Source organism: Cryptomeria japonica, chromosome 7 (assembly GCF_030272615.1).
Source record: "Cryptomeria japonica chromosome 7, Sugi_1.0, whole genome shotgun sequence".
Classification (NCBI taxonomy): Eukaryota; Viridiplantae; Streptophyta; class Pinopsida; order Cupressales; family Cupressaceae; genus Cryptomeria; species Cryptomeria japonica.
In genome coordinates, this window is record NC_081411.1 from 184,089,718 (window position 1) to 184,161,806 (window position 72,089).

A 72,089-nucleotide genomic window follows, 5' to 3' on the forward strand; every position below is an offset into this window, starting at 1 on the left:
ATTCCCCCTGTTTGCAGCTCAACCCAGTCTGTAGGACCAGGGCACCCAGCACTGTGGTGTTGCTAATTTTAGCTCAAATCTTGGTCATAGGTGCACAATAGAACTCCGCCATTCTCAGACCTCTATGTGTTGTCTTAGTACTATTAAGTTACTAGTCTACTATCTTATTATTTTAGTCACTTTTATTCATCTTCTTTGCATAGTTTCACATCCTCCTATATATTGCACATTCCCTTTCATAGCAGCAAAGGAAAAGAAACTCTAAAAGTATTCCTTGACTCTCTTTCACAAGATTTATTCAAAATAAATCACTCCTTTAGGTGCTTTTATATTCCAATGTAAGAATGAAAGTGAATTTAGGTCCTAGTACCACCTAATTCCATTTTTATTCACCACATTATCAAAAATACGTAATATACAAACTAAGCACAAATGCACTAGAAAAGATTCATCTTCAAACAAGAAAAATAGATTGCTAGGTGGAACTTGGAGGAAGGAGGAGGCTCCAATTTGTATTCCATAAATTTAATCTTTTGTAATAATTTATAAGGCCCATGAATCATTTGTGCTAATTTATATTTAATCTTCAACTTTAAGTAGAATTATTTATAGAGTTAGGGGCAAAAAACAGACCTTGTCACCAATATCAAAAGTTTATTTGGAGTAATCTTGAATTTTTTTACTTCATATGTAAATATATGTAACTAGAAAATTATCCTCAAGGGTGTAAATAATTGTATCATGTGTGTGAATGGTTGAATCCATGACTTGTTCTTTGGAACTACTTGGAATATATTTTTGGATAGATAGAGGAAATTGTCCATTCACAGCTTGGTTATGGTGTGTTACCCCTAAATTTAAACTTTCCCTTAACATTATCAAAGGATGACTCTCAAGATTAGCCCCTTCACCTACTCACAATTTGTCATCCAAGTTGAAAATTTCCTTCCTTTTTGGGTGTACCTATCATGGTCCTAAAGTGTCAAGTCATCGACTTCCCAAGTATTCTTTTGGGAAGAATTCCTTAGTCAAAAACATCATCAATATCCATAAAGTTTGACCATGGTACTAGTTCTTAAAGTTCCAATTATCCCTAACTACCTAACCATTTGAATGATCACCTCTTTACACTAGTTATCTTGAGATGTTTCCAAAATTGGCTTGTCGCCCTACTACATTAGATGTATCTCACTTCCCCAGTTGAAGTCGCCTAACTTGATGATTCTTTGATCATCATGCAAAGGATCAAGAGGTTTTTCAACTACCTAACTACATGTATTTTTCTATTTTTGATATGTAATCCACTTGAAGATATGGGAGGTACATCTCCTTAATGATAGATTAGGTGGCTAAAACATACAAAGCTATTGACTTGATTTTTTTAGAGGGATGATATTATTTTTTTGTTTAAAATTTAATATGTTGATGGTCTTGTACATAAGTGAAAGGAGACAAATTTCCAAATTCCATCTTTCTTTAGGGATTATCCAAAAAAATGGCAAGTTGGTAGGCTGATGCATTTATTAGGGAAGTGGAAATTCAAAATTTCAATTATTTCCATTTTGGAATCTCTTAGTCTAATATTTGATATGAGTTACTCTCCTATTTTGAAATCGTATAGTGCTTCCTCATCAACATCAACTTCTCATAGTCCAACCTGATTTAAATTGGATCCAAAGAGAGTAGGAAACTATTGTTGCTCAATTGAACAGGGTTGCGTAGAGAAAAAAAAGCTAATTATCCTTAATAAAAAAGATTAACTTCCTTCCTAGAATGAGAGGAATGACAAGCTAAAGTCCACAATCAGCTCCTACAAAGGGAAATTATTGTAGCAAGAGTTCCCACACTTGAGGAAAATTAAATGACTGCTTAGCTAAGTTGACGTGCTAAAGAATGGTTCTTCCTAGAGAAGGTGTTGCCTCTATACTTCAACTAGACCCAATATTAGTCAAGGACCCACATGTAGATATCATTTTTGGATTGACCTCCCTAGCTTGGAAATACAAAAGGAGCTATGCAAATTACATGATAATTATCTTTGTGTTGGATGAAGAAGAGATGAAGGTTAAAATGAATGATGTCAATCTCCAATTAGAAATCCCTACTGAAGGAACCCTATGCCTCTCGCTAACCGATAAGTCTTACCCTCTAGACTTATGATTAGGCGATATAGTTTAAGGCTCTTATAAGTCATTTTTGTTTTATTTTGGGAGAAATTTTCAATTCTTTTCTTCAAATTTTAACTTTCAAAGATCATAATTTTTAAAGAAACGGTTATGAACTGTGGTCTATTTATGTCAAACAGTATGTAGAGACGAAGTATTTTTTCTTGTTTTTTCTTAAAAAAGGCCCCTTAACCGTTTTCTTTGGAATGGATACAAAGTGGGAATCTTAATGTAATTTCATGAGTGATAAACTTTAGGTTATTATTGGTGAATTGTGTTATTATTCTTATGTTAAAAAGTTATGTGTTTGGATTTCCTTTCTTGTAATTTGTTGAATAAAAGCTGGAATTTGTATGAGCACATTACTATGAAATTTAGCTTTGAATGGATGGAATGGTAATGTTCTAGTTCTATAAATCTTATTAGGATAGAATTTTTGTATTCTATTCAATTGTGTACTTGCTAAAAATCTTTCCCCTTTTCCTTTTTAAAGGTTTTCTAGTTAAAAAGCTTTGCCTTTCTTACTTTCCTATAAAAAGCATACCCAATTTAGAGAAAATCAAATTACATCTTACGAGGAAGTTGTACCTCCAAAATTCATAGGAAAATTGCTAGTTTAAATACCAATTTATCCAACTATTAGTCTTCACTTTGTATTTCTTTTGGCATAGTGTGTCATTTTCAAAATTATTTTATAAGGACAAATATGTTAATCAATATGGTGTTAAAAATTGTATTATAACACCATTCTACTTGTGGTAACTATTTGGTCTTGTAGCATCCTAGATTGTACTCCCTTACAATTTTGTCTATATTTAGGTCCTCACATTGGAATTCATTCTTTGAGGCCTAACTTGGACCTAATTCTACTCATACTATGCAAATTTGCCATGATTTTCACTTCACGCCTCATCTTTCCCTTAATTTTGGGTCTCTTATTGGGAATGACTAAGGTGTGGCACCCTAGTCCCCTTAGCACCAGAGTTCCCAATATCCTAGTCCTCTCAATTAGGATCCAATTTTTGAACCCTTAATGTTCATGATATTTGAGTGGGAATTATAGCTCTGTGCCATCTCATGTCTAAAAATTAAGTTGTTTTTCAACAACAAAGTATAAGAGGAGGTCTACCTCTCATTTAATCATCTAAAAATCATATTGATCAACCAATTCAAGAAATCAAGCATTCAAATTCAAGTGAGCAAGAAATCAGTCTTCTTTCAAGCATTAGAGTAGAGATAGAGTCAAGATTCAAGCATTGGAGTTGACATTCATGTTCTATGTTATTGAAGACTTCATGAAACCTTAATTCCATGTGGAGACAAACAAAACTTAACAAGGAGATATATCATTTGTGTTTCAGTCATTATTTAGCATCTCCCTCAAAAGTATAATATTTTGATTACTACAATTAAGTCATATTTAATTTCTATTTCATGGGTAATTCCAAAACTGGGGTTTGACCTAAGACAAACCCCTATTCCTAGCCTATTGCTCTTCTCTACTATATGTAGGAGCAAGTATGGAGCTGTGATCTTTAGAATTGGCTTTATTTATAATGATGAATCAATCCCTCATTGGAGTATAAAAAGTACTAAGGACCAGGGTGACCACCATCCTAGTCCCAAAAAATTAGGAGCTCCTTCTAGGAATAGATCTGAACTCTCTTACAAATCTTAGATCCAATTTCATGGCTTCATCCAACGATTGTAATTTACTATTCATGCATTTCTATATCGATCCCAACACATTTACCCTAATTTCAACATTTTTACAATTCAACTTAAAAAGAGGTTAGAAGAGAGCAATCTAATCAAAACTAATAAATCCAATAGGATTCTCAATCCTTATCCTTTCTGATTTGTGGCTAGATCCATTAGAGTTACCTCCCACTATTAATGTAATGGTTCCTAATTCTAAATATTAGTGGTTTTCATACATATAATGGTGGAAACCCTAATATTTTCACTATTACATTTTGGTGAACCCAACTCCCTACACCCATAATTTTATTTATCTTCTTATATCTAAGTGTTTATGCATTTCAAATTCAAATTTACATTTGCAAGTTTAGTTTTTCATTGAATTTTTAAAAATTAGAGGTTAAATTTACAAAAACCCTAATTTTTTTTTCTAAAATTCAGCTTGTGGGTTGTCTAGTTTGGATTTATTATTTCAAATATAATTATTCATTTAATTTAAAATTCAAAATTTCCTCCTAGATTTTTTTTCCAATTGAATTGTAACATAAATTTAGTGGTTGAATTTACTAAAACCCTAACTTGTAATTCTGAAATGTATCATGTGGGTTGCCTGATTTTTTAAATTAATTTTTAGATATGATATTTGTAAATATTATGCTATGATCTAGATGCATTTCTCTTTCAAATTATAAAATCAAATTTCTTAATTAATTGGTTAATCAATCATTTTCACAAAATTTTGTATTGCTTAATCATAATTTTGAAATTCAAATTCAAATTCCCCTCCGTTGTGCATGAGTTTTATTACTACTCTAGTCCTACCTATAATATTCCTAGGAAAAGAAGTTGTATAATTAAAGCTTCCCAAGGTTTAATTACTAAGGATATGGAGCCTAATTTAGATAACTTGTTTAATGAGAATGTGGGTGGTTCTTCTATTCCAACAATTGATCCTATTTATCCCCATTCTTTACATAATTATCATGATGAGAGTGAATCACTAACTAGGGTTTCCATTGACCAATTGGAGAAGATTGACAATAAATTTGAAAATATTCAACAATGGATGAGTCAACAATACCTAGAAAGTGAGGCTAGCCCATTGATTGAAGGATTAAAAATAATGGTTCAAAGTGATAAAGTTGGCATTGATTTTTTATGTGGCCTCAAGCTCATATTGTTGACACTAATATCATGACTAAGTTGAAAAGTTTTGTTGAAGTCCTTGGTTACACTCAACCTCCTAGTGAAGTTAATCATTTTATTCTTATAACTATTTCTATCACTAGTGTGCCTACTTTCACATCCAACATCATGGCTACTTCCACACAAAATATTATTCCTACACATGTCAGTCAAGGGGGAAAAATTGCCAATAAAAAATATTTTATTCCTCATTCAGTGAGTCTTCCATTTGTCATCCAATCATCACCCATACCTACCTATCATTATGTTCCACCTTCTATTCTCAACCTCCCCCTTCATTTAACAACATTACTCATCCATCGAAATCCACAATGTCTAATTTCAACCCATCCACTAAAGCAACAATTAATAGTCTAGCTCAAATTGTGTCATCCTTGCAACAACAAATAGCTGCCATGAACCAATCAAAGTTTAATGCTCGCACATTTGATATAGAGAGCCAATTATGTAATGTTATTTTTTTGTGTTCTCCCTCGTAAACATGTAGAAGTCCCTTAATTTGAGCTTTATAATGGAAAAGGTGATCCGGTGACTCATGTGAAAATATTTCAATCCTTGTGTATTGATTCTGGTTATGACGAAAGATTTTCGGATAAATTGTTTACTATAAAATTTAGAGATAAAGCTTCACAGTGGTATTATTATTTACCTCATTAAATTACATCATTTCAACAATTGGCTAATTATTTCATTCAACAATTTCACAATAATATTGGTCCTAATATTAATATGACTTATTTGATTCATGTTGTAAGAAAGGTGTTAAAGAAAAAGTGACTGATTTTATTGGTAGATATAAGCATTTTTATTCTCAAATTTATTATCCTATGCCTAATCAAGATGTTCAAAGAATTTTTATTTATAATTTGTAAAAAGACATTAGGGATAAGCTTCCCTTTTCTGAGTTTATCTCCTTTACGTAGTTGTGTGAAGTACTTCATAACTATCAACTTCGAGTGAATCAATTTTAACAATCTCCTTCAATGGATCTAATTGATAAGAACAACAGTCCTCAACAAATTTTGTGATGTTTAAACTCATCAAGTTCAATAACAACAACAATACCTAGGCAGTAGATGTGACAATAGGTGTGCCTCCTTTATCCAATTATTTTAGAAAATAAATTAATCCTCTTTCTAAATCTTTACATAGCATTATGACATAATTATTGAACAAAAATATGTTAAAAATTCCTCCCATCAAACCAATTGACACAACCAAACCTTTTCCATCTTTTCATGATGCCAAATATTTTTGCCAATATGATCGTCAACCCGATCATGACAATGAAAAGTGTTATTCCCTAAGGAGTAAGATTCAAGACCTTATTCATAACAATTCCATACCTAAAGTTGGAGTGAATGGTAAAGGAAATAAATTTGTAGCTCCTCCTAATTAAAACCTCCAAATATTTACTATGTTAGAGTACTGGAAACACTGAGAGGGGGAGGGGTGAACTAGTGTTTGAGGCTAAATTGTTTTTTAAACCAAATCTGAATGATAAACTGAGTAATATAGTAAAGTGTTGTTCTTAAAATTTCAAACGTAAGCAATGGAATCAACATGAAACATGATTTCAACATACATGATTAAAGAGCTCACAGATTCAACATAGACACCATGAATTTCCTGATAGGAAAGCCCTCCTGGGATAGAAAACCCACTCACAAATTGGCTCACTAGCTTATGATAAAAAACTTGTTACAATAATCTCAATGCATCACTGGAAGAGATAATTTAAAGTCTCACTAATATTCACAAAAAGGTCACTGTGTCTCACTGACAAGACCATTTACCAACCAAATAACTTGAAGGAATAAATACATAGGCTTACTCTGTTTCACTAAAGCACATCTTAGTTTTATACAAACATGCTCTATACCTTACAAACTTCATTGTCAAAAGTTTGTCAGATATAAACCATATTCATACAAATACTAGTTTCAACTTAATACAAATTTTTCATAAAGATTTACAATAAACTTAGTGCAAGATGAACACAACAGTTTTTCATAGATGATACATGCCACTATCAAACAAAATGATAGAGAATACCCTGTCCCTTTTTACAACTAAAATTTTATGCCACTATTTTGAAAGACAAAGATTTAAGTTCTCAAATTATTTCTATAATAACACACCAAATAACTTCTCAAATTCTCTTTTAGTTTGAACTTGTTGTTAAGAAAACAAAATCCTATTTATATATATTGCCCATTACAAACTGCTATAAAAGTTAAACTTTCCAGCCATCATTCACAACTATCATTTTCACTAGAACTGAAAAACTGACCCTTCACAACAGTTATGGAATCCAAAAGAAAAATCAAAATAGTGTATATGCAACCAATAATCTATCAATCAAGCAAAGGCCCTTTTCTTTTTCATCATTAGCAAACTTTTTTGTTTCCAAATTGAAGCATGGTTATTGGATTTAGGAGACCAAGTGCTCTGCATAGTGAACCAACTCAATCATGAGTCCAGAGTGAGATCCATGTTACTCCCACAAGTCAACTAAGAGCCTAAAAATGTTGTGGTGTCCTTGATTATGCAACTAAGGTTTCAAGAGATAAACCATGTGACTTTACCCATGTAAGAGAATTAGGGGAAATAAAATAAAATGCCTTTTACAATTCCTTGAGAAAAATATGAATGGGAATCAACCACGATACTGTCAAGATTCCCAATGATGTTGTCTTTAAAAACTCATGTGTTCCCTTGCAAATGACAATGCATTTCCAAATAATAATGCCTGTCCAAACACCGACCAACAAGGAAAGAGTGTGTCAAGCACAATGATGCTGACCACTTTTCTTCTATTATAAGACTCAATATTCTACATATCATGTTGACCAATGTGCCATGTGAAATACATAATTCCTTCGAAGACAAGGAATTTTAATGTCTTTGCTAATGATATTGTTCCCCACAGAATGATCATTTAATCAAGTTCTTGTTTTAACATAGTACCAAGTTGTTTGCACAAGTTTGTTATGATTTTTTTAAAACTCATAGACATTATGAAAAATATGATCACTTTTTAATCATAATGATACCACATTTGCCATGTTCATAGACTGAAAAACTTGATCTTTGCCACCGAGACTATTATAGACAATTTTTTGAAGGTAGGCATAAAATACCTTCAAGCTCTCATTATTAGACATCTATATACCTGATAGGCATTAGACTGTTAAGGATTTATAGTCTTGTTGTAACAAGCCATCAATATCTTATCATGAGACAATGATAAGGTATCAATCTCTTGTTAGATATAGAACTTATGAGACATCAACAACTAAGAAAAAATGAGATACACAAAATGTCAAACAACAAGACTTGTCCATGGAGGGAACCTTTAACCTATCATAATACTCATTTCAAACCAAGTATAATGCTTCATCATGACATCAATGCCAAACCCATTATCAAAGGGGTCAATTTACTAATCCTTTACCTTCTCATTCTACTAATGTGATTAGGTCTGAGAATCTTTCCTTTCCTCTTAATGATCTTGGCCTCAAGTCTAATAATGTGGTGAATATTATTGAAAAACCCACACCTCCTAAGGACCTACATATTACCTTTGATCCTAGTGAGACTATTGAAGCACCTAATGTCCCACTTTATATCACTGCAAGGATCAAAGACATGCTCTCATGAGGGGTTCTCATTGATCTTGTGAGTATGGTGAATGTGATAACTAAAGAGTATCTTTATACCTTACAATTGCATTAAGTAACATATGATAAATCTGATTTGGTGATTAATATCTTTGATGGTTTCTCTTATCCTACTATTCATTATATTAGTCTTCCTATTGAGGTTGGTACTAAGTGCTTAGATGTCAATTTTGCTATCCTACTCAAATCAATCTTGTATGAAGTTGGGACATCCTTGTATCTCTTCCATGAAAGAGATTCCTTCTACCATTCATGAGTGTTTGAAATTCCCTTTTCATGACAAAATTATAAAAATTAATCATAGTATGTATCAACCCATGGTGAGGCATGGAGATTTTAATCTTGATTACTTTTGGTTTAAACAATGTGAACCTCTCAAACCTCAAAGTGATTCTCTTTTTCAATCTTATAAAAGGTGGAAGAATGGAATGGTCTTATCTTTGAGTAAGCCAAGAGATCCCAACCCCATTCCTCTTGTTCATGATAGACCTATTCTTCCTCCTCATGATGGGCGTGGTCTTCCTCCTACACCTTCTATTCCTCCTTTATATGTTATGGTTCCACCTCCTACATCTTACAAAGGGAAGCTCTAGGCATCTCCTATATTTCAACCTAAAAAAACTTCTCCCATTCATCCTTATTTAAAGGAAGAGAAGAACACTATGCCTATTGATCCTAAACCTTCATAGCCTTTAGCTAAAACTTAAAGAAATTGTTGTGCGAGAGAACACCAATGAATTCATTGTGCCAAATCTCACAAACATACTTATCAACCCATTTCCTCCTCGAAGGCTCCAAATGTTGACATGATCCCATTGGTCCAACCTTCACCTAACCCTAGGGAGGAAGTTAAACCAAAATCTCCAAGATGTAAAATGCTTAAGAAAGATGATGGTTCATTTTCTATTCATATTGAAGATCCTATTTTTATTAATCTTGATGAAAAGATGGATGAAAATGATGTTCATGCTAACAATGTTGATGCTAATGATTCCAATGATGAACAAGAATATGTTGATGTTGACAATAATTTATTTAAACTTTCACAAGCATTAATCCTAGCTCCTAGTAACAGATAAAGTGATTGTGTTCGAAGTTTCTCCTCTTGCATGTTTTCCAAATTCCCCAAATAATGATGAGAAAGATTGGGAGGTAGATGATATTCTTGATTATCTTCCTTTGCATGATAGATTCTCTCTCTCTCTCTCTCTCTCTCTCTCTCTCTCTCTCTCTCTCTCTCTCTCTCTCTCTCTCTCTCTCTCTCTTTCTTGTTCACAACCTTCTTCTATTTTTTTTCCCCAGTGTTGTCTACTTGAGGACGATGCAAAGCATTAAGGTCTGTTTTGGTCTCTCCCATTTTGACTCAAAAGACACATGTTCCTTTCTTTCATAGTTGTTCTACTTTCTTTGGGGGATAAGGATAATTTAATGCAAATATATATACATGATATACATTATTTATCATAAGCATATTGATCCTAGATTTAAGTAGAACCCTTATGAATTTTGTGACCATTATCCCTTGATTTGTTCTCTCTTGGGGCATATTGTTGTGAGAACGTGCTTGTATTTTGGATGAATGTATACTACCTTAAAGCAGTTTCTCCCAATGAGGTCTACACAATTTCTTTAACATGTGAGCATACACTCCACTCAAATTTTCTCTCTTTTTCATATCTCGATACTCAAATTACTATATGAACTTAGCATTTTTCTTGGTAATATTGATATTTTTGTTTTCATGACTCATGGTAAGTGAACCTTACTAGGCTAAGCAGTCATGGTTCTTTTTTATTTCTCTTTCTTATGATTTCCCTTTCATCTTGATCTTGAAGTAGTAAGATACCTAATGTCCACTAGGGGATTGGTGTGTCTTGCTTCCTTACCATCTTGATTGAAGCCTTTCAATGTGAACATTTGTACTTTATCAAAAGTATGCTTAGTATCATAATCTTGCTAAAGTGGGGGCTAAATGTAGCATCCTAAATTGTACTCCCTTACAATTTTGTCCATATTTGAGCCCTCACCTTGGTGTTCATACTCCAAGGCTTCATTGGGACCTGATTTTGCTCATATTATATAAATTTCCCACCATTTTCACTTCACAGCTCATCCTGCCCTTAATTTTTGGTCTCTAATTGGGCAGGACCAAGGTTTGGCACCCTTGTCCCCTCAACAAAAAAGTACCCAGGGTCCTAGTCCTCCCAATTAGGACTCAATTTTTGGCCCCTTAATGGTCATGAGATTTGAGCAGGAATTTTGGCTCCGTGTTGGCTCATGTCAAAAAATTAAGTGTTTTTTGATGAGCAAGTATAAAAGGAGGTTTACCCCTCTCATTTTATCATTAGAACATCATCTTGATCAATCAATTCAAGTAATCAAGTATTCAAATTTAAGTGAGGAATCAATCAGTCTTCTTTCAAGCATTGGAGTTGACATTCATTTTCTATGTTATTGAAGACTTCATGAAACCCTAATTCTATGTGGAGACAAACAAAACTTCACAAGGAGGTATAGAATTTGTGTTTCAGTCATTATTTAGCATCTCACTCAAAAGGAGAATATTTCTATTACTCCAATTAAGTCATATTTTATTTCTATTTCATGGTTAATTCCAAAACTAGGGTTTGACTTAAGGAAAAACCCTATTCACAATCAATGATAGAAAAAATAATAACACTTTAAACCCAGACTGGTAAAAACAATTAACCAATTTACTTATGACTTTGCATGCAATCCATAATGTTATAAAAACATTCACAATAAGTAAGCCATTCACCATAACACAAGTATTTATATGTAGAAAACCCAACTGGGAAAAATGGTGAGATGGAACTCACAAGTTAACTATCTTCAGAAATAGGTAACTGGCCGGTTAAGATCTACAAAGTGCTCTATTAGGCACAAATCCTATTAAAGATCCCAAAGCCCTATTAGGAGCAATACCTGGTTAAAGGTAACCTCAATGGAGGATTTAGATCCAAGTTAATGAATCACCTTGTTATAGGATTTCTACAATGAAGCTTGTTAGAGCTTACCCGGTTAGGGGATTTAACTATTGTAGTGATTAGAAAACAATAGGTAGTATGATCTAGGAATATCACATCTTGTTTGTTTAGATCCTTTTCTGCTCACTCGATATTGCAAAACTGACATACTCTACAACTCCTTCAATAAATCACATCAACTCTAACTCATAACATCACTTGTATCTTGCATATTAAAATAACTCATCATAATATCTTTTTATAGATATTAGGTCTCATGTCGGCTCAAGAACCTCAACACAATTTCCTAGGTTCAGTGAGTCTAGACGATCTTTCATAACACATCACAAATCATCACCAAAAATGTCTGTTAGAGGTAACACGTCATGATCGGTGATAACTGATCACACAATCTATGAAACCAGTTGGAACACCGATACCAGTTGAGTGTTGACCGCTTCCAACTCACATACCAATTGTCTCCAAGTTCCTCCTTGTCGCTCTTTGTTGCATCTCAAAAATGGTGATAGTGGAATTGTCCAAAACCAATTATCTTGACTGTATATACCGATTGTCTACATATACCGGTTAAACACCTTCATACTGGTTAGACTTCTCTATACATATAATACTGGTTTGACCTAACTAAGACAATCAAAACATATGTGTGCCATCAATGAAAACACGTAAATTCATCCAATACAAAAACCATCATCATGCCAACACTCCTTCTACGAACGGATTCAAACTCTCTTGCAATTATCAGATCTAGGTTCATGGCTTGATCTAACAACTATATCTTATTGTTCATGCATTTTTATATTGATCCCAACATATTTACCCTAATTTCGGCATTTTTATAATTCAACTTAAAAGGAGGGCAATCTAATCAAATCTACTGAATCGAAAAAGATTCTCAATCCTTATCCTTGTTGATTTGTGGCTAGATCCATTATATTTACCTCCTTCTTTGAATGTAATGGTCCTTAAATCTAAATAATAGCAGTTTTCATACATGTGATGGTGGAAACCCTAATATTTTCATTATTATAGGTCTAATGATATTGATTATAAGAAAAGAAATCAAAATGGGTCTCGAAGAACTTAACAAAAAAATTTAATTGGTCATATATCTATGAATGATGTGCACATCACATCTTGAGCTATGTATTATTGTGATAGATGTGTTTGACACATTGACTACTAATACTATAAAATGTAAAATAATAATTAATTGTGGTGTATCTTAGAATTTTCAACATCATAATGGGTTAAATGTTTCTGGAAACACTTTAAATTGTATCTAAAATTGGGATAAATATTTTATATGGGTGGTCACATTGGGAGCATATTTATTATTAAGGAAAAATTAGAACCAAATAGCTAGTTTGGGAGTCATGGTTTACTGAGCTTATAGTTTTAACACATTAACTAATACCACCCAATGCTTTGTGCAAGTTTATTTCTATAAAGGAAAGCACATGAATGGTTGTTGAGGTTGGCTTTTGTAGCTAGTGGGTCCTAAAATATCATGTCTAAAATTTTAGAGCTTTTCTTTACTTATATGGCCAAAGGTTTCTCATTATGAAGGCAAGGATAGGATCACCTTTATATTTAAAAAGTTTAAAGGCCAAGTATGAGAGTGAATAAACTATCTTTGTCTTTAAGTTTTACAAATGACAAGAAGGGTTCTCCTAAAGGTATTCTGCATTATTTGGAATGTAATGTTGAATAGAAAAATAGCAGCCATACTAAACTACATACTTGACCCAAGTTTATATCATTCTAAATCAAGTCTAACTAGCTACAAAATTCCTTTATATAATTGATAACACCTTGCACACATAACTATAAGCATCAACACATTGTAATTTTTGAAAATATTTTCATTTGTTTTTATGCACAGAGTGGAAAGGTTTAAGTTGACCCATGCTAAAAAATGGGTAGTCAAGATTGCTTCATTTAATAATATACATGTTAAAATAGTTTTCTACATGTGGAAAAAGGGGTCATGCTTCAATAAAACCTTGATTAGAGGTATTGTGATAGAGGTGGGCACTTTTTATCCTAAAAGTGGACAACCAATCCTTGGTAAAAATTAATTTAAATGAAAGAAATCTATGCTAAAAAAATTATCTTGCGAACTTACATAGTATAGAATGGTGTAACTTTGGTGCAAACTCTACAACATGGTAAGGCTACTAAGAGTATCAGGCATATAAGGAAACAAATATATTATGTGAATTCAAACTAATATAATGCATGCACTCATAATATAATTCAATCTATTTTTAAGCATGAGAAAATCTAAAACTAAATAGTAAAATCACACCAATAGAATACATTCCATCCAAATTTGATCCCATTACTCTAATGTACGAATTCCATTATTTTGTACAACTATCATGTTGGAAACTCGAAGTGGTTTACTATTTGAATACTCTTTACATTGTCACTCTACACATGTAGACCTATAAATGAATATGGTATAATTGTACATGTGTTTTAAATATATCATAAAAGGTTTTAAATCATCTAGAAGGAAGTAGGTTGGCCTAAGAAAACTTTCTATATTTCCATTTTAATAACAATGTTCCTAATGAAGGAATCATGCCAAACCCAACCCATCCAAAGAAACACATAATGGATATACATGACCAAACCTATCTTAGTATCAACAAAATAGAGATAGACAAGACAATGGGGAAATACATGACCATAACACTAGTAACAAGTTTTCTAAAAAATGAATCAATCTCAAATAAGTCATGGGTGAAAAGAAAACATTCAAATTGGAAGCTAGAGTGACTGGCTTGTCAACCATTGAGTTGTATTTTGATTTAAATATTTTTGCTTTGGATTATGAGTATATAATTTCATTAAAGAGGTTCTTAGAAGGCCATAGTAATCTAGGGTTTGAGTGAAATTTGTAAACCATAGGAAATGGGGTGATCGAAAAATGAAGAAAAATGATTAAGTTTTCAAAGTCATATATGGTTTGAGTTCATATTTCCAAAGAATGGGAAATTTTTTTGAATATGGGAAAATAGGTTTTGATGGGTCCCTGAAACCTAGTACTGTCAAAAATCAAAAGATAAACATTACAACGTAGCTAACCAAAAAGACAACAAACAAAGGAAAGATAGCTGGCGAACCAAATGCCAGCACACAAGGGAACATGGATTATAGACCAAAAATGACCGACAAAAGCCCAAGCTTAGGTTAATTTCTTAAGCATTTCCGCTGCTTCCAGCTCCATTTGTTCATATTGTCCACTGCCTACTTAATATCCTCGATCTCCTTGCTGCAGCTTTGCATCCATTTAGTGCTTGCTCTCGTTCTTCTCCCAAGCCATGTGTCCCTATCATCTGGGGTATCATCCTTAACATCAATAATACCCACCACAACATTATCCCCTTGGTAGTTCTCCAGCTTGCAGATAAGGTCTTTCATGTTGGCTGAGGCAGCCTTCATAATCTTGTGGCTTTGCTCTCTTATTTTTTTGAGTGTATGCTCAATTCCATTAAGTCGCTTTTCAGCTGCACCTACTCTATTTTCCAAGACAAGAAAGCTATTGGGGTTGCCGTTTATAATCTCCTCAGTGTTACCAATCACTTTGGTGAGCTCAATGAGACATTTCAATAGTGAATTGAATTTTTGGAGCCTAAAGCTTGTAATGTCTTGATTTTCCCCGCTTCCTGGGCTTTCTTGGTTTTGATGCCTTCAATTTCTTTTTGCACCCAGCTGAGCACTTGTTTGAGGCTTTCCATACCGTTATTGATATAGAGATCAATATCCAATTGATGCTCTTCCTGGTTCTTATCACCAGTAGTGTTAAGATTAACCTCCAGGCCAATCTCCCTATCCTCAGAGCTCTAAACTTCTTTTGTTGCCATATCCTCCCCCATCAATCCCTTCTTCTTTAAGTCAATCCTGAGAGGCAACCGGTCCTTAGTGCCCGCCTCCTTAATTTTAGATGTCTTCTTTTTCTGCTTCAGGCTCACAAGGATTTTGACCCCCTCACCTCCAGTGTCCATTTCATTATCAGTCCTATACTCCTCCCCATACCGGCTATCATCCTCCCCTTTCTGCTTCTTTTTGGAAAACACTTTGTTTTGTTTCCCCTGCTCTATTTTTTTATTTCTCCTGCTTGACCCAACAATTTGGGGGTCATCCTTTGTCTCCACTTCCATATCATAGCCATTGCCTTCCTCCTCATCAGAGTCATCAAAATCCTCTTCCGATTCGGAAATCTCAGCTATATTCAACTGGACAGTCGTGTTCTTGATGTGATTATACAGAGTCACCATCAAACCTTCATGCATTGTAGGGTTGATACTGGGGTTAAAAATTGCATCCTTGATCCCCACATTAAGAACATATAAAAGATAATAGGGAAGATAAATTTTATCTTTATACCTAAAATGATTGAGTAAAACAAATTGGTAGTTGTAAACCCTGGTGTATCTACCATCAAGTGTGATAAAATCTATATTAGCAAGCAGAACCCTTCTCCAAGTTAACTTAATTACCTTTGGTGAAAAGTAGGTATGGCTGCCCTTCACCAGTCTAGCCCTTTCCTCCTCATTCTTCGGAAATTTCTTAACGACAACATTTGAAATCTTTTTGTCCCTGTAAAACTTAATGCCCTCCATTGGAAGACTTGTTGCCTCTGCAATCATTGTTTCGGTCACCTTGACCTTCCTATTTCCAATGGTTAACATCCCTTCATTCCAGCCCTTCTTGAAGATTCTCATGATTTTAGGTCATTTCTCCTGCATATTTTTCATAAAATTCGTCATCTTAGCGGCTTGAAGGATAGCCCAGACCTACAGATGACTCTTCCATTTCTCAATGGTGGTAGCCTCCATTCTCTTTCGCTTACCACCCATGATCGTATTGATATCAATAATCTGCAACTCCCACCTAATTCCTTTCTTCACAATAGACTCTTTGTGATAACCAGTTCGAATTCTATAGGAGTTTCTGATGCTATTGTTGAAGAGGGATAAAAATGTCCATAAAGCATGGGTTACAGAATGGGAAATGTTGGCATAGCAACGAATAAAGATAGTGTGACGATGAACAAGAAATTCATTGTTAGTTGTATGCTATAGACTTATGAGCTTGAAACCATGCATTCATGGATCTATTGTAAGAAATGTAATAGTTTGTCTACATATTACCTTTTTTTCCTTGCAAACCATTCATTGTTGCTAGTGAGGCAGTTGTGTTTTGGTGGAAAGATGTACTAGCATGGTTGTGCAACGCAAATGTCTCTATTTCTAGACTACTTACTTCACTCTATGATATTACCTTTAGGAATTTAATTTCACACAAATAGACATGAAAAACACAAAAGGAAAGTTATAGAAATATTTAGTAAGTTTTGCATAATTTATGCATTCTAAATTATGTTCACAACCCTCATTTTCACCTGCCATTATAATCACCAATATAATGGTTATTGACTAGTGCTATGATAAAAGTAGAAATATAAATTTTATGAAATTTGGTCGAGACAAAAGCATATTTTTAAGAATTAAATATCATTTCCTAATTCTTTTTTCTCAATGACAACCTTATAATATATGTTATAACAAGTTATAAAATAACAAAATAAAATCAAAAAATGGTCAAAAGAATATCATCAGTTTTTCATGCCATAATAACAAGTACAAGTTTACAACCAATCAAAATTAGAGCTAGAATATCATAGTCAATCAAATTGTTAATAATTTAGTTAGAAAATTTATATCTTTACTTTAGAAAATTCATATCTTTACTTTCAAAAAGTAATTTTTTATCGAACAGAAAGAAAATTTGAATTTCTAATATATTAAGAATCAATTATTGGCTCAAGTAAGTAACTTCAGTGACAAACGAAGATTCATATAGAAAGACTTACATTGAAGTTCCTTTCTACTTTCTTCAATATAAAAGTATATGTTTCTCCAGCTAGATCTGTGTTTCCTCTACTTTGGAAGGCATTTTTGCTTGGACGCTTGTCAAGTCCCCAGTTCACGATATTTGATAAGCACATTGTTTTATTCAAGTAATCAACAATTCACCATTGGCTAACTTTGATAGCTAAGTGCAACACGTGCATTTTGTTAATGAAAGAAATGCGAATAAAATGCAGAAAGAGAAATAGAATTCAGAAAACAAACACAAATTCATAACACATATTTTACATGGTTCACCATAAGAGGCTACATCCACCTTGAAGCGGGAGAAACTTATATTATACTCTATTTTTCAGCAATACAATCAATTGTAGGTTACATCTCCAGAATACAAACCAAAGAAAGTGTAATCATCTCATATATATAAGAAAGGACATAAATACGAGAAGACAAGAGCATATGGAGGGAAAAAAGAAGTCAGTTGGACTTCATATACTTAAAAATATCCCAGTTGAAGTCCAACAATGTTGCAGCAACCAGAGATTTCCCCCACTTCAATCTTATTGTTATCCTTTGACAAGACCAAAAGAAATCTGATAGAATTCAAAATTCTCTTTAGGAAATAACTTAGTCAATGCATCAGCCGGATTAACCTTCATGTCTATCTTGATAACTTGCAATTTCCTTTCCTCAACCATACTGCGAATGAAATGGTGTGACGATGAAACATGGGATTCTTAGCCATATGAATGGCATTGCTGCAATCACAAAACAAGGTAAACTCTTTTTATGTACATCACAAATCATGCAATAAGAGCTATAACCAAATCAACTCCTTTTCTCCTTTAGATAGAGCCATATACTCAACCTTAGTTGTGGATTGAGCTACTGATTTTTGCAACCTTGAAACCCAACTAATAGCAGCTTCGACAAATGTGAAAACATAAACTGAAGTAGACCTTTGCTTGTCTAAATCCCTAGCTAAATCAGAATCAACAAAAAATTGAAGTTGTACATGATCCTTGCCAAATCACAATGCATAATATAATGTTCCTTTTAAACATCTCAAGATCCATTTGACAGCCTCCCAATGAGGTTTTCCAGGATTATTCATGAACCTACTCACAACTCCCACTGCATGAGAAATATCTGAGCGGGTGCAAAGCATAGCATACATGATGCTACCAACTATTGAAAAATATCGAATGCTCTTCATAAATTCTTGATCTTCTGGTGTCTTGGGACACAAATCTAAAGATAATAAAAAATGACGAGCAAGTGGTGTGTTAACAACCTTGGCTCCAACCATGCCAAATCTATCCACAACTTTGTCAATGTATGACTTTTGAGACAATTGAATCTCCTGCTTTTGTCTATCACAAAAAATGGTCATTCGAAGAATTTTCTTTGCTACCCCTAAATCATTCATTGCAAACCTGATAGCTAATTCTTTCTTTAATTCATGAACAATCCTCATGCTAGTTCTAGCTACCAACATGCCATCCACATAGATTAATAGTATGACAAATTCACTATTTACAAGCCTTTTATAGTAAACACATGGATCAGATTTGCATCGAATGAAACCATGTTCAGTCATGAAGCGATCAAATTTGATATACCACTATGCTTGAGCCCATACAAACTCTACTTCAATCTGCAATAGAGATGTTCCTATCCATGTTTCACAAATCCTTCAGGTTGTTCCATATATAATTATTCATTTACATCTCCATGAAGAAATGCATTCTTGACATCGAGTTGTTCCAACTCAAGATCCCATGTTGTTGCAAGAGCCAAGACTGTGTGAATCATTGTCATTTTCATAACAAGTGAAAAAATCTCATCAAAGTCTATTCCTTTTGGTTGAGCATAGCCTTTCACTACAAGCCTAGTCTTGTATCTCTTTTTACCCCCTTATTTCTCTTTTAATTTATAGACCCACTTGTTTCTTAAGGTGTTCTGGTTTGGTGGAAGATGTACCAGATCCCAAGTCTGGTTTGTGAGTAACGAATTCATTTCTTCAAGCATGGCAGCCTGCCATTTATCATAATCAGCATGTTGTCAGGCTTGTTTGTAGATGTCATGCTCTATTTGGTCTGACATTAACAATCCAGGCTCAGCTTCTTCACATAATAACAACTCATAATCTGAAAACTTAGGGGGAGGTCGATGCTCTCTTGTAGACCCATGTGGCTGATCATTAGCACCATATTCTGGAGTGGTTTGTCCAGCACAATGGCTTGAAGACACTGGACCAATTTGAGATACCTTTGTAACAAGACGTGTTGCCTCTATTTTTTCATCAGACGACGTAGCGGATATGATCTAGTTTTTATTGCTGAGACCATGTGAGTGATCTGCCACGGAACTAGCTTCCATGACATATGTGTTGCACCCAGGCTATGAACTAAGGCCACATGAGTGGTCTGCCATGCGACCACCAACAACGACGTGAGAATCTTTTCGAGGCTGTGAACCCATAGGAGAGGCGTGAAGGGGTAGTCGATGTGGGGGTTCATTGCCATGGACAGGTCTGTTAAATTGTGCAGACAACAACAAAATTGGTGTGAAGACGTCTTCAACATTCTCTGTGCTAACCTGTGATGGTTCTGAGGAAGGGCTTGCTATGTGATCCAGACCCCCTGTTCCACGGTGTGTTATTTGATTTCGATCCCCTGTTTCATAATGTGTTGTTTCGAATTTAAGTTGTGAGAAGTCATTGTAAGAGTTCTCCTCTTCATCATTCTTAGTCTGGTCAGAGGAATGAGAATTGAATTCAACCATGGTGGATGATATAGGGACTCCCACTTGATGAGATATTTGAGGTGGAACATCGGTAGTGTGATTTGATGAAGAATAATTTTGAAAAATAGACAGAGGATCATACTCTGTATGTGATTTATCCTTAATTTTCAGTGTTGGGAAACACATTTCATTTAATATAACATCCCTATTACAAATGATTTTCTTCTTGAACAGATCCCACAACCTAACACCAAATTGCTCTTTGCCATATCCAACAAAAATACACTTCTAGGACTTGGGATCCAATTTAGTTCTCTTCTCTCTGGGAATATGTGAGAAGGCTTCACATCCAAACACGCGAAGATGCGAATAGGAAATCATCTTCCCGTGCCATTCCTCTTCCGGAATAACAAATTCCAATTGAGATGAGGGACTTTGGTTGATCACGTATACTATTGTGTTGCAAGATTTTGCCAAAAATCCTTTACCTAGACCTGTGTTGGATAACATACACTGAGCCCTTTCAAGGATTGTCCTATTCATCCTCTCGGCTGCACCATTTTCTTGAGGAGTGAAAGGAACAATCTTTATCCTTCTAATACTGTTATCAGCACAAAAAACATCAAATTCTTGTGAACAAAATTCTCCACCATTATCTATTTGTAAACACTTAATCTTATGCCCAACCTAATTTTCAACTAAGGCCTAAAAAATTTTAAATTTGGAAAACAATTTCTGATTTCTTAGAGAGCATGTAAATCCATACTTTTCTTGTAGGATCATCAAAAAAGGTGACAAAATAGTTAGCTCCTCCAATGGAGGTTACCTCGGCCCAAAAATATCTGAATATACAAGCTCTAACGGTGTTGTCCTTGTATCACGCCCACCTTTCAAAAAAATGAATCATTTTTGTTTACCATAAAGGCAATGTTCACAAAAGGCTAAATCCACAAGTTTGAGACCCAGAAGTTGATTCCTTGTGTACGTAACATGGAACCCTTTCTTGCTAATATGTCCAAGCCTTTGATGCTAAAGGTCCTCTTTATTTTCCTCATCCACCATTGCATCTCCCACTTCACCATGAGTTAAATATATAGACACTACCCAATTTATTGCCCTTGGCAATCAACATGGCATCGTGGGTTACCTTCCAAGTATCCGAAATAAAATTCACATTAAGACCTTAATCAAAGAGTTGACCAACAGATATCAAATTCGGTTTCAATTTTAAGACATGGCGTACATCTTTGAGCAGCCAAGTTTTACCATCTTCTATTGGTAACAACACATCACCCTTACCTATAATTTCACAAGATTTGTTATTTCCTAAGAAAAAATTTCCAAAGTGACCTTCTTTGTAGTTTATAAACACTTCAAGGCATGAGGTAGCGTAATGCGATGCACCCAAATCAAGTACTGATGATTCTGGAGTAGTGTTCATTGATGAGAAGATTAGAACACTATCATCCTTATCATAGACAGTATTCACTTCGCTGTACCGCACCTTCTCTTGTACCTTTTTATAATTTCTACAATCCCTCTTTACATGACTAGATTTACCACAAAACCAATACAATATATCGATGTGCTAATGGCTATTACAACACCATCCCAGCTACTCGGTAAAGAGCATAACAAAAGGACAGCCTTGCTCTCATCATCTTGTCTCATCCCCACCGAAGTTCCTTGACTAATCAATGTATTAAATTCGTTGATGTGATTTTCCATTGCGCAACCTTCCTTCATCTTAAGCTTATACAACCTCTTCATGATAAACACTTTATTTACAGCCGACACCATTTCATACATGGTTGTTAATTTATCCCATATATCTTTCTCAGTCGGTTCACCCGTGACATTGAAGATGACATTATTGGACACGAAAGGAAAATCATTGCTCTTGCCTTCATGTCTAATTTTTCCCACTCTTCATCAACCATCATGGATGGCTTCTTCGCTTTCCCTTCAAGTGTAAGAGAGAGATCTTCTTTATCAGCAAGGATTTCATCTACACCTTCCATAACCCGAAGTTCTGACTAGAGAACTTATCTATCTTTTCTTCTTCCATGATTCTGGAATTTCAACAACCGAAATCTTAACAACAATCTAACCTCGCTCTGATACCAATTGTTAATGAAAGAAATATGAATAAAATGCAAAAAGAGAAATACAATTTAGAAAACAAACACAAATTCATAACACATGTTTTACGTGGTTCACCATAAATGGCTACATCCACTTTGAAGTAGGGGAAAGCTTATATTATACTCTGTTGGTCAACAATACAATCAGCTACAGGTTACATCTCCAAAATACCAACCAAAGAAAGTGTAATCCTCTCATATATATAAGCAAGGACAGAAATACAAGAAGACAAGAACATATGGAGGAAAAAAAGAAGCCCGTTGGACTTCATATACTTAACACATTTCACAACTATTTGGTATTTTAACAGCACAGTTATCACTCCTTTTCATAGTTATGAAGTTCTAAGTTTACTGGAGAAATCTATTTAGGACAATATAATTCTTGCAATTCAATAATTTTTAGAATATATTTTTAAATATTATTTTTCTTTAGATAACAAGATATAGAAATTTATAATTATTTATTTTAAATCTACATCTCATATGTCAAACCTTCTTGAAATGTTCGATCTATGACACTTGGGGTCAATTTCAAAATATGTGGGATTGATACACCATATTTTAAGAGTGATCTAATTAAGATTTCATTATTCTTCTTTTTAATTTTAGACTATAATTGAAAATTTATAATCAATGGATTCGACAAATATCTATCAACCATTAAAACTAATTAAATGAATTTGTTTTTACCATTTTCAAATTTCAATATTTCATTACATTGCTTATCCCATCTTTAGAGTAGATAACTAATTGTCCAATTCGTTAAAGCTTAATTTTATTACATGAATTTATTTATTTCTTTATTTTTTGGTGAAATCATATGCTTTTACATTGAAAAATATTCCTCTAATATTGTTTCATTCATTTAGATATTTCTCATGTATCCATAATTTCTTAATTAGTAAATCTTATATTTATACATGATATTTTATTCCTTCATATTTATACTCTATAATTATATCTTTATAAAATTTATAGTTTAGTGACAATTCACAGGTTTCTCTAATCTACAGGGTTTTACATTCACCTCTAAATTTTTTTTTTAATTTTTCTTTATGATGAAAGTTACATAACTAGTGAAGGTTTACATTCCTAAAATATCATTAGATTTAATGCTCAAACAATCAATAGAAAATTTACACCTCATCAACATAAAAGATGATAAATATTTATCTTATGTTGATGTACCAAAAATAACAGTGATATATAATTTTACCTTGATATAAACAACTCATAATTGTACATAGAGTGGGGCTCTCCATATCATAAATTGATACATTTTTCACAACTTGTGATATATTTAATTACTTCCATAACCCTGAAAGCTAGAGATATCTATGACTTCAAATATCTTGATTGACAGATATGGGGCTTTCAATGCTCAATTACCATGAAAATTTCTATTATTGTTGCATTCAACACTAGTCAACACATTTCTCTATGATATCATTAAATCATATGATAGACAATATTATGTTTCGAAATGAATATGGATCCTCAAAAGATACTATGTAGTCATTCCTTAAAGACATGATTAAAATGGAATCAATCAAAAATACATAGAAGAAATGCTTGAGAGAAGTTATTATTAAGAACATTGATCCTATCGCTATGACACTTGCAAAAGAATGGAAATGTTAATATTGACTGATCACTCTATTTAGCTATTTATGCTATGTTGCTATTACAATTTTTTGTTCTTATACCCTAAAAAACAAACATGATTCTTTATAATATTAAATTCTAATATAACACACAATTCTATGCTATGAAATGAATATGGCTCTATAGATTAGAATATGCAACCTCACTTTAAAGATGAGAAAAATGGAAACCCATAAAAAATAAGAGTCAAGAGAATTAAGATGAATTGTATAAGTTCTTAACTGAGTTATAACTATCACAATAACATATATCCCCATGTTCTTATAGCTTGAATCTCATATTTATTCTTTATTTTTATAGTTTACCTTTCTCATAATCTATTTATATTTATATATGTAGATTTACTCTTTATCCCCCATGGTTTCTGGTCATCATTTCTTTTCATGTCTAGAGCATCACCTTTGGTTTCATTTTTCATTTGTCATTCAATTATTTTTCAAGATTATAACTATATATTAGTTATCTGGCACCACAATATTTTATGCTTGCATTGATATACCATTGTATTAGGGGAATAATGTTTTTTCTTAACTATTATGATCATATTTTCATAGCTTAAACATTATACCTTTATTGGTGAAATTTTGATCCCATTCTATACATTGGACCTTCATGGACATATTTTTTCACATTAGGACAATCATTCTAATGATTTTATATATTTTACCTTCATGGAAACAAATTTTACATTTAGGGGCATTATGCCTTCATATTTATACATTCCACCTTCATTGAAGCAATTTTAGCATTAGAGGCTTCATTAATTACACCTTTATGGTTACAAATTTTACATTAAGAGAATAATTCACTCCTCCATAAACTAATTTTGTTGACCTAACAACTCTAGGGATATATCACCTTACCTATACCTTGTGTGTTCATGGTCTTAAATTCCACATTGGGTTCATATACCTATCCTAGTTTTATACATGTCACTATTATTATTCCTACTTATTGAATGTCACACCAAATCCTTTCATTTCCCATAATCTTGAGGTAAGCAACCTACTTTCTTGATGCTATCTACATGAAGCACATGTAATTACCTTGTCCTATCATTTTACATATTTGTATTTTCATTACATAATTAATTCATTATTCTTATAACTACATGCTCACATGATTATTTCTGAATTTCATTTTAATGTATGATTTCTTCTCTCCTTTAATACCTTTATGCATAAAAAAATATGAAGCATGCATATTTTGGTAGTATAAATTCTATGTTGTGTCATTAAGCAATGGAAAGTACTACAAGGACTCATGTTCATGACTAGATATATTCATATTGTATGATATATATTTTTCATCATGTGTCATGTCACTAAAGGACTACAATACTAAACAAACCATTATCATTCTTTGTGATAGAAAAATTATTTAACTTTCTTTATTCAATTCATATTTCTTACATAGCTGAGAAATATCCCATTTTGTTCTCAAAGTTTAGTTGTGAGATAGAAGCTACCCACAGGACATTTTCTTCTATTTTGTAGGTTCTCATGGTGAGTGTAGGTTGAAAGGATATTCTTAATTATCATTTATTAATAGGGTTGATTAATTTATATGGAGCCACAACCTTTTGTATACTTTAATATCTAAATATCAACTTCACTTGCATGTTTTGTTGGCAATTGACAACCATCCAGTGATTTTAGATGAGTTCCGGTGATTTTAGGTTGTTTTGTTCAAGATTGAAGCCGACTTGGAGCTACACATTACACTTCTTGAAGATGACTTGAAGGAAATTGTATTTGTGTTAAGACTAGATATATAAGATCGATTTGGCAATTGATTTATGGTATGTTAGTGGTGTGGTGATTAGTTTTGATGTGATTGAGAGAAGTTTCACATCTACACTTTTCTTTCTGACCAACTGGTAGCTAACTGAGACATAAACAGAGTATTCAATAGAGCAAAGTTAGCCAAAGATTCAGTGCTTAACCAGAACTCATTCTTGCATAGTCAGATGCTAATTGAGAGTTCATTTCATTGTATTTTTTGATTGTAATTAAATTGTAAATCAATGAGACTTCCCTGAAGGTTGTAGCCTTCAAGGCAATTGTAATTGGGCAGTGAGCTCTAGGCAGTGAGCTTGAATGCAAGTGCATTCCCCATCTATGTAATATTTATGTACTCCTAGCCATAGTATATGAATATTGTGGGTTCCAAGCCCACCATGGTTTTTCCCTTTCCAAGTTTCCAAACAAAATTTTTGGTGTTGCATGTTTATGTTCTTTTCTGTTATGCATTCCTAGCCAGTAGATAAAGAATAAGTTTGAGGATTTTATTTTTGGTACATCATTGATTCAGCACCCCATCTCAGTGATCTCTTCATGCCAAATATTGCAAAACCCCTTGGTGACATCTATAATCGATCATGGTAGATTGCAGATGCTTGGAGTTGATTATTCGGATCTCTAGATCATCCAGTGAGTCAATTCATGTTGGATAGGACATGTGGGTGGACTTTGCTAGTACATTTATCTCAACTAAAAATTAAGGTGTGCAAGGATAAAGAAAGAAAAGTGTGAATCATTTTTTAGTTTGTGAGCGAAGAGTTTGAGTATGAGAGCAAGGCGAACTAGTTATCAAAGCATTCTAAGATCTTGAAGTGATATGACAAGAGATTTTTTGCATTCCTTAGAGAAAAAGGTATTTATAGAAGAACTCTCTTTTGAACCCTATAATTTCCAAAATGGCATCTTCTTCTATTGATACTCCACTAGTAGTTGAGGTTTCGGAAAGAGCAAGGCCTGAATTCAAAAGGCACCCATTCAAATCTATGGACGATGACCTGATTGGTGCATTCTAGTCTATGCCCTACAGTGTCTTACATGTCAATGATGTGCGAATGTATATTTACTACAACATTGAGGAAACTAGTAATGAAGAAATCCTTGCACTATATAACCAACGTATTAGAGACAAGGACATAAATCCTAAACTAGAATATGCAGTATTGGAGAGGAAGGGTTTCATGTAGTTTGTACACTTCCCTATTGTCAAAGAAGCTATATGGATAAGGTATGTTCTTAGTTGCATGCATGATGAATTCATGTGGCTTGATAAACCATATAAAATCACCAAGGAATCCATTCGTGTTGTCACCTATTTACCTAAAACCGGTGAGAAGCTGAATCTAAGAAAAGTTTCAAACATAACAATGACTAAGGTGACTAGTTCATAATATGATAACCATTCTATGACTATTGATGGTATCTTGGAACATGATGTGAGATTCTCATCTATGATTGTTGGGTACAAGTTCTATCAATTAAGCAGACTTAATTATATCTCTAGTACAACCATACATGTTGCATATCAAAGGTTGAAACAAGACAAGCAATATGATCTTTGTTTAGTTCTTCTTGAAGAACTCTTGAGTAACCTAATGAAAATCAAATCTGACAAGAAAAATATGTTCAAATTTTGTTCTCTTATTGTTTGTTTGGCACTGTACTTCATGAACCAGATTCCCAGTTCAGACAGAGTGCAGTGGGCTTTTGATGTTCTACTAGAAATGCAAATTAAGCAAGGTCTGCAGAGGTTGGGTAGTATAGAAGATCAGACAACAAGTATGTGGATTTTCTTTAAGACTTCTCAAAGTTGAATAAAGGAAAGAGAGAGAATCCCCAAGGTGATAGTTGATAAATAGGAAAACACTCTTTGCTTGATGGTGGATAAAGATAAATGCCATATGGAAGTTGTTGATCCAAGGATAGTTTGGATCTTTCCAATGGGATATGAGGTGGATAGTTATAATCTTGTGGTATATGCTCAACATCTCTTGAGTAAACTAGTGGATCCTAAGGTACCTATATTTGGTACTTTCAAAGAAAAGGACATGTAGCTTCATAAGCAATTTACTACACCTACTAGGAAGAGGAAAGTTTCTAAGATGGCTGAAGAGGTGGTAGTTCAGATGGGATTCACCTAGGAGGAGGTGAAGTAGGCTAGGGATAAACATGCTCATATGGAGGCTAAAGAGGAAATCAAGAAGCCTAAGGGTGAATCGGTATCATCCAAAGCTAAACCAAAGGAGACCAAACCTGCCCCTGTTCTTGCAATGCAATCAAAAGGTTCGAGCCTCTTTGGAAAAGGTGTCCTTAAAAAAAGGAAAAACCTAAAAGGACATATGTCATAGTATCCCCAGTTGCTTTTGACACCGAGTCAGAAGAAGAAGTAGTCAAAGAAAAATCTAAGGGAGAATTTGTGAGAGTGGTTAGGAAACCACAATCTGGTAGTGTTGAGCCAAGAAAGAAGGCCAAATTTGAACCAGAACCATTTGGTAGGTCTAAGAGATGGAAGAAGGTAAGGTGGGAGCTTGATGAAGCTCTTGAATCCATTGAAGTTGAAGGTACATATACTATTGTTTCTCCTTTGTCAGTCCAATAGCTAGTTGATCAGATTGTCATTGATGGCAATTTGAAAAATATTCATGCATATTATGAAAATTTGAATGGAAATGAGAAAAGACAGGTTGAGGATCTTTCTCTTTTGCATTTCAATAACTTCATTAAATTTCTGATAGATCTTGAGCCTTCTATCCCAAAAAAATTGTATAATATCATTGATGAAAGAAGATTAATAGCCTAGAAGGTAGATAAAGAGATGAAGGACAGAGAGATAATATATGTTTGCACCTGTATTACCCAAGATGAGGCTCATAGGCTAATTGAAAATGCAAACGAGAAAGAATTCAGTTTCTGTAATAGGGTAAATAGATTGATGATTAGTCGAGTGGAAGAGGTTAGGAAGGAAACAGAGGACATTTAGAAAAATATCATCAAGAGCAACCCTATGTATTTTAGTGATCAGAAGGATGAAACTCAGATTGAGGGAAATTTGGAAGATCAATATCTTGATGCTGATGCTGGACAGAATCCTCTGGTGACGGAGACTATTTATATAGTTCGTGAAGTTCCAGTGGTGGAAGTTGTACCAAGTGGTGACACTGATGCACATGAGGCACCTAAAGAAGTCAAATCCAGACCAGTTGAGGCTAAGAAAAAAGAAGATGAGAAATAGGAAAAATCAGATAGATAAAAGGGTAAGGCAATGAAGACTCTGATCCTTGTGGCAATAGACATTGGAAAAATCCAAAGCCAAAGGAGTTTTCCACAATTCAATATCAGTTTTGATAAAACCTTCAATTAGATGTCTCTGGTAGAGAGAATGATAGTTGTTGTTTCTCTTCAAGCACAAGCCAGTCAGGAGTTAGCATAGTCAAAATTTGAAGAGAAGAGACTTATTGAAAAATCGGTTAAAGTTTTGGAACAGGTGGTACCAGAACTGCAACTTAATGCAAACACCAATTCATCTGGTAAGCTTCATAACTTAATTGATCATATATACACCCAGTTTGATTCTTTGACAAAGGCATCAACCTAGCAAGCCATGGAGAAATTTAAAGATGCTAAAGTTCAAACATTTTTTTAAATGATTAGTAATGATATGACCTAGGTAGATAAGGAGTTAAAACAAATTGATGAGGTCTTAGCGGAAGGCGGTAAAACTTATAAATCTTGTCTAATTTGACCAATTTTACTACTAAGATATACAAGTAGATAGATAATTAGAGAGGATGGTTAGCTCATATTTCTCGGGCTTATGATCCTATAGCTAACTTAACTAATAGTATTAAAGGACAAATTTTGAATATCACTGAGCAAATTAGAAATTTTGAGAAGGAGGAGAAGATGAATAGGCAGACAGGTGAACTTTGGAACCTAATTGGTCCTCGGTTGGGTACCTTAGTGTATCATAAGATGGATTGCATTCAGAAAATCTCTCAAGAGACTCCTACTGAGATTGCGACTATAGAAATTCATGCCTATGTTTTGAATGGTTTTGTTTCAATTTTGGAGAAGTTTTGAGCAGGATGGAACACATATCTTGGGTTCCTTAAGATGGCATATGTAGATTTACTAAAACATGTATAAATTTAATCATCTGGTGAATATGTATATATGTACATGCAATTTTGATGCACACCCTATCTTTGGCATTGTTGTCAAAGGGGGAGAGATGAGGTGAAAAATGTACAAACTGATTGTATGTATGAGTGTACAGTTCAGTGTAATGAAGATTCTTAGATTGTTGATCTAAGGGGAAGCCTTAGAATTCTTTTATTCCTAAAAATTCTTTTACTCTTTCATTCGGTGTAAAGGTTTCTACACTTAGCCATTTTTCACAGGTGTTGCCATCAATGCCAGAGGGGGAGATTGTTGGCAATTGACACTCATCTGGTGATTTCAGATGACTTTCAGTAGTTGCATATTTGTCTAGGATTTTCATTGATGGAAAATCTTCTTGGTGATTCAATTTGGTAGTCGTGATTCAACTTATCCGAAAGATGGAGGTAATCGGTAGGCATTTTACTGGAAAAATGGGGTATTTCAGTAATGTTTTGATCCAGAATAATTTCCGATGATTGTGGTGCATTTGGTGATTGTTTTTGTGATCTCGGTGATTGGGGAGACTCTTAGAAAGTGTGTGACTATAATCTTGTCCAGTGCTATGTTTTGTTCAAGATTGAAGCTAACTTGGAGCTACACCTTACACTTCTTGAAGTCGACTTGAAGAAAATTGATTTTGTCTTAAGACTGGATATATAAGATTGATTTGGCAATTGATTTATGGCATGTTAGCAGTGTGGTGATTATTTTTTATGCAATCGAGTGCAATTTCATGTGCACACTTTGCTTTCAGACCAACTGGTAGCTGATTGAGATAGAAATAGAGTATTCAACAAAGCAAAGTCAATCAAAGATTCAATGCTTAATCATAACTCATTCTTGAATAGTCAGATGTTAATTGAGAGTTTATTTCATTGTATTTTATGATTATAACTAAATTGTAAGTTAGTGAGACTTCCTTAAAGGTTGTAGTCTTTCGGGCAATTGTAATTGAGTAGTGAGCTCTAGGTAGTGAGGCTGAAAATTACCCATCTATGTAATATTTATGTACTCCTGGCCATAGTATATGAATATTGTGGCTTTCAGCCCCACTATGGTTTTTCCCTTTCTGGGTTTCCATGCAAAAATTCTGGTGTTGTGGATTTGTGTATTCTTTGTTGCATGTTTATGATCTTTTCTGTTATGCATTTCTAACTACTGGATAAAAAATAAGTTTGAGGATTTGATTTTTGGTAGATCACTTATTCACCCCCCCCCCTCTCAGTGATCTTTGATTCTAACATTTTTGTGAGTTCTATAATCTTCTCAATGCACATTGAATCAGCATTCACACACAATTCAATGTAGGTAGAAAATATAATGATAAAATTAGCATAAGTATGTTATTTTCCATGCAATATGGTGATTAATTTTAGGAAATGCCTTGATAGATATATCTTATGAACAATGGTGCAATATTGTATGTATTTGGAATTATTCCCCTATCCTTGTTTCTATCAATATAAACATATATTCTCATGAATAGTTACCTAACCCTATATATGCATACTACCATAAATTCCACTTATCTAAGAAGTTATGACACTTTATCCCAACACAAAATCTCATCTAGTTCTTGTTTTCCTAGATCTATTCCTTTGATTGTCTCGGATCATTTTAATAGTCACATGATTGACCACATAATTGTGGACCTAAGCATCATATTTACAAAGAATAATTTAAATTTTACCAATTATTCATCTTTAACTTGCCCACCTAGAGTTGGAAAAACACAAGCATATAGGATTAGGTGTTATATACTAATATTTAAAAGAATTTACTGTTACTTATTCCATATGCATCATCTCTCAATAATTCTCTCTCATTCCATACCATTAAAGGAGAATACATAGTGAAACACTTAGACTTAATAAACTCAAAGGAATAACAAATTTGTAGCAAATAGTCCTTGCTTGATATCTTCAACCTTTGTACACTTTTTAGGGATTTATTTAATTGAACTTGTCTCTTTGTGACACAATTAACACCATTCAAGTTATTTTTAAATAGTTTTAGTCTTGAGATGATTAAGAAGATGAGAGTAAATTGACTTTCATCTATAGGGAAGTGAAAAGCTGGTCAAACTCATAAGTATATTAAGAGTTTAAGACCAAAAACTTGACCAATGGTTCTAACTTTGAACTTTCTAGAATAAATGATTAATATAGACCTTGAAACATTCTTAGCGAAGAGAGATTGACTTTAAAAAATACTAAGACATAATAATCTAGAATCTTCATTAGAAACACACATTATTTAATCAAAATATTAAATACACCTATCCACCTCATGTTTTTCCAAATATAATAGATATAATTATCAAAATTTCTATCACCCACACATCTTTAAATAGTTCAAACTAATTTATCTATATTTTTTGTATATTTGATTAGATTAACCTAAACTAACCTGAACATATTTTATTTACATTTATAAATATTAAATCATATAAAATTCAAACAAAAAGTACTTACAAAGTATTATTGACAAAACCTCTGATATTGGACCTTAAACATACAAATATCACAACAGTTTGAAGCATGCACGTATCTAATTTGCATATCTAAGACATAAAGGTACTTTGTACACTTTTAACGATATGCAAACTTTCATATTGTAGCACAAACTTGAATAAGATCTATATCGAGGGCCGCTAAGCTGTCTTTGTTAACGGCAAATTTGTTTATCCCTGTATACGGAGCAGTGACTTAACCATCCACAAAATGCACACTCAAATTCGATACATAAAAATTAAAGCTAGAATTTCTTTATGTTTTAGTTTTACCAGCTAGCTGAAGTGACCTCTCACTTTGTTTGGCTATTCACACTCAGTTGCCATGAAATTTGTTTGTTGTTGCCATGAAGTTTTATTTTTCAAATTTGCAGGTTAGTGACGACTCTTAGCTTTCTCTAACCTACCGACCCTTCGATTCACCTCTTTCAAATAATTTTTTTTCAACACTGAGGCTGCATCATTGATGAAGGGTGACTGATCATTCTGCTAGGCTCTTGACCCTCAGTTGCCATGGCTGTCACTTCCAGAAAGTGGAGTAAATTGTTTTTGAAAATGAATAATATATTTATTATATTTAATAAATTAAAAAGAGAACAATATGACACAAAGGTGATTCTCTTGAAGTAAATGATTTGATGGCTGTCACTTCCAGAAAGTGGAGTAAATTGTTTTTGAAAATGAATAATATATTTATTATATTTAATAAATTAAAAAGAGAACAATATGTTGTTAAAATATTTGGTGGGCGGTGAAAAAATATATTTTCAAAGTTAAAGTGAGGTTGCATTTAAGTTAGAAATAATCAGAAACAGACTTTTTTTCTTATGATGAAGAATAATTGAAGAAGCATCAATATTATTCCCACAACATTTTGGTGCAGGGAAGGAGGTATCCTTAGAGGAGACAAACAAACCTCCTTAATCATTACATTGTTTTGAAGTTGGAACCTTGCAATCCAGAAATAGAGAATCAAGAACCACCAAAGGAATAGGACATAAATTAGCATATATATGTTATGTTCAATGTAATATTATGATTATTTTGACGAAATATCTTGATAGATGTATCTTATAAACAATGGCACAATTTTGTATGGAATTGGGGTTATTCCCATATCCTTCTATCTATCAAATATACACATTATTCCCATGAATAGCTACCTAACCTTATATGTGCATGCTACTATACATTTTTTTTAATCTAATAAGCTATGACACTTATCCCCACACTAACTATCATCTAGTTCTTATTTGTCTAGATCTAATCATTTGATTTTCTAGGATCATTTTTATAATCACATGATTGACCATAAAATTGTGGACCTAAGCTTCACATTTAAAAATAAAGAAATAAAATTAATTTTCACCAAATAATTCTCTTTACCTTCCTGATCCGAGTGGATAAGTTTTTCCACCAAAATTGATAATGCTGCAACAGATCCAGCATCGATGGAATGCTATTATGGCATGTTTGTTAAAATAGAGGCTTTCTGCATTTCACTCTCCACCACTGTACCATGCGATTCATGAAAGCGGCGTGTATTTTATCTAATTAAGTCCGGCCCAAGAAATTCACCATTTTGTTATTTTATCAACATATGAGCGGTGATTCAAGATAGTAGGGATTGAGCCCCCCAATATATACATTAAACTATATTAAACAAACTTGACTATTAATAAATTTAAACCATCCCGGGAAATATATTGTTAATGGTTAAATTATATGAGCCATGTATTTAAATGGGTTGGGATTATTGAAAGATCATATGGTATTTTAAGGGGTTTTTTAGAGATATAGTTTAAAATTGGGGGATATGAAATATATATTTGTTAATCTTTATTTAGCATATAAAATTGTATAAAAGGGGTTAATTTGTGAGTTTGAATTAGAGCATGGTGGTAGAATTGGAGATTGGAGAAATGTGAGAGAAGTGTGAGAGGATTTTTGGAGAGCTAAGCAATTCAGAGGAGTTAGCTTGTGATAGTGAATTGTTCGTCTCTCTACATTGGGAGCTTGAAGTCAAGCTTGTTGTACTTGTAGGAGAAGGACTTTTGTAATTCATTGTCGTCTAAGGAGATGTGAGGAGACTTTGTAACAAGTTGAATCCTTCTAACCTTTTTCTGGAGCATAATCAAGGATCGATCCCTCTATTGGAGAGGGACCTGGAGACATAGCCATTTGGCAAACTCTGTTATCAACTCGTGTTTCCTTGTCTTCTCTTCTTTCTCTCTATTGACAATTCGTTGTTTAATAATTGTTATGTTTATTTAAGCATTTCAATTTCATTTTCAAGACCTTCAATTTAATTGTTGTATAAGTTAACATTACACGTGCAACTATCATAGATCCTAATATCATATCACTTCCCCACCTAGAGTTGGAAAAACACAAGCTTGTATGGTTAGGTGTTATGTGTTACTATTTAAAGGAATTTAGTTTTATTTATTCCATATAGATCATCTCTCAAGCATCCTCTCTTATTGTATAGTATTAAAATCAAAGGAGAATGAGTAGTGAAAATTTCAATTTTAATAAATTGAAAGGAATACTAGAGTTGTAATATGTAGTGCTTGCTTGCTATCTTCAATCTTTGTACGCTTTATAGGGATTTAATTAAGAAAAAAATGTATCTTTATGACACAATGAAAAACATTTAATTTATTTTTAAAGAGTTCTAGTCTCAAGATATTTAAAAAGATAGATTGATTTTCACCTAGAGGAAAGTGAAAAGTTTGTCAAGCCCATAGATATATAAAGAATTTATGACCATAAATTTGGCCCATGATCTAAGTTTGAGCTTTATAGAATAGATAGATTATATAGAATTTGAGACATTCTTAATGAAGAGAGATTAATGAAGAGAGATTGCCTTTCCAAAATACACAAACAAAATAATCTACATTCTTCATTAAAATTCCATAGTATTTAATCAAAATATTAAATACCTCTCTCCATCTCATGCATTTCTAAACATAATGGATACAATTATCAATATTTCAATTATGAACTATCTTTAATTGATTCAAAATTTCCAACTAATTTATATATAATTTTATACATTTAGTTAGATTAACCTAAATTAACCTAAAAAATATTTTATTTTACATTTATAATATAAACCCATATAAAAATTAAAAAAATAATTTACAAAGTATTATTGACAATGCCTCTGATACTCGATCACAAATATTACATCATTTCGAAGCATGCAAGTATCTGATATACATACCTAACACAGATATATATACTTTGGATGCAAACTTTCATACTGTAAGACATACTTGAAAACGATCAAAGTCATGTAGAAATACTTGAAGCTGAGCCACTGACCATACTACACTTCGCTTGTGCCGCGAAGTTTTCACGTGGGGAACTTGACAAAAATACCATAGACATGTAAAAGCAACTTTTTCAAACCTTATCCATCGCCGAGTGTTCTTTATCTTCGATACTAGGAGGCATATCTTTTTCGTGGCTATTGCAGTAAAAGATGGCAAGCCACTTGTTTTTGGACCGGCGCACCAAGTCCAAAAGCCCCCATCTTTCTAGTTTCATCCACACCCACTCCCCCACAAGGTCAGGAAGAAAAGGAACAAGGCCATTGAGGTAGTTAAATCTGGCTTTCCTGACGGAAAACTTTGCAGCCATGTAGAAAAAAGTTAAATTACCACAGCCGCAGATGATCAAGCACGCCCCAAGAATGAACCAAGCCAGCTTGTGAGCCATGCGGTCAAGCATAGCATACACTGCGGCCATGAAGCCATAGGCCGTAAAGGAAAAAGTGGCACAAACCAATAGGTTGGTGGCACAGACGAACAATATCTTATTTCCCGTGGTGATAGGCGTACTCATCTGCCACAAAAGCACAACGAAAAGGGACAGAAAAAATGCTAGGCAATCAAAGATGAGAAATAGCTTGAAGGAGTCCAACCCTAGCAGAATCGGCGAGCCTAAACTCTTGACTGAGTCTAATCCAGGCGCAGGTGGAGTTCCCGATCTTATCCTTGAGTCCGCGTTTCCATTCCCATCGTCCGTCACGAAACTGCCTGGAACAGTGAAAGCCGCCGTAAATGACATTGTGGCTAACAACACTGCCACCACTAATTCTGTGTTGCGCCTGTCATCATATGTTTTGTTCACCATGTTAATGGCATTCTCATACTTTTGTGGGCTCACCTTTGGAGCGCTGTACAGGAAAGGCTTGCCTTTGAAAGGATAACTAGTTAGCTTTCATATTATACTGTCAGATTCATGGTACTCTGTGTTTTCTCTCACAATGTCGAGGGCCGTTGAGCCTTTCTTGTTAACGGCAAATGTGTTTATCCCGCGTATACGCAGCAACGAATTAATCATCTACAAAACGCACACTCAAATTAGTATATAGAAAGCAAATCATCCATTGGAAATAATTATGCTTAAATATTTCTCCAACTCTAATTGTTTCCTTGATGATTTTGAGTGACTATTTCCCGTGGAAATACTTTGATTAATTTGACTTTATTGGTACGAGAGATCAGGTAAAGGATCTACACAAACCCAAAACGTATAGTTGAAAACAATAGCTGTTTCAAGGAAACAACTTCAGCAACAACAAGAGGATTGTTTAGAAAGCAACTTACATTCAAGTTTTTTTTCCTGGCTGCGATATGCAGAGGCGTGTCTCCTTCACTTATCTTTAAAAAATGATCCTTTTTTTCGGCAGGATCTGTACTTCCTCCACTTCCCAGGGGCGTTTCCTCCGGATGTGGCTTGTCTACTCCCTTGTTCACCAAGTATGACAAGCCTACCGTATTATTCAGGTGATCAACAATTCGCACTTGGCTAACTTGGGCAGCTAAGTGAAGAACGTTCATTCTGTAGAATTTTGAACCTGACCTATCCTCTCTGAACCAACTGATTAGCAAACAATAACAGCAAAAAGAAGAAAACACCAATATCTTTATTGAAGCTTAATTAAAAAATTACATAGAAGCTGTATATATAAAGAATTTGCAGTCTAGAAGAATAAATAATAACTGCAGTTCTAAATATATTCCTAGCTTTGCATGGAAAGCTACTAAGGCTCTCAAACTAAAAAAAGCAAACTACTCCCTAAATTAAGAATACAATAAGTGCATGCACAACATGCTTTATTTACTAAAAACAAACTCATGAAAAAAGCAAAACTAAAAATAGTCCTAAGGATTCATGTATGCTGGAGTACATGCTTTATTTGCATGAATAAATAAAAAAACTATTAACTAAAAATAGCTTATGCATGGTGATGAATGGATAGCTTCATGTCCAAACTGGAGTTGCATGGAGCTGCATGCTAGAGCAACATCACTTATCAACATACTCCCCCTTGATGCTGAGAGGGCTGACAATCTTATCTCGTAGTGCTATAAACTGAGCTTTCGCAACCGCTTTGGTGAATATATCTACTAGTTGATCCTGGGTGTTGATGTGCTTCAATTCGACATCCTTCTTTTGCACCAAATCTCGTATGAAGTGATATTTCAAATCAAAATGCTTTGTTCTGCTGTGATGAACCGGATTCTTAGCTAACTTGATGACACTCACATTGTCACAATAAATTACTGTAGGCTGAATTTGTTTTTCTCCAATTTCTTCCAAAACTTTTCTGAGCCAAAAGGCTTGTGTACCTGCTGAGGTAATTGCAACATACTCTGCTTCTGTAGATGAGAGGGCAACAATACTTTGTATTTTTGAGCTCCAAGTAATCAAACCATAACCAAAAGAAAAACAATTTTCAGATGTAGATTTACGGTCATCCATACTACCTCCCCAATCTGAATCACTAAAGCCTACAAGATTGAACTTTTCAGAAGAGTAGTAATGAATACCAAAACTTGAATTCCCTTTCACATACCTCAAAATCCTCTTGGCTGCCTTCATATGTATTTCAGATGGATTTGTCATATACCTTGAAACAAGTGAAACTGAATAAGCAATATCTGGCCTCGTGTGGGTTTGAAACATCAAGCTCCCCACAATACTTTTGTAAGTTGTCTCATCAACTAAATCAGCACCATCATCTCTACATAACAAATCTCCATGAGCACTTGGAGTGGAGGCAGGGTTACAATCAGTCATATTAAATTTCTTTAGCATATCCTGTGCATACTTTGTTTGACAAATGAAAATCTCATCCTTACTTTGATAAACCTCCATTCCTAGAAAATATTTCATTAGACCAAGATCTTTCATCTCAAATTCTTTCATCATAGCAGCTTTGAATTTATCTTTCATCTTAGAACTACTACCCATATACAAAAGATCATCAACATACAAACTTATGATGAGAATATCAGTACCTTCTTGTTTGTAGTATAGGGTAGGATCACTCTTACTTCTCTGGAAGCCATTCTCCTGAAAGTATCTATCAATCCTGGCATACCACGCTCTTGGTGCTTGTTTGAGGCCATACAAAACCTTCTTCAACTTGTAGACATAAATATCTTTTCCTTCCACTTCAAAACCTTGTGGCTGCTCCACATATACTTCCTCTTCTAAGTACCCATTCAAGAAGGCACTTTTCACGTCCATATGATGTATGCTCCACTTCTTCTAAGTTGCTAATGAAATCAGCATTCGTATGGTCTCTTGTCTTGCTACTGGTACAAATGTCTCTTCATAGTCAATTCCATATTTCTGTGTGAAGCCTTTAGCAACTAATCTTGCCTTGTGTCTTTCAACACTCCCATCACTGTTAAATTTGGTCTTGTAGACCCATTTGGTGCCAATCCTTTTTTTGTCATGTGGAAGTTCTGTTAACTCCCAAGTGTCATTCCTATGAATGGAATCCATCTCTTCTTCCATGGCTTTCACCCAAACCTCATTAGTACATGCATCTTCAAAACATGATGGTTCAAAATCAGCCTTGGCTAATAAAGCAAAATTCATTGTTTCACCTACTGGATTTTCTTCATGTACTTGATTTCCACTCCTCTGGTAGATATCACTCAATCTCCTTACTTTCCTTGTAGAACTTGGAGAAGAAGCTAGACTTGAACTTGGTACTAAAGAACTTGATGAAGGGTTGCTTGGTGGAGTTAAACCACTAGATATAGAAACATTAGTTGGCTGCTCATGATCAATATCAGCAATTATATCATCATTCAAAATAGATTTTGGCTTCTCAACATGGCCTTTTTTATGACCATAAACTCCCCCTTCATCAAAAATCACATCTCTTGAGACAATAAGCTTGTTAGTGAGGGGATTATACAATCTATAAGCCTTGCTTTTCTCACTATACCCAATAAAAATACATGACTCACTCTTTGCATCTAACTTCTGTCTATTCTGATCCGGTACATGCACATAAGCCAAACAACCAAAAACTTTGAAATGATTAACATTAGGCCTTTTACCATACCAAGCTTCATAAGGAGTCATCTTTTCTAGTGTACTGGTGGGGCTACGGTTGAGGATGTACACCACTGTAGCAACTCAATCTCCCCAATAAGAATTGCTCAATCCCTTGGTTTGTAACATGCACCTTGCCATTTCAACCACAGTACGATTCTTCCTTTCAGCTACTCTATTCTGTTGAGGTGTGTATGCAGTAGTAAGTTGCCTCTTGATGCCATTAAAATCACAATAACTTTGGAAAGCCTTTGACCAAAATTCTCCTCCATGATCAATCCTTAAACATTTGATCTTGCACCCTTTCTCATTTTCCACAAGGGCTTTAAACTTCTTGAATGTATCCAAGGCTTCATCTTTGGCCTTCAAAAAATATACCCAACAATTTTGTGAGTAATCATCAATAAAAGTGATGAAATATGATGACTTACCCAAACTCTTAGTCTGTATAGGACCACATATATCTAAATGAACAAGCTAAAGTGGGTGATGAGCCCTCCATGCATTTCCCTTTGGAAACTTTTCTCTTGCATGCTTTCCTTTAGCACAACCTTCACAAACCTCCTTGTGTTCCTCAACCTTGGGCAAACCAGAAACTAATGCATGTGAGGTTAGAAACTTCAAACTATGAAAATTTAAATGCCCATACCTGAGATGCCATAACCAACTTGAATCCTCATAAGCCATATTTGCCAAACTGTTGTTATGTTCACCAAACCTCAAGGGGAACATCCTATTTCTTGTCATAGGAACAACAGTGATCACCCTATTATCCTTATTCTTATCATAGATAGTATAAGTCTTATTCTCAAAGACTACTTTATAATTTTTCTCACATAGCTGCCCAACACTTAACAAATTGTGCTTCAATTGTGGAGTATAATAAATATTATGAATACTCTTTATACCTTCTTTTGTTTGGACCTCCATAGCTCCTTTGGCAGCAACCTCCAATGATTTATCATCACCAAGCTAGATCTTGGATTTGAAACTTCCATCCTTTGTTGAGAACAACTTCTCATTCCCTGTCATATGGTTAGAGCATCCAGAATCTAGGTACCAAACATCTTTACTAGTATTTTCACCCTTGGCATAAGATAAGAATAAGTGATCAGGAGGATTGTCACTACTTTCTTGAGCATAGTTAGCACTTTTACCTTCTGTCAATCTGCATTCTCTTTCAAAGTAGCCATACCTATTACAATGGTAACATTGAACATTTCTCTTATCAAATCTGCCTCTACCTCTTCCTCTAAAACCACCACTTCCTCTTGAGCCATCTCTTCCTCTACCTCTTGAAGAATTTTGGCTTTGCCCTTTACCTTGGCCTTGATTGATTTTGGCACTACTGCTGCTTGCATCTTCATTTTTTGTGATTAACAATTTAGAGGAAAATGCTTTCTCTACACCTTCAAAAGAATCTTTCAATCTTTCTTCATGAGACATCAGGGATCCAACCAGTTGATCAAACTATAGTTTTATCAAATCCTTGTTTTCTTCTATGATTATTGCTACATGATTCCATCTGGGTGTCAAAGATCTCAACACATTTTTAATCAAAACTTCATTGCTTACAATTTCTCCAAGTGTAGCCATTTTATTGACTACATCTTTGACTCTGACACAATAATCACTTATACTTTCAGCTTCTTGCATCTTCAAATTCTCAAACTCTCGCCTCAATGCCTGAAGCTTGACCACTTTAACTTGATCACTACCCTAGTAAGCTTCTTGTAGAGTCTTCCAGGCATCTTTGATAGTTGTTGCTCCTGATATTCTTGGAAATAAGCTCTTATCAAGAGCTATCTGAATGTGAAACAAAGCTTGAGCATTCTTTTTCCCTGCTTCCTTTCTTGTTGTTCTTTCATTGGCTATAAGGGCATTCCAATCAGTCGGCTCTTCATAACCTGATTCATTAATCTTCCACAAATCTTTTCCAATCAAAAAGGTCAGCATCTTAATGCACCAATAATCATAATCATTCTCATCAAATTTTGGAACGGGCATATGGTTAGAATTCGACATGATTAACTTTGGCAAAATTCCAACAATAAAACTTTAACCCAAAACAATTTTACCTGCTCTGATACCACTTGTAGAATTTTGAACCTGACCTATCCTCTCTAAACCAACTGATTAGCAAACAATAACAACAAAAAGAAGAAAACACCAATATCTTTATTGAAGCTTAATTAAAAAATTACATAGAGGCTGTATATATAAAGAATTTGCAGTCTAGAAGAATAAATAATAACTGCAGTTCTAAATATATTCCTAGCTTTGCATGGAAAGCTACTAAAGCTCTCGAACTAAAAAAAGAAAACTACTCCCTAAATTAAGAATACAATAAGTGCATGCACAACATGCTTTATTTACTAAAAACAAACTCATGCAAAAAGCAAAACTAAAAATAGTCCTAAGGATTCATGCATGCTGGAGTACATGATTTATTTGCATGAATAAACAAAAAAACTATTAACTAAAAATAGCTTATGCATGGTGATGAATGGATAGCTTCATGTCCAAACTGGAGTTGCATGGAGGTGCATGCTAGAGCAGCATCACTTATCAACACATTCCACAACTATTCTGTATCTCAGCAGAGTCTGGCCTCCAATTTATCAACATTTGCAGTGCTTCCAGATGACCCAATTTCGCTGCCACACAAAGCGGAGTTTCGTGGTTGTCATTAACCCAGTAACACATTTCGCCCTCAAAATCTATTAACTTCTGAATTATTTGCACGCGGTTCCTTGCAACATCTATATGCAAGGTTGTGTTGCCATTTTCGCCCCTTTCTTGGATTAATTGCTTTGCATAACCCGATTTTACTATATGATCCACCAAACCTGTAAAATAAGGACCCAAAATCATTGCCTTGAATTAGATAAGATGTTCTGAAAGAATTGCCAAGGGTAAATGAACGTGTGATTTATGTTTGTTGAGGCGATGCAAACCTCAACTAAAATGAGAGCATAAAGCATCTCTAGTTCCTTAAAAACAAAAGAAATACTTTAAGTTCACCACTATATATAGGCTATCAATCGTAAAGAAACCAAACATGAAATAATATACTCAACATAATAGAACAACTTCAAAAAAGAAAAAATAGCTGAAACATGATGGACAATCATCCTCGTGTCATTTGAAGTGAAGAAAAATCTAGAGAAAGAATGATATTTGTTTGGTGAAAAGTTTGACAATGGGGTTTAAACTATCAGCTGAATAGATTCGTGTTACAAGTTGAACCGTTAAATTAGGATATGCGAAGTCCCATTGTAGCAGTAAACAAAATATTTTATATCTAAATAGAAGTTCACAGGTACTCTTATAAATGAATAAGTTAAGAAAGCCTAATTCTACAGCCAATTACCTGAATCTCCTCTGTTTACTGCAACAGTTAAACAGGTTCTCTTATCTGCGGTCCTTTTGAGTAGACTCGGTGGATATGCCTTAAATAGTGCCTCCACTGTCTCTAAATTACCGCTTTCGTAAGCTTTGAAGAGAGCCGTCTCCTTGCGCTTGTTGCGGACATCCACACCACTATCTTTTGATTCTAGTAGAGCGTTCACGACATCGGAGAAACCTCCCTGAGCAGCCAAGTGCAGCGGTGTATCCTGTTCGGCATTGATAGCATTCACAAGCGGAGGATTGAGTTTCAAAAGCTCTTCAACGAATTTAAGATTTCCTACACTAGCAGCCAAATGAAGAAGAGTATTTTCCCCATCGGGTGTAATACTACTGAGAACTTCTCTGGGTAGAACTTCTCTAAGGCTGGGTCTCTCAGTTGTTCGACAGAGTAGTTGATGGATCCTTGAATGCATTACTGCAACTGTAACTGCAGCATTGAACGCCTTAGGATCGATCCTTCCGCCGACTTGTTGACTCTCAGTTGCCATGGCAAATATCTGCTGTTTTCACTCCCTTCAACAACGAGCACCACGCTTCTTTATAATATGATCAAGTAATACCACATTCAGTAATATGCCATGAAACGGATACGAATCTACACGATAGAATACGTGAACTTAATTTATTGAGCAGGGAAAAATGTATGTACCCCTATCTTTCACTTCAGAGTTTCCAAAAGTTTAGTGGGAATCTCACTTTTTCTTTCATCGAATCAGATATAAGATTTGACGTTGATTAGGTGCAAATAATTAGGTACATGTAATTAGTCTTGATTTGGTGCAAATAATGATTATAGGGTGTTATTGTTATACAATTTTCTAGTATTTAGAAGTCATCTCACACATCAAAATTTCGACATTTTTTGTTAAGTTGGAATGATTTACCGTCTTAATAGATCATCCATCATAACAATTATTACCAATATTGATGTGTGCGTTGCAAAAAAAGTTCTAGAGAAGGCTCTTTCTATTGTAATAGCATGTGAATGTTCATAGACCTTCTGGAGGGTCCTCCTAGCCTAGAGTTAGGAGTTTGAAGCCTACATACATTGATTTGGCCTTGTGGCCATCAATGAGTGCTCACCCAATAGGACAAGTCTTGAGACTGGCAATTTTGGAAGTGTGGCATTGTTGAGAGTATGTGTGAACCCCATCTTCATGTATTATGATTAGTTTTCATGATACTTGACCCTATCCTCATGGTGTTGGCTCAATTCATATTAGTGTGTTTTGTTGAAGAAACATGATGAGAGAAGTTTGATGCAGAGGCAAGGGTACAACTCAGTATTTCATATTAGGACAAAAACCACATTGATTAGGCAAATCAGATAAGGTCTCTCTAATGTTTAGGATACTGAATTCACATTAGACACTCATGAATTACCCCAATTAGACATTAGTCTACTTAATATATTATACAAGGATTGCAGACCACAAAGCCATTAGATATGTTTTGAGATGAAAAAGAAGAGTTAAATGGTTTTGGTTCAATGATGATAATTTCTATTTTCAGGTAATTTAATTTGGTATATTATACTGAAACTTGATTTCATAACTAACCTTTCAACTTCTATATAACTAGTTCTATAGCCCGATTTTCTTACCTGTGAAGAAAGACCATGTCAGACAATATCAGTGAACAACAAAATAAGGGGATAATTGCTAGATTGTGGTCTAACTTGAAAAGAAAATGTGATGGAAAATATTATTGTCCCTGCAAAATTTGTAAGGGGTTAAATACTAGAAGACTTCTAATCAAAACAACGAAGAAACATTGTAGGCTGCATGGTCACATTGAAGGTGGACATGATTATCATCCATTGGTAATTTTTTCATTATATCATTTTAACAATTTATATACATAATAAATCACGTGATGATGAGATTGTGATCATGGTTTATTTATGTTTATCAATTTAATATAGGTCGATCACCCCATAGCACATGGTATGGATCGACACAACCCGAAGAATATGGTTTTTGAAGTGGACAAATATGGAGGTGTGAATATCGAAGCTGAAGATAATGATCCCATGGAAGATGATGATCATGAGCCAAAAAAAAAAATTGAAGATGATGGTACAAATGCATTGATCCATGACATATTTAGTACTCGCGCAGCTGATCATGATGATGAAGATGACCTTGATGTTGTTTATGATGTCCCTCTACTTGAGAAGGCATCTAAAGCCCTTTACGAAGGCTCACAGACAACTCTTCTCTCCGTTGTATTGTTGTTGGTGAACTTGAAGGTTATGAATGGTTTATCCAACATAACAATGTCACATATGTTAAGGTATGTCATATATGTCATAATAAACTATGAATCATGTTGTACAATTAATATTCTTTATATTCACAAATTATATTTTTTTGCTGTAGATTGATAGGTGATTTTTTGTTACCACCATCAAATATTCTACCTCGCTCATACTGAGAATTTCTAGCCATTATGAAAGATATTGGAATGGAGTATCAAGCAATAGATGCTTGTCCCAATGATCATATTATATATCACAAAAACAAGAATTTCGAACTGAATGCCCTGAATGTCATATCAGTAGATATCAAACAGATCAAATAACAAAGGGGTTCCTCGCAAGGTTCTTCGCTATATTCCCATTATTCCACGTATGCAACGATTATTCAAGTGCACTAGCTTGGCACAATTTATGGATTACCATGCACGCAATAGAAGTTGAGATGACATTATTCGAATGCCTATAGATGGTTCAGCATATATGGACATATAGGAAAAGTGGCCACACTTTAAAGAAGAACCTCGTAATCTTGGGCTTTCATTGGTAGCGGATGGTGTCAATCCATTTGGAGAGATGAGATTTGTTTACTCAGTGTGGCCTGTTTTTGTTATCAACAATAACATTCCTCCATGGATGTCAATAAAGAGGGAGCACATAATGTTGGAAATGATTGTTCCAAGTATTTTATCATTTAAATACAGTCATGCAAATTTAATTATAAATATTGTAGTAAAATGGTCATAATAATTATGTAATGTTTTTATTCATTCGATTAGGTAAGTACCAAGTTAAAGATATGAATGTATATATCGAGCCTCTTATCAATGGGTTGCTGGAGTTATGGAATGGTGTCACTATGTATGACGTCTCTAGACCAATAGGAAAAAGATAATTTCAATTTCATGCGATGCTTCTATGGACAATACACGATGCCCCATGGCTAACACATTTTTGTGGTATGTTATAGTGTTTAAGTTGTGCATGAATATTATAATTCCAAAAATTATCATATTTAATCCAATTATACATTATCTTGTAGGTCTTCAAACAAAGGAAAAATTTGCATGTCCTGTTTGTGGTCCAAAGATGAAATCTCATCATTCAAAAAGTTTAGGAAAGCAGGTGTTTGATGAGTATAGGCACTTTCTCCACAAAAATCATATACTGAAAAACATCTTTTCAATGGGAAAGAAGAGAATACATCAAAGCCACGAAGAATGACACCTCACCCGTGGAAGATGGAATATAATAGAATTAATTGTCAAGGTAATGTCATCCCATCTATTGGTTTGTCATAAAACATCTTTTCTATTTTGTTTTGTTTACTGATGATGTGATTGATGATCATGAAGGTCGTGAAGGCATAAATGACCACCTTCCTAAGGGACTAAAAAGTTACCCCCGACAATTTAGTAGGTTTCCCTACTACGAGATGTTACAAATTGTTCATTTGTTTGATACTATGCATATTGGAAAGAATATAATAGAGACATGGAAAATATTGGATGGAAGGCATGACAAAGAAAAAATTGTCAAAATATGTAGTGACATTCAGGATTCCAATCATGCAATGATAAATGTCATTCAATCAAATAGCCATGGAGACCAGATTAATATAAGTGAGCTTCCTTGGTTATTAACGGACCAACAAAGCAATGCTATAAAAGAAGTCATACAAAAAATTTGATTTCCCACAAGATTTGCTGCGAACATAAATAATCCCATATCAAAGAAAAGTGAATTTGGGCCAGGGATGAAAATGCATGATTGGCATACCCTCATTAGGGTAATTCATGTTCTTTTGTTTTTTAGTATGTATTTAAGTACTACGCGTACGTGTACTTTTCATTGTATTATATTACAAAAAAATGAAAAGATAATTTTATAATTGTTGCAGTACGTTCTACCTCTATCTCTCCCAGACGACTTTGACAATAATGTCAAGCAAGTCATATATGATCTTGGAAAATACATGAGGTAAGTAGTGATATTTGTTTAGTTCATTGTATAGATATTATATTTCCTATTTGTTTTACTTGTTATGTAATATATTGTTTTGCGTCTTGAATATCTTATTGGTGGTTGTCATGTAAAGAAATCCATAAAGATGATATTAAATATTGGAAGAGAAAAATTCCTTAGTTAATGTGTGAAATGCAAAAGTGTCTACCTCCAGCTTTTTTTAATGCACAATAACACTACCTCATACACCAATTTGAGGAGATTGAATTGTGTGGACCTGTACACACTAGGTCAATGTGGATGGTTGAGAGGCACTTGAAATTTTTGAAGGCTTTGATTCGACAAAGAGCACATCCTAAGGGTTCTATGGTGGAGGGATATATGGTATACCAGACTATGGTGTACATTTCTAAATGTCTTCCTAAGTTTGCAGCAAAGATCCACATGGATTGCATTTGGGATCCCAACCCCATTAACAAATTCGAAGGGGAGTACTTGACAGGGAAAGGTAGATTGAGGAAAGTGAGAGGTAATTATAAGATGTCATCGTAGTTAATTAATTCATAATCTTCAAAATAAATCAGTTGTAAGACATCTATTTATTTTTTGTACAGTTGGTCGAGAGTGGGATGCATTATATTTATATATTGCAAACAATCTTGATTGGATGATGGTATGGATTGAATGTTGTCAACATTTTGGACGCACGTTAACATGGGAAGGTGCGGCTTCATTGGTTAAAGAAGCTCATCATAATGGAGATTCCAATGTTACGCAAAGGGAAATTGATTTAGCATATGGTTTAAGAGATAAACAGGTACGTATAAGTTTATTAATCACTCATATGTTTATCAACTCACAATGCAATTAATTTTACATGTTTGACATATCGCAGGTCAAACACCACAACGCTATGTGCAGCAATGGTCATAAATTTCACATAAAAAGGTTGGATGACATGAAGAAAACTTGTGATTCTATTATCACTGCAGTCTTTGAGGTGACAAATATTTCATCGAGAAATGACATACATCCTCAACAGTCTCAAAATTGATAATATGGCATTTTGGATGATATACTTGAATGTAACTTTAATTCCTTCAAAATAGTTTTGTTCGTCGTCAAATGGTAGAGGTTGCAATTGAATAAAAATGATCCTGATAGAACTATTATGGAACATGATAATGGTTTTACAATGCTAAATACAAGGTCATTTGAACTAGTTGGGGACGAGCCCTATGTTCTTCCAAGCCAATGTGAGCAAGTATTTTACTCAGAGGTTCCACATAAACCAAGTTGGTCATTTGTTGTTAGACATGATCCAAGAGGAAGGCCGATAAAGTATAATGTGATGGAAGAAGAAGATACAAAAGAAGAAGATACCGAAGAAGTAGAAGATGAAGTGGGTGATGATTACGATCGACAGTTTCTCAAAGAAGAAGAAGAAGAAGAAGAAGAAGAAGAAGAAGAAGAAGAAGAAGAAGAAGAAGAAGAAGAAGAAGAAGAAGAAGAAGAAGATGATGATGATGATGATGATGACGATGACGATGACGATGACGATGACGATGACGATGACGATGACGATGATGATGATGACAGTGATGGTGATGGTGATGGTGATGGTGATGGTGATGGTGATGATGATGATGGTGATGAAGATGTTGATGGTGATGTTGATGATGATGATGATGATGATGATGATGATGATGATGATGATGATGATGATGATGATGATGATGATGTTGGCGATGATGACCTTGATGTTCATGAAGATGAATGAAATGTATGAGGTATGCGATTAGTATATTATCTATTTAATATTGACTTCTTGATAGAATTTTTTTTACATAATTAATTCATTATGCTTTTGAATTCTAATGCCATTACATAATTAATTCATGATGCACCTTTTAATATGGACATGGAGATAGGGAGAGTGACTATTTATGTGACATTTTTTAAACTGTGTTTATTTATGGAAATTGGATTGTTTATTAGCTATATTATGGATGTTGATTTAAAATACATATGTGATGGATCACATGTTTATGATGATGAATGTGACATTTTTTGAACGTTGTGTTTATTTATAGAATGTGGATTGTTTATTACCTATGTGATGGATGGTGATTTATGATACATATGTGATGGATTACATGTTTATGATGACACATATGTGACGCTAATTGTGATGCTCAATTACATATATGATGACACATCATGTGATTCCTATGATGCTTATGGTACCTATGTATTTATTATTTATCAACTTACAAATCTAGTAATGCTTATGATGCTCAATTGATGGTGTTGATTTTAGGTATAGTCCCTGTGTGATGCTATCACCCTTGGTGGGAACAAGTCATTGACTATAGACATCATCAATCATTTAGTTGAGGATCCTGCATAGTCTACATAAAGTAAAGGTAAGGAATTAAAAAAATTATATTGATTTTGATGACATCTTTTTATTATTTAATACTCTTTTTGTCTACAAAGTTCATGTTGTTCATGTTGTGTACTATGTAATTTTTATCTAACATAAGATAATTGAATTACATTGTATAGGACCCTGAACCCCTTTGACGAGGATCGTGTATAGTCTCATGGATGGACAAGTATAACTAGTCAATACACCCTATAGAAACAGTTTATTTTTTTAAAATTACTTGGAAAACAAACTTCCTTAGTTTTTTAAACCTCGACATTAGCAGCAAATCTAATACAGTTATCAACACTTGAGGCCCCAGTTGGACTTATTCCAATTTTAATCCCAAAATCAATTTTAGGGCCAACTTCTTCATCAACATTACCCTCATTTGCAAAATTTCTCTCTCATTACCAATTAACTCTCTTATTTCATGGAGTGCAAGTACTCCCAAATAGGTATTTGTCAGATCTGTCTTCGTCAAGTGAGGAAAATGGAGCAATAGAAAATGAAAGTGACACATATAGTAGGTCTACAATAGGGAGATCAACAAGAGGTCAAAAGATTAGAAGAAAATTCAATGAACACATGAAATTTTTCCTTGCTCAAGGGTGGTCATGTTCTTATGATGATGAGACCAAAGGTGACATTGAGGTGCCACTAAGGTACAAACATCTATAGAAACAATAGGTGCCCAAGGAACTTCCTCCAATAAATACTAATTTTTGTGTTAACGATAGGATATATCGCATAGCACCTTCATCATTACATGGTTTAGGATTGTTTTCCATGGACGGCATAAAGGTCTATTACAATAAAGTTGCTAAATTGATAGAGTTTGTTGGACCTTGTTACAATTACAATAATTGGATGCAGATTGTTAAATATAAAAAAAGTATGCGTAGGTATGCACTGTCAACAAATTATATACAACAGAAAGATAATGATCAAAGTAAATGAGTGGTTGTATACATTGATGGTCAGCCAAAAGCATCAGGGAATATTATAGGTTTTATAAATAGTACATGACTTGGGTCAACTAATAAACAACCCAATTGCATATTTGAGGAGCGCAAGGGAAATCGTGTATTTATATGTGCAATAAAATCAATAAGTGCAAGCGAAGAGCTTCTAATCGATTACAGTTTGAATCATATAGATACAAACAAAATTAATATCATGGGGGTGGTACGTACTATATACCATTTAAATTAACCAACCTCCAATTAATGAATCCAATATACCATTTTATTATGAAGTTTTTTTGCTAAGTCTATTGGTTTAATTTGCCTAACGTTTTTTATATTTTTTCTTTGTCACAGGGCGACATGGATCCATCACATATAGTAGACAGGGATGTATGTTGAGACACTTCTACCGACCAGGTAAACCTCATTGTAATTATACAAATTAGATAGAAGCAAACTGTTACATTATTATGTTCTTTTTTTTTAGTGATTTAGACTAATTTTGTAATTGTTAATGATATTCTTGACACAGATGGATGTTCGGGGAAAGGGAAAGGGAGTTGCAGTACCTGAGCACCTCTCTAGGGATATGGAAACAATAGGGTTAAGTGATGATGTCCTTGAAGATTCCACACACCCTATGGAATTCATAAAAAACCTCTTAGAAATATTACTAAAGAGATTGTTGCCTTGGCACAAGTGAATCCTATTATTGATGAGATACGAGAGAGGGTGGAATTATTGATTCGGATAGTAGAAAACTTGCAAGTAAGCAATAATGAAAGCTTTAATTATAACAAAAGTTCAATAATGGTTTATATTTTATTCTCTTTTATGTCATTAACTAAAATATGTACTTATTATTTTTACAACAATTTATCCACCCTCATGAAAGTCGTTGCCATGATCAAGGTGTTGCAGGTTCTTCAGGTGATGACGATTTTCTTGTATTATCGCTTGCCTGGCTCATCACTCTGAGTACCCAAAGCACACCATACTTGATACTGTCAATTTTTAAAATAAAGGTTCATCCTTGTTTACAATTCTTGCACTTTTCATATATTTAATGTTTGATATATTTAATATATTATTCTTTAGGTGTTGTCAATTTTCCTATGCAAATGTCGCCACCGCCTCATCAGAGCCTCACCTGTATTGTCGAGTGCAATGTCAGAAACATGTAGCATGGAGACATCCTCTACTACACATCATATTGGACTGCCTGCTATTGGTAGATCCCTCTTTTGCTCTATCTTTTGTTATGTGTTTATTTCCCTTCAAGCGTTTTTTCTTGAATTCTAAGGCCATTTCATAGTGGATTCATTTTCTATAGGAGGAGATGCACATGAGGATGTGCCAAAGGTGACTACTACTGATAACATACCATCATTTCCTGGATCTTCTCGTATTGCTAGTATGGGAATGTTGCAGGCCACATTGGTGGTTAGTGACGAAGAAATGATTCCCTTAAAGATACAAAAGGTTCTAGGTACTTTAAAATTATTATTATATATACTCTAATTGTAATTTACTTTATGATCACTCATTTTGGACTAAGGATCCCATGAATTTTTTGCAGGCAATGATATTTTCTATAAACATCTTAGTGACATTGCATTGCAGATATTTGGGCCCACGATACGTAAAAGGTGGTACATCATATGTGAACTAACCCTAATCCACTATTTTGATTTCATATCATTGCTAGAATAGTTTTCCTTTGATCCATTTCTTAAAGTTTAATAAATGTAGCTTTAGTTCATTTCTGAATCTAACAGGTTTGTTTTTGCTTTAAAAGGTGGAATGACCAAGAAAAAAGGTTAAAAGATGAATTGACAAACCAAATGGTTGAGTGGTTTGGAAATGGCACCTTTGAAAAAGCCAAGCTCCTTGAAAAAGCTTGCACATATCTAAAGTATGTGAGGGACCAATATAGGACCCATTTAGAGAGGAACCTAAGGTACGAGCATCCCCCATGACTCTAGAGAGGGAGTGGAAGGACCTGATTTTGGATGCCAAGGAGAGAATTGAAAGGAAAAAAGGAAATACAACACCAGATGCCAGAAGAAGGTATGAGATACTATTAAGAATGTAATTATGTACTAATTAATTACTCTTTATATTTATATAATCTAACATATTTAAAACTTTTTATAGACTGAGTGACACGTCAAAGGCAACCAAGGCAAGACAAGAAAAGCATGGCCAACACAAACTCGGCTCTGCTGGTTATATGAAACTTGTTGGATGAATTGTAACTATCTCATGTAAATGAAATATTGCATCAAAATATTAATAAATTGTGAACATTTTTTTTTTATCAAACAATGCAAGCAAAATTCATGTGTAAGCGGGTATGCGGCCTTGACCAAGTGTAACTTAGATTGGTTTGAAATTGAGTGGGCATAAACAACATTCATGTAAATGAAATATTGCATCAAAATATTAATAAATTGCAAACATTTTTTTTATCAAACAATGCAAGCAAAATTCATGTCTTTTAACAATTTTATGTTGCCATGATATAAGTAAGATATCAAACATTAACTTAGATTGATTTGCATTTGAGTGGGTATAAAAAAAATTTATGTAAATGAAATATTGCATCAAAATATTAATAAAATGCAAACATTTTTTTTAATCAAACAATTTTAGAGCATGTAATCAGTGGTGACCAAGTGGAGCGTGATCTCGGTACACAACATCAGGAATGTGATGTTCCCCACTCACATAAAGAAGACCACTGTTATTCCTTTAAACAAATATAATTGCAACTAGTGTTCAGCATTAATGTAACCTTTAGTATTTCATCTTAGATGATCTAGAGGGTGTTCAGCATGTTGAGGTTGAGGCTACACAAAATGATGTGGCCCCATCAGGTATAGAGCACAACAGTTAAGTTCTCTAAATTAATGAAATACTTCTAACAATAATTTTTTTTCTTTTAATTTAACCCATTTCTTTGTTATTGCAGAGGACCCCCCTTCTCTTCAGTGTCCTCGTCCTTAATATATGACTAGGCATACATTGATATCACGAGCAGTTGGTGGAACATCTACAGAGGGGGAAATAATGAAAAAACCGATGTTCCACTTAGTCGTTTCATAGCTTCAAAGAAAAAACAAAAAAAGAAATGATTTTAATCCAACTTATTTGATAATGAATGATTTTTATGTGTTCGTGAATATAATTATGTGCTAATTAATGGTTATGGATGATATGTGTTAATTAATATTGATGAATGTTGCGTGTTAATTAATATTAATCAATGTTATATGTTAATGAATGTTATGTGATATTAATGAATGAATGCTATATTTTATTAATGGTAGAAAGAATGAATGAATGAATGTTATAAGATGTTAACAGGGAATTTAGAGTGATGTTGGGGGGGGGAGGGCCAAATGAGCTTCCACCTTCACGTGGTTGGCCATGTTAAGTAGAGAATATTAAACCATCCTCGAAACCAAGTGAAGCTCAATAAGATAACACAGTTTTAAATATTTTATTATGTTGCACAGTTAATCTTATTGAATAATGTATATTGAATCTTAATTGCAAGGTCCAACAGAGCCAACACGAACAACAACACCACAAGTTGCTGGGTATAATGAACTCCCATATTGTCTTGTCTGTACATGAACAATATGAGTTGCTTCTAGTGTTGATATCCAAGGCGGGACCGCAAAAGTTATGAATATGCCTCATCCTTGTATGTTTTTTTATTACTTGTCATTTTCTTTAACATTTTGTTACTTCATGAATGAGATGTTTATAGATGTCTATTCCATGAATACCTCTCTATTGTATGCTTCATGATCTTGCTTCTGATTCAACTCTTTATATGTCCTAAAATTGTATGAGCCTAATAGCTTCTACTCTTATTGATAGTTTGGTGGCTCTAGACAATGGCTCCTTCGAAGAAGTGTGATCCTTGTAATTTTGGCCTTCCATGATGTGAAAAAAGAGGTTACGTTATGAATAATAGTCCAGATGATTTAGATATTTCTTATTATGTTGAGAATGAGTAAATTTGGGCTTCCTTGGCTATGGTCACTATTTTGTACTAACTATTGTCATTTAGTGTGATTTGAGAATGGACTTCAAGTAATCATGAGGGTGGAAACAATATTCAAGTGTAAGGGGGTATGCGGCCTTGACCAAGGGATAAACAAGCGAAGAGGTATGTCGAGTGCATATATACATTTTATGTTGCCATGATATAAGTAAGATATCAAAATGTAACTTAGATTGATTAGCAATTTCATTCATAAATATTAGATCTTCCTTGCAATTTCATTCTTGGTATCTCCACTTTTAACAATTTTATGTTGCCATGATATAAGTAAGATATCAAACATGTAACTTAGATTGATTTGCAATTGAGTGGGTATAAACAACATTCATGTAAAGGAAATATTGCATCAAAATATTAATAAATTACAAACATTTTTTTTATCAAACAATGCAAGCAAAATTCACTTTACCAAGCAAAAATGTAGGGCTTTGAATTCAATAGAGCGCCCACAAAAGATGACAAGAGAATTGCCTACTAGCAAGGCTATTCAGCCATGGCTGATCGGATATGAGAATTGAGTGGGCATAAACAACATTCGAATGCATCCATCAAATAGGTAAATATGCTAAATGGAAATTGTTTCAAATTGAATACTTTACTAATAATCTAATTTATGTTGAGTTCCTTGACATAAAGTGACTATATTTGTTTTAAATAAGCAAGCAATGATAACAATGTGCATGACATTGAAATTCAGCCTACTAATTGTGAAACACCACCTACACATGAAGGTCTGGATGTGCATCCCAGTAGTGGAGGTATTCATTTGCTATTTAAATTTATTTATTTAGCAATTAATACAATTAAAGATCTTAATTTTTAATTAGAGTAGTAATTAATGTAACCTTTTTTGTTAATATTTTAGAGCATGTAGTCGGTGGTGACCAAGTGGAGCATTATCTGGGTACACAACATTAGGAATGTGATGTTCCCCACTGAGGTAAAGAGGACCACTGTTATTCCTTTAAACAAATATAATTGCAACTGGTGTTCAGCATTAATGTAACCTTTAGTATTTCAACTCCAAATGATCTAGAGGGTGTTCAGCATGTTGAGGTTGAGGCTACACAAAATGATGTGGCCCCATCAGGTAAAGAGCGCAACAGTTAAGTTCTCTAAATTAATGAAATACTTGTAACAATAATTTTTTTTTTTTTAATTTAACCCATTTCTTTGTTATTGCAGAGGACCCCCCTTCGCTTCAGTGTCCTCATCCTTAATATAGGACTAGGCATACATTGAGATCACGAGAAGTTGGTGGAACATCTACAGAGGGGGAAATAATGAAGAAACTGGTGTTCCACTTAGTCATTTCATAGCTTCAAAGAAAAAACAAAAAAAGAAATGATTTTAATCTAACTTATTTGATAATGAATGATTTTTATGTGTTAGTGAATATAATTATGTGCTAATTAATGGTTATGGATGATATGTGTTAATTAATATTGATGAATGTTGCGTGTTAATTAATATTAATCAATGTTATATGTTAATGAATGTTATGTGATATTAATGAATGAATGCTATATTTTATTAATGGTAGAAAGAATGAATGAATGAATGTTATAAGATGTTAATGGGGAATTTAGAGTGATGTTGGGGGGGAGAGGACCAAATGAGCTTCCACCTTCACGTGGTTGGCCATGTTAAGTAGAGAATATTAAACTATCCACGAAACCAAGTGAAGCTCAACAAGATAACACACTTTCAAATATTTTATTATGTTGCACAATTAATCTTATTGAATAATGTATATTGAATCTTAATTGCAGGGTCCAACAGGAGCCAACACAAACAACAACACCACAAGTTGTTGGGTATAATTAACTCCCATATTGTCTTGTTTGTACACAAACAATATGAGTGGCTTCTAGTGTTGATATCCAAGGCGGGACCGCAAAAGTTATGAATATGCCTCATCCTTGTAAATTTTTTTATTACTTTTCATTTTCTTTAACATTTTGTTACTTCATGAATGAGATGTTTTCATATGTCTATTCCATGAATACCTCTCTATTGTATGCTTCATGATCTCGCTTCTGATTCAACTCTTTATATGTCCTAAAATTGTATGAGCCTAATAGCTTCTACTCTTATTGATAGTTTGTTGGCTCTGAACAATTGCTCCTTCGAAGAAGCGTGATCCTTGTAATTTTGGCCTTCCATGATGTGAAAAAGTGGTTATGTTATGAATAATGGTCCAGATGATTTAGATATTTCTTATTATGTTGAGTATGAGTAAATTTGGGCTTCCTTGGCTATGGTCACTATTTTGTACTAACTATTATCATATAGTGTGATTTAAGAATGGAGTTCAAGTAATCATGAGGGTGGAAACAATATTCAAGTGTAAGGGGGTATGTGGCCTTGACCAAGGTAAAAAAAAGCAAAGAGTTATGTTGAGTGCATATATAAATTTTATGTTGCCATGATATAAGTAAGATATCAAACATGGAACTTAGATTGATTTTCAATTTTATTCATAAATATTAGATCTTCCTTGCAATTTCATTCTTGGTATCTCTATCAATCATGTTTCTAAATGAAAATCATAAACCTCTCTCATTGATGCATGGACATATATAAAGTTGTTGTTTTTACACAAAGGATTGTAGGAATTGCTTTCAAAAACTATCAAAAAATTGTTAAACCTTAATAGTCCAAGAATCCCTAAATTCATTGGTGAGAGACCTTCTCAAGTGAAATATTCTAGTGAAGGTTGTGTAACATTATTTTGAGAATGTATGGCAATGCATGAAGGTTGTATAATAGTGTTGGGAGAATTGACAGATGATTGACAACAATGACTATAACAGCCAAGTCACTTAGGACAATTGGCAAGATATCATTTGTTTCCACTTATTAGGGCCTCCAAACCCCTTTAAAAGTTTCCAAGGATCACTACAAACCTATCTTAGATATTCACCACATAATAAGATTATTCATTTCATCATACTCCCAAGAACTCAGTCTTCATTTGTTCACTAGGATAGCCACGCACTATCTAGGGATAGTCAAAAAAGTTCTTGATGATTTCCCCTACCGAAGGGCCATAATAGCTTGTAAAGGGTCTGCACTAACCCTCTTCACCCCTCACTACCTTCCTCCAAACACCAAGGGGGTCTATCTTGCACTTACAACTTCAAATCTGCCCTTGATGCTGCACTAGGTCTGATACATGACTAATATCATACCAACAATCACCATTTGCATGTGCCAATGAATCTTGGAGACCTACAAAGCATGAAACATGAAAGATAATACCAATATACATGTTCTTCTACTTTGGAGAAGATGAAGTGCAGGTAATCAGAATGTACATAGATTGGTTTTAGTAGTAAATCCATAGAAGTAACCTTTCAAAGTAGTGCAGTTTCATTGTAGTCTAGTATGGCAATGTGAAAATCACAACCTGTATGTTTCCTGCAAAACCTCAAAAGAACAAGTTATTACATTCAGATATTTGAAAGTTGAAAAGCCAGAAAGTGAAAACTTATGTAATAGTGTGCAGTTCTATGAATTTGTATTTCAAGCTTGGGGAAGCATGTTGAACTTACTTTTAGATACTACACATGTATTCTTTATTGTATACCTTTACTATGATACCACAGTTGCTTCCTTATTTGAACAAAAGTTTGTTTAATCTTAAGGAAATGAATATGAATTGTATGAGAGGGCATCTGTTGCTTTCTTTACTATATTTCTAAGAAATATGTTTACTAGTGTTTGTATGCTACTATTGCTTTGGAGGGGTCCTCATTGTATAGGTTCATTTGGAACTAGATTAGATTTGCTTTGGTTTTTTTGTAATATTCAAATTTTGGGTGAGTATATACTATATAGATAGTGTATTAAGATTTAGAGGTCATTTCATTCTTAGATGCTTTTAAGCAAGTTTTATGGGGGTTGAAGAGTTAGAGAGGAAGAGGCACATTTAGGTGTTATAATTGTAATGAACCAGGGCACCCATCATTCAAATGTCCTAAATGGAGTGATGATAAGAAAGATAGGAGGGTAAACTTGACACAAGAAGTCACAAAAGGAGAAGAACAAAAACCTATCTTGGCATTTCCAGAGGAAGGAGAGTTATTACTCATGGGGAAAGTACAACCATCACAGCAAGAGAGGATCTTCAAGACAAATTGTCTAATCCATGGCAAGGTAGGCAATTTGATTGTTGATTTAGGGGCTTGTCATAATTTGGTTTCTTATGAAGTAGTCAAAAAGATGAATTTACAAACCCTTACACATCCTAAGCCATATTTTGCTACATGGGTTAGTGAAGGTCAAAATATGTTGGTAAAGGATCAAGTAGTCATAAATTTCTCCATTGGTAAGTATGTTGATAGCATTTTATGTGATGTCATGGATATGAGTTGTGGTCATTTAATATTCTAGAAGAATTATACATGATGGTTACACAAACACCTATTTGGTTTATAAGGGTAAGATGACATATAAGTTAAGCCCATGGATTCAAGGAAGAAAAGACAATATTGTTATGTGTTTTGGTGATAAGTTTTATGTTCAAAAATAGGGTACAAAGAGGACTGATTTGCAGTAGTATGATAGTCTGGTTCATAGAGAAGGTTGGGATCTCAAACATGTGAAAGTTGTTAGGAATCCCAAAGATACTGAGAGGGGGGGGGGTGAATCAGTATCTAACCGGTAATTAGAATTTCTTAACTTAAAAAATGCAGAACATATTATAACAAAGTACCGGTATGCAAGAAATAATGCAATAAACAGAATCAAGAACATCCACATGAAAAGCACACCATAACACAAGGATTTAACGAGGAAACCTAGTGTGGGAAAAACCTCAATGGGATTTGTGACCCACAATATTCACTCACTGGCCAATAAGAGAATATTACTTACAATAGGGGCCTGCACATGCAGGAAGGCCAACTACCTAGAGCTCAGTGCTCAATGGGAAGTCTCACTAACTTACAATGTGGATTATACAGATCCAATATCTTGTACTGCTTTACAATAGCATCTATAATGCCAGATCCAATATCAGTTGTTGCTCTGCTTCTTACATAAACCTTTTAGCCTATATTTCGCATAATAGGTCTGCCTTATATTTTTTTCCCTTTTTTTTTCCTTTCGCTTACAAAATGTCTACAATGATCTCTTTTATATATAAGAGTCATTTTACAATTTTCGAAGTCGGCTTACAAAGTTTTTACAATAATAATTAAAATATAATATAACAAAATCCTGTCGGCCTCTGTGTTGGTATACTTCCTTTCTTTGTGCCAGTGTCGGTGTCTTGAGTGTGATTTGTTGATGCTGGTGCACTATCTTGTCGGTGTAATGCCTTGTCGGTGCCATAGGATTGCAAGGTTGCCATCAATGACAAAACCTTCAATCACCTACAATGTCTCATTGGAGTGTGTATATGCCAACACAAGTGTGTTTAGTACAATGTCCTATCATTGGACGACAAAGGGGGACTAGGGTTGATAAGTTGTAGATGCCTCAAGATAGAGGGAAGAAGGCATTAATAACAGCAACTTCAAACAAGAACACTAATGGTTTGGGGCAGCCAAATCATAAAGTTTTTATTTCTAATGATTAGTGTGTGAATGTAGGTGATCATAAGAAGAAGAAGGTCACTTTGGGGGACTATCTAGTTCCTAAATGTCAGATAACAACAAGCAAAACCAAAGGAAGGAAATGGATGACTTCTTGGGATAAGAGTCTTTTTCAAGGTAGGGCATATGGTGTAGGGGAACCCAAGAAATCCAATGTAACCATGAAGCCATCAGAGGCCAAGGACTAATTTCAAACATCAATAAGTTTCTACAAGATCAACTATGATGTCTTAAAACCAATAATGGCCTTTGAGGCACAAAAATGTAAAAAAGTTGTCAATCTATCCTGAAAGTTGTGAAATATTGGATATTGGGTCAAAACACCCAATAAGGGATCTAGGAGGGTTTAGATGTATCTAGATAGGAAATAGGGATGAAACTCCATAAATTCCAATGCTTATGTCCAGATGGTAATGCAATTTTAATATGTTGCCAAATTCAAACATTTGAATTCCAATGGTTAGGAAGAATTAGGTGGGAAACTAGTTTTAAGTTTTTTGGTGTTAAATAAACAATGTAACCAACCATAAGTTGGTTTAACAGTCATAGAGGAAGGTTTATAAATTCATTTTAATGCAATGTATAGCATGGTGAATGCTTGGTGTATGGACAACATCTGGAAAAGTAATGAAACTCAGATTTTGAAGCCATTTCTTGATTTTCATGAACTTGTGAGGGTTTTACTTGGTATAATTCATATGATAGTAGTTTTAGGGAATTTATTTCAACATTGAGTACCTCCGTAAATGCTTTGAATTCACAACTAGATTATTAAATTAATTTATTGCTGACTGTCCCAGAATGACTTTTTCCTTTAACAGTTTTGACAAATTCTAATACTATGGCCATTCCATGAATGATATGACTCTGATTCTCATGGAATGACTATAAAATGACATTAAATTTCTCTCGCTATACAAAATTCCAAGACACTAGACAAACAAAATGCACTTTTAGATACCCTTTTGGCTTTTCTATAACATACTTAGAGCATTTAGCAAGTTTTTTTGGAAAGTATTTGTTGTTTTAAGATTGTCCTTTGTTTTCAATTAACTAGAATGGTGGATTAACAAAGAAACTACAAGAAATATTATTCCCCGGTACTTCTAACCTCAAAAAAGTCTTAGCACATGAAAAATGATGAAGGAATCTACAATCAATTTCAAGGTATGAGGATTCCAACCCCAAAACCCCTAAATTCTTCACTCAAACCCCTAAAACAAGGGTTTCTCCAATCTCACACTTCCACACACTTCTAGAATCAATTGGTTGTTGTCTCACCTTTAGATATCCAACATACAACTATACAAATCATAAGATATACCCCTCCAATGGGTAGATCTCTCCAACCTTCACCCTACCTAGCCTCTTCACTAGGCTTTCCCAGGAAGAGATCAATGTAAATTGGTCAACCTTCACCAAGACATCACCATAAATTTATCAGCATTTCCTTCATTTAAACCAAGTAAACCTTTATGTATATGTATATGCATATGGATATGTATATGTATATGCATATGCATATATTCATATGGATATGTATATGTATATGCATAAGCATATGCATATGTATATGTATATGTATATGTATATGATCTTTTATGAATATAGAAAGCTTACTATTATATATACTAATTCAATAATCCAACAATTTAATTTTGAGAAGTAATTCATTCCTTTAAATATTATTAACAACCAAAGGGTTGTAGTTCAAACAATCGAGTATAATTGGTGTAGGTGATGGTGTGTTTCTTAATTATACCATCCATAAAAGGCTTATACTATTATATATATAAAAAATCAATAATTCAACAATTCTATTTTAAAAAGTACTCCCTTAATTTAAAAATTATAAACAATCAAATGGTTGTACTTAAATCAATGGAGCATAATTGGTGAGGGTGATGATATGTTTCTTCATTATACCATCCACAAAATGCTCAAAATTAAATGAAAATATTTAATGAATACACAAAACTATATACATATGCATATACATATACATACACATATACATATATACATATGCATATGCATATACATATGTATGCATATGCATATGCATATACATAAAGGTTTACTTGGTTTAAATGAAGGAAAGGTTGACAAATTTACAGTGATCTCTTGGTGACCACACCACAATTAGGACAATGATCTCAAACACACTTTTTACCATTCTCTTGGTGATTTTGCCCAATTGTGTATGTCTTGCTTACGTATGAAAATGGCATTTTGCAGCTTTCCACTGACAATGTAGTTGAGATGTCTTTCATTTAGATATGGCATGAGGTTAGTCGTAGAGTGAGACCATCTCAACCATGGTGCATCTGATCATATTAGCTTGAAACTAGTGTGCCTCATATTAGCCTCAAACCTATGCCCCCTATTGGTAGGTGGTGGGGATAGAATATCATTCACTATACATATCAATGACTGGATAATAATAATTTTTTTTGATAAAAATATTATTATCGTCGAAATTATGACGAATACCAAGCTTTCCATCGATGAGGAAATCATTGGACATATAGCGTTCTCGTCGGTGAAAAGGTTATGGAGTCGTCGCACTTCTGACTCAAACTACACAAACATCCGACGAGGATGTTGTACGTGCGATGGCACTTTGTAGTCAAACGATCATCAATGCCTCCGAATGGATTGACGACACAAATGTCGGACAAACAGCATCACCGTCGGTGCAAAGTTCCAAATTTTTGTCAACTTTCAGACGAAATGTACAGAAGCATCCGACGGGGAGGCTTCATGTCCGATGACTTTTTTGACTGAAAGAGCGATCATGCCCACCATTGGTAGAGTCCATGGGATTGTCATATTTTCGATGGTCAGGGGCATCGTTGACAAGTCTGATGATGAGTTTTCGACAACTACTTTCGTTGGCACGCCGATGAAAATTGGTCGCAATTTCGACAATCCTCCGTCGAAAATCAGCTCCGAATGTACTAGTGTAATAGGGTATTGTTCTTTTTAATTAAGGCATATTTGTAAATCCCTTAACTAGGTGATTCCTAACCAGAATTAGTTCTTAACAGGACTTACTATAAAGCTTTAACAGGCTTGGCTCCTAGCAAGGTGAACTTCAGAAGAGTTCAAATAGCTATCGTTGTGAGTCCCATCTCACCATGGTTTTTACCTAATTGGGTTTTCCACGTATAAACATTTGTGTCAAGTGGTGAGTGCTTTTGTGGTTATGATCTTATTTGTTGATGTGGTTAATCTCTAATAAAGAATGCTAAATAGAAGCATTGAGAGATGAATATATTGAGTTATGATTAAGCATTGTTAATGTTTACAAGATTGAAGTTGTTTACTGTTAAAGTTGTCTTAACATTTAAACCAGTTCATGTCAAGTATTCTAATGAATATTGATCTTGACTGAAATATGTTTACTTTGTTTGACTGAGTTTGAGTTTGGGAACTTTGTATCAGTTTTTCAATATACTGATTCACCCCCCCTCCCCCCTCTCAGTATTCTACCAGATACTTATTCTTTCATCATACCATCAATTAGTATTAGAGCATCTCAGGTCCTCTTAATCTAAAAGCCTAACAGCTTGAGGAAAAGATCTTGTAGATCATGATGAAGAAAGAAGGTTTGAAGTTCAACAAAGATAACTATAGAATATGGAGTGACAAAATGAAGATTTACACTAAGAGTCTTGGTATTCAGTATTGGGATCATATAGAACATAAGTATACTACACCTACTGGTCCTCTGACTAATGATCAAAAGAAAGAATAGCAAGAAAATCACCAGGCATTAGAAGCTATTATCAGTTCCCTGTTTGATGGTGAATATGTAGATTTTCATGGTCTTGAAACTGCATATGAAGTATGGAAGAAATTAGAAGAGATTTATAGCAGTGATGAACATGTTAAGATTGCCAAAGAAGAGAGTTTAAGAGGAAAGTTTGACGACATGGGAATGTTTGAAGGTGAGAATATCAAAGAGTACAGTCAAAGGATTAAAGAGATAGTTGGTGAGATAAAGAGTGTAGGAGGGAAAGTAGAAGATGCCACAATAATTAGTACAGTATTGAGAACCCTACTACTAGTCTATGCTATCTGAGTTGCAGTTATTCAGGAGCTGAAATCCATTGACAAGACAAAGGTAACTCTTGACTCTATTATTGGAAAACTTACTGCTTTTGAACTAAATAGCAATGATGGTAGTGTACAAAAATCAAAATCTGCATTTAGAGCTTCTGTATCTAACCCATCTGTGAGAAGAAGTAGATATACCAACCATAACTATGAATCTAGATCCAACAGAGATGTTGAAGATGAAGACAAATTAGTGGAACTTGAACCATTATTGGCAAAATAACTACCTAGAGGCACTAGTAAATATAGAGGTAAGCTACCTTTAAAATGTTTTGCATGCAACAAGATTGGTCATATAGAAGAAAACTGCCCTAATGGTGAAAATGAATACAAGAGAGATAAATTTAATAAATACAAGGGTAAACGCAAGAGAGATTGTCTTGTAGCTATTGACAGTGGTATTACTGATGAAGAATCTGATGATGGTGCTAGTGAAGATATTGTGTTTGTAGCTATTAAGGAAGAAATGTCATATCAGAAGGCACTAGTATCCAAAATGGATAACTCTGATAATTGGATCATTGATAGTGGTTGCTCACATCACATGACTGGTGATCAAAGAAAATTTATTTCCCTAAAGGAATTTTATGGTGGTGTTGTCAGATTTGGCAATGACTCACCCTATATGGTTAAAGGTAATGGAGTTATTTCTCTTAATGGGCAGAGAAGTGCTGACAATGTCTATTGGGTTGAAGGCCTAAAGCATAATTTGTTAAGTGTGGCACAACTTAATGATAGAGGATACCCACTAGAGTTTAGAAATGGAATGTGAAAAATCTTTGACAACAAAGGTGAATTGATTACAACCGGGAAACTGAGTAGAGGTAATCTATTTCAACTCAATCCTAAAGTTAGCAACTGTTTGATTGCAAAAATAGATGATAGCTGGCTTTGGCATAGGAGATTTTGTCATATAAATTTTGACAATATTGTTAAAGTAAGAAAGTCTAAGACAGTAAGAGGTCTACCTTAGCTAGACAAATCGGTTAATGCTCTTTGTAAAGAATGTCAACTAGGAAAGATGACTTCTTCAACTTTTAAGAGCAAGTCCTTCTCAGCAAAGCACTTGTTATATTTGGTTCATACAGACCTATGTGGACCAAAAAGAGCAAGATGCATTCAAGGTGACAGATGCTTCATGATCTTCACTGATGATTATTCAAGGATGATGTGGATCACATTATTGAAGGATAAGAATGAAGCTTTTGGTAAGTTCAAGGCATTCAAAGCCTTAGCTGAGAAAGAGAGTGGTAAGAAGATAAAATGTCTAAGAACAGATCGAGGCAGTGAATTCACTTCTACAGAGTTCACTAAATATTGTGATGATAATGGTATCAAGCATCATCTTTCTGCACCAAAGACACCACAACAGAATGGTATAGAAGAGAGAAACAATTGATCAGTGGTTGAATCTGCTAGAACTATGTTGATACAAGGAGATGTATCAAAAAAAAATTTGGAAAGAAGCTATAAGTACAACTATGTACACAATGAGCTGAGTTTTGGTGAAAAGAGGTAAGGATAAGATCCGATATGAGTACTAGTATAAGAGATCACCTGATGTTAGATATTTTAAGATATTAGGAAGCAAATGTTTTATTAAAGAGGTGATTACATAAGCAATTTTGAAGCGAAGAGTGATGAAGGCATATTTCTTGGCTATTCCACCAAGAGTAAGGCCTATAAATGCTTCAACAACCAGACATAAAAATTTGTTGAGAGTGGTGATGTTCGTGTAGATGAATATCCTAAAATTTCAAAAGGAACCAGTTATGAGAAGAAGGATGTAGATCCTTGCATTTTTCTTTGGAACCTGAAACTATTAAATCAAAAATCGGTAAAGAAAATCCTGATGTACTTGTTCAACTGGAACAAATAAATTTAGAAGAAGATGATAATGAAGAAGCTGAACCTGAAGAGAATGATCATGTTATTCCTAGGTATGTGAGACTGAATCATAGTTTTGAATAGATAATTGGGGATAAGGATGCAGGTGTACTAACCAAAAGGAGAATAAGAGAGAACTCTTGCATGATCTCCACTTTTGAACCTAGAAGTGCTAAGGAGGCATTTAGTGATGATCATTGGGTGAAAGCTATGGAGGAGGAGTTGGACAAAATTGAGAAGAACAACACTTGGACCCTGGTACCTTGAATGGTAAATAAGAATGTTATAGGTACTAAATGGGTGTTCAGAAACAAATTAAATGAAGATGGTGTTTTAGTTCACAATAAGGCAAGATTAGTATGCAAAGGTTATGTGCAAGAAGAAGGAGAAGATTATGCAGAAACTTTTGCACCAGTAGCAAAACTAGAAGGTTTCAGAACATTGCTTGTATTTGCATCTCATAAGAAGTTCAAAGTATACTAGATGGATGTTAAGTCTACATTCTTGAATGGGATACTAGAAGAAGAGGTTTATATAGAGCAGCCTGATGGTTATGCATTGATAGATAAGGAAGACATGGTGTGCAAATTGCATAAAGCCTTGTATGGATTAAAGCAGGCACCCAGAGCATGGTATGAATGACTTCATACTCATTTGATAAAGATAGGCTTTGCTAGAACTAGTGATGACAACAACATTTATCTCAAGTCTGAATTTGAGATGTTTGTAAGATGACATTATATTTGTAGGTAATGATTACATGAGTAATTGTTTTGCAGATGGAATGAAGAATGAATTTGAGATGTCATTAGTAGGGGAAATAAAAAATTTCATAGGCTTTTAGATACAACAGATGAAAAATGGTATTTTCATTACTCGATCCAAGTATGTGAAAGAGGTTTTGAAGACTTTCAGTATGAGTGATTGTAAACCAGTTGGAACCCCAATGGTTACAGGTTGTAAATTGCTCAAGGAAGACGCATCTAAGTTTGTAGATGAAAAGGAATACAGGTCAATGATTGGCAAATTGCACTATGTTGTTCACAGTCGATCGGATATTGACCATGCAGTTGGTATTATTGCTAGATTTCAAAAGAATCTAAAGGAGGAACATCTAATAGCAACCAAGAGAATTCTTAGATATCCGAAAGGTACTATTGACTATGAGTTATGGTATCCATATGGTGGAAATTTTGATTTGAAATCATACATAGATGTTGATTGGGTAGAAAATATTGATGACTGGAAGAGTACTACCGGTGGAGCATTCTTTCTAGGAGGAAGGCTAATCTCATGGAGTAGTAAAAAGCAGAGTTGCACCTCACAATCTACTGTTGATGCTGAATATCTAGCAGCTTATATGAATTGCACACAAGCTATGTGGATGAGGCACATTTTGGAAGGTTTGAAGATGGAAATCTCATAACCAATAAAGATTTTATGTGACAATACAAGTGCAATAAACATTTCTAAAAATATTGTTTTGCAAACAAGGACTAAGCGCATTGAATTAAAATATCAATTCTTGAGGGAAAAATTTCAAATTAAAGATGTTATCTTGGACCATGTTTCTACCAAGGTGTAATTTGCAGATATCTTTACCAAACCTCTACCTAAGACCACTTTCGAGTATCTTAGAAGTCGATTGGGGGTTTTCCATCTTCATGAAGTTAGTTGAGCATGATGTTGATTGCATCAGTCCCTAAACCACTTGCAGAATTTTACATGGATTGATGAAGAAGTAAATGTATTCCATAGGGGGATCATCAAGTTGCAGAATGATGTTGATACACATTGATATCAGAATTACAGGTTTTACTTTCTCTTTGGCATTGTTGTCAAAGGGGGAGAAGAATTATGTGATTGAGGAGAATAATTATGTGTCTGATTAGGTGAATCAGCGATAGGATGAAGACAGACAGAGCAAGGTGAATACTTGGTAATGTAAACTAGGATTCCTATTCACCAATCTCAGCAGCAATCAGAGGCATTGAAATTTGTATTGCCATCAATGCCAAAGGGGGAGATTGTTGGTATTTTTTTTTTTTTTATATTTTGCATAAAGATTGCATTAATGATATGTTGTCATTGATGTCAATTGAACCAGTAATGGTATTCATGTTATTGTCGATATTGTTGTTTTTGATATTGGCTAGTAACTAGTTAGAAGAGCTTTGTGGAAGATGATGTAAACTGGTATGTAAAGTTTGTGAGTTGAACCAAGGAACCGGTGTAAAGGGTTAAACTTTTTTATGTAATGCAGCCGGTAAACCCTATCAGCTGTTAAACCCTAACCAATCAAGTTTGAAGGTTTATTATCTGAAAAGCGGTAATGATGGAGACATGTGTGATCATTGAATAAGGATATGTTCAAATTGTTTTGGTGCATTTTTTTTTGTCTAGGGAAGGAGAAAAGTGGATTGCATCTAATGCATAGTGTGTGATGAGTTAAAAATTCTGATGAAGAGGTGATCATAGAGCAGTTGGAATTGTGTTAAAGAATGTGAAGAGATTGTCATGATTTCTAACGGTCAAGATTGTACCAACTTGTTTGTAATCTTGATGATGAGAATTAGGTTTTTGTCATGTTATTGACCTAATTTATTTCTATTTAAGGTCGATGAAGTTGTTTGTAAAGGTTGTTGGCAAGATTGATGAAAACCTATTGAGTATGTAGTTGCCTAACTAGTGAATGGATCTGTACTTTGACTGAAGGGAGATTGAAGCTTACAAGGATCTGATCAAGCAAATGTAGTGCTACTCAAATAGATCAAGAAAACCTGTTGTTTTATAACAATTATAGCAGAAGTTAAATCCCTTAACCGAGTAAGCTCTAACAAGCTTGGTTACTCATTAAATCCTCTAACAAGGTGGTCCATTAGCTTGGATTCTTAAATCCTCCAGCAAGGTTACTCCTAATAGGGTAGTGTGCTTTTTAATTAAGGCATATTTGTAAATCTCTTGACGGGGTGATTCCTAACTGGAATCAGTTCTTAAGAGGACTTATTGTAAAGCTTTAATAGGCTTGGCTCCTAACAAGGTGAACTTCAAAAGAGTTCAGATAGCTATCCTTGTGAGTCCCATCTCACTGTGGTTTTTACCTATTTGGGTTTTCCACGTATAAACATTTGTGTCAAGTGGTGAATTTTTTTGTGGCTATGATCTTATTTGTTGATTTGGTTAATCTCTGATAAGGCATATTAAGTAGAAGCATTGAGAGATGAATATATTGAGTTATGATTAAGCATTGTTGATTTTTACAAGAATGAAGTTGTTTACTATTAAAGTTGTCTTAACAGTTGAACCAACTGATGTCAAGTATTCTAATGAATATTGATCTTGACTGAGATATGTTTACCTTGTTTGACTGAGTTTGAGTTTGGGAAATTTGTATCAGTTTTTCAATATACTGATTCACTGCGCACCCCCCCCCCCACCCCCACCCCTCTTAGTATTCTAACAGATACTTATTCTTTCATCATTCCATCATTTCCTACAAGCTTCTATCAAACATGTTGGCACATCTTAGGTCATGAGATGACAGAAGCTCTTAAAGAAGCAAGAAATGGAGGCATATTTGTAAAGGCAATCAATAACACTTTCCTGGTATTGATCCCTAAAAAGGAAGACACAAGTTATTTTGAGGATTATAGACCAATATATTTATGTAATACCCAGCATGCTAATCAAAATTGACATTAAAAAAGCTTATGATAAGGTAGATTAGATATTCCTATGTAAATGTCTAGAAGCATTTGGTTTTAGAAACCAATGGATAGAGTTGATATTCTACTACATAGCCACTCCAAAATTTTCATTAATCATCAATGGTTCTCTTAAGGGATACTTTGAGACTTCCAGAAGGTTAAGACAAGGCAATCCACTCTCTCCCTTGTTGTTAATTATCATGGTAGAGGCATTTGGTAGAAAAATTCAAAAATCTCAATCATTGGGAAATACTAAAGGGATTAGTTTTATCAACTTTGTTTTAGAGGCAACACATCAACAATTTGTAGATGATACTATGTTAATGGGGATATGATCCACTTGGGAGGCATCATACTTTAAGACTATCATGGATAACTACACTGAGGTTTTAGGATAGTAGATTAGTCTAGAAAAGTCAGAGGTTTTCTTCTTTTTCATTCAACCATGGATGGAAAGAGAAATTTTGAGAATACCAAGGTTTAACAAGGATAGTCTACCTTGTAAATATCTAGGCCTTCCACTTGAAAGTGGCATTATGCCTTCCAATTGAAAGTAGCTTTGCAATGGTTGATCTCAATTAGAAGAGTTGATGACATTGTTTAAAGTCAATCTATGTTAATGTTAGCTTTCTATGAACATGAATATGGTGTAAGATTTTGTACCTACCTGGAGGAAAGAGCAACAATATCATTGCATTGGAATTATATCCTATGCATAGCACATACTAGTGTGTGGCCTACAAAGATTTCATTAATTCTTGGCATGCACAAAGGGCAAGGTTTTTGTTGCTAAGTGGTTCCCATATGTAAACACATCAATATTGGCAACCTTACTACAAAACAAGGACTTGTATTATATTTCCAGCCATCTTAACCATCCTCTAAGGGTGCTACCACAAGACGGCCTACAATCTATCCAATGAGCCAAGACAGCATTTTTCCAAGATCTCATGTATTCTCATTGGTGTCATATCCTCAATCTTCCAACAAATGTAATTCAATAAAATTTTATTCAAATTGGATTCAAATTCATTTGCATAGACTCCCCAACTACCTCCACCATTAGCATTGAAAGTTTGGCACATCAACTTTTCTTGATCTATGCAATATTCTTTGGTAGACATGAGTTCAAAGTGATCCAACCACCTATACAACCTTTAGGCCTCCTGATTCTGAATGGGTTCACTCACTTCCCTACATGCAACCTTTATGCTCCATAGGTGACAACATGCTTTCTTCTAATGGAACCTCCTCCCATGACCTTCCACATGCCTTTTTTGTGAAACTTATTGATGGGAGAGTTACATGGTTGCAAAAGTAATTGTGAATTCTAAAGTGTCTTGAAAAATTCAAGAAAATCTAGCATCGGATAACTTAGAATTTGATGTTTTGAAGTTAGTAGTTTTGCATTCAATGTTAACAATTAGTTGCAAACATAACAAAATCTGTTGACCAATAGAGATTATCGGATACCACTTTATTCATTAAAAGGATATAGAATTTTCATAAGAAGATTGTGAAGAGAATATTTAATTTTTTGGGTAGCATTCTTGATAGCAATTTTAATTGCTGATAAATGTAATGGTTTTCAATAAATCTCATATTTTCT

The 72,089-nt window shown here is 34.1% G+C and overlaps 2 protein-coding genes across 2 annotated transcripts; both read right to left on the reverse strand.

Annotated features, from left to right (window-relative positions):
* Window positions 1-36,094: 36,094 nt before the first annotated feature.
* On the reverse strand, window positions 36,095-42,999 carry LOC131056334 (ankyrin repeat-containing protein At5g02620-like). Its single transcript, XM_059208396.1, has 4 exons — window positions 42,628-42,999; window positions 37,303-37,517; window positions 36,959-37,036; window positions 36,095-36,910 (listed from the first exon to the last, which is right to left on the reverse strand). The coding sequence occupies exons 1-4, from the start codon at window positions 42,926-42,928 to the stop codon at window positions 36,095-36,097; spliced, it is 1,410 nt and encodes a 469-aa protein (XP_059064379.1). The 5' UTR covers window positions 42,929-42,999.
* A 414-nt stretch (window positions 43,000-43,413) lies between these two features.
* On the reverse strand, window positions 43,414-43,953 carry LOC131856558 (ankyrin repeat-containing protein ITN1-like). Its single transcript, XM_059208397.1, has one exon. The coding sequence runs from the start codon at window positions 43,951-43,953 to the stop codon at window positions 43,414-43,416; it is 540 nt and encodes a 179-aa protein (XP_059064380.1).
* Window positions 43,954-72,089: the final 28,136 nt, after the last annotated feature.

Excerpts from the sequence above, each read along its gene's own strand:
- LOC131056334 (XM_059208396.1), bottom strand. The coding sequence starts at position 42,928 with ATGATTTTGGGTCCTTATTTTACAGGTTTGGTGGATCATATAGTAAAA. Across the intron at positions 37,518-42,627 it reads ACAGAATAGTTGTGGAATGT|CTGCCCAAGTTAGCCAAGTG; the intron begins GTTGATAAGTGA and ends TTCTTCACTTAG. Across the intron at positions 37,037-37,302 it reads CCAGGAAAAAAAACTTGAAT|ATGATTAATTCGTTGCTGCG; the intron begins GTAAGTTGCTTT and ends TGCGTTTTGTAG.
- LOC131856558 (XM_059208397.1), bottom strand. The coding sequence starts at position 43,953 with ATGGCAACTGAGAGTCAACAAGTCGGCGGAAGGATCGATCCTAAGGCG.